Below are 72089 nucleotides of genomic sequence, written 5' to 3' on the forward strand. Positions count from 1 at the left end.
TGTGAACTTAGTAGCATACTCAGTAACAGACCGGTTGCCCTGCTTCAATTCTAAGAACTCTATCTCTTTCTTTCCTCTGACATCCTCTGGAAAGTACTTCCTCAGGAATCTCTCTCTGAACACCGCCCAAGTGATCTCAGCACTCCCAGCAGCTTCCAACTCAGTGCGGGCAGCAACCCACCAATCATCTGCTTCCTCTGACAGCATATGCGTACCGAACCTGACCTTCTGGTTATCGGCACACTCAGTCACTCGGAAGATCCTCTCGATCTCCTTCAACCACTTCTGAGCACCATCTGGATCGTATGCTCCCTTAAACATTGGAGGATTGTTCCTCTGGAACTCACTCAGTTGACGAGCAACTCCCAATCCCACAACATTCAGATTCTCTCCAAGTACTCCAGCTAGCATACCCAGAGCCTCAACAATCGCAGCATCGTCTCTACCTCTTCCAGCCATCTCTGAGTTAATCCAACAAGCTAAAAAAATAAGTACTGATAGGGCTACACAACACCTATCACATACAGGGGAAACAGAATAATTACGACTCGACTCGACCAACCAGGCTCTGATACCACTAATGTAACACCCTTCTTAAATACCCCAATAATAATTAAAACAACAAATATAAATCAGAGTAGATATGCAATTTCAGGGTGTCACACTTGACACTTCACACCATTCACCAAAATAGTTTGTCATGCTCATTTAATAATCAAAATAAAATATTGCAAAATTCGCAGCGGATATGCAAACCATGTAACACATTACATGTAAAATTATCCAACAACCAAATGAAAACAGAGTAAAACATCCCGTCCCGATGTTACATATACCAGAGCATGACCCACTAAGGAACTACACTAGACTCCAAGCACTAGCTTCTACTCAATCACTGCTCGTTACCTGAAACATAGTTGTAAGGGTGAGTTCCTCAATCGATATAATAAGCATTATAAAATATCATGTAATGCTAAGTAAATTAACACATTCATCACCCTAATCAGATCACACATTCAGCAACGGCGACATCAACTCAAAATCATACTCAACACAAACACAAAACACACGTATAATATTGGAATACATCCATTCATATTATACGCCCTACATACATTATGCAATGAGACTCCATGCATGCGGTACCGACTATTCGTGAACACATAGTTCAACCTCACCGATCAAACCCAGATACGGCTACCAAGCTCACTAGTCCCACTCATTTGAGACCTAGTGACTCACTCACTAATTCCTCACCATGGGAATTAGCTACCACCCCAAGGGCTATGCTATGCACGCTAAATCACCTAGCATGCAAACATCAACAACAATCCACAATAACTCACTCACTAATTCCTCACCATGGGAATTAGCTACCACCATAAAGGCCATACTATGCACGCTAAATCACCTAGCATGCAAACATCAACAATAATCCACAATGGACATATGCTCACACTCTAAGCCATAAACAGTCCATCCACAATCGCATACATAATAGATATATTCACAACATTATGCATACCATCATACATCATCAGCATGTTTATCACAGAATCATATCATGTCATGCCAAATAATAATTCACAGTATTAGCACACTCTACTAATACCTATACTGCTCAAAACAACGGAAATGATCCCTAATATATCCTACATCAGCTAAATTACATCACTCAGCTGAAACGACCAAAAATTGTACCACAACAGCTCAGAAAAATCAAACTTCTGCCCATACGCGTATGCCCCATGTCCATACGCGTATGGCCCATTTCCTGGCCAACCCCATACGCGTATGGCCCATCTCATACGCGTATGCTACGCGTACCACTTCTCCCATACGCGTACCAACAGAGACAAAACTACGTTAAAAACATCATCTTCTTCATCCATACGCGTATGCCTCACCCCATACGCGTACCAGGCCATCTCATACGCGTACCAGGTCATCTCATACGCGTATGACCAGAAACCAAATTTCAGATCTGCTATGGGTTTTCTCTGCTACGAGATTTCTCAGATCCAACCTTCCACAGTCCAATTTTTACACCGCATTCGCTCATATTATCTAACACAGATCCTACACATTCAATTTCACAATTTCTAACCTTATTACATCCAATTCCTACGAATTTTCTTCAGTCATACTCATATCTCATTCATCCAAAAGTTCATCAATTTCATCATGCATCATTCTAATTAGAGTTGATTCAATGGCTTATTACTACCCATTACATGTTAACCCATAATACCCATTAAACGACGATAAACCCCCCTTACCTGAGTTAATCCGGCAATCCTTTTAGCTTCAAGTTTTTCCTTTCTTCAACCCTTGCTCTCTTGCTCTTCCTCTTTGCCCTTTTTCCACTTTTCAGTCACTTTTCCCTTTTCACGTGAAAAAAAACCCTTTTTACCAAAATGGGACTTTTTACTGATTCCAACTTTATATTCCAATAATAATAATTCCAATAATAATCCAATTATTTAATTAAATTAATAAATATACTATTAACTTAATTTAAATAATTATCATATTTTATCGGGGTGTTACAACTCTCCCCCACTAAAAGAGTTTTCGTCCTCGAAAACATACCTCAAGCGAATAACTCTGGATAAGACTCCTTCATCTGACTCTCAAGTTCCCAAGTCACATTGCCACCTGCTGGTCCTCCCCAAGCTACCTTTACCAAAGCAATCTCTTTACCCCGCAACTGCTTCAACTCTCGATCCTCGATCCTCATAGGTGATGTTTCAACAGTCAGGTTATCTCTCACCTGTACATCATCTACTTGGACCACATGCGACGGATCAGGAATGTACCTCCTCAACTGAGACACATGAAAAACCTCATGCAAATTCGCAAGTGACGGCGGTAAAGCGATACGATAGGCTACCTCCCCTATCCTCTCCAAAATCTGATAAGGACCAATAAATCGAGGTGTCAACTTTTTCGTAACGAATTTCACCTTGCCTCCGCCTGGTAGGGAACAACCCTTCGGAATGCCAACTTCGGTGATGGCAAGTTTACATAATTCCCCGTTAATATATTCAGATTCGATGGCCAACGTGTCTTCACCCTTACAAGGGTCAGGATATGGTGGAAACATGGGTAGATTGAATCAACAACCACTTTACGTGCCGCCAATAACGAATAATTCGGCGCAAGTGATTAGACAGCAGATGGACGAGAGTAATCACGATATGGTCCAAATGTTGACGCAACAAATGGGAGCGGTGTTTAATCCACTAATACAGAACACCACTCAAACAAACCAAGTATTGGCAGCGCAAATGACGCGCATTGCTGATTTCTTTGGAGTCCCTCAAACTCGACACAGAGAGCAAGTGGTTCATAACCCAGCGGTAGCGGTCCAGGAAGAGCCTACGATAAACCAGATACCGTTAGACAATCCTCAAACGAACGTCAGAAACCAAGAGGATGTAGTCGAACAGCCTCGTGTCGAAATCCCCATTCCACAAGAGCCTAGAAGGATAGTAATCCAGAGAGGCCAGGACGCGGATGCTGTATTGCAACAACGGATACGGTATAATAATCCGCCTGTCGAAAACAACTTGGCAGCCATGGTCGAAACGATAATGGCACAGAACGGGATGAACATGGGTTTACAAAGGCCTAGTTACGCATCCCCACTATCAGAGTACATTCTGCAAGAAGAACTGCCACCAAGGTGGAAAGTCCCTAAGTTCACAAAGTTTTCAGGGGACACTAGTGAGTCCACTATAGAACATGTGGCACGTTATCTGATCGAGGCAGGGGAGATAGCCCGTAACGAAAATTTGAAAATAAAATATTTCCCTAGTTCTTTAACAAAGAACGCGTTTACTTGGTTTACATCTTTGCCTGCAAACTCAGTATACACGTGGACCCAATTAGAAAGGCTGTTCCATGAACAATTCTACATGGGACAAACGAAAATAAGCCTGAAAGAATTAGCCAGTGTCAAGAGAAAACACTCCGAACCAATAGATGATTACTTAAATAGGTTCAGATTGCTAAAGGCTAGATGTTTCACCCCAGTGCCAGAACATGAGTTGGTCGAAATGGCCGCAGGGGGACTAGATTATTCCATAAGGAAGAAACTAGATACCCAGTATCTGAGGGATATGGCACAATTAGCGGATAGAGTGAGACAGGTCGAAAGATTAAGGGACGAAAAATTCAGGGCAAATAAGAATAAAAAAGAGAGGGTAGCCTACGTAGGGGTTCGCCAAGATGACGAGTTCGACGAAAACGAACCAAATAATTTCGACGAACAAGAGATCGACCTAGCAGAACTAAAACAAGGCCCGCCTTATTCGTGTAAAGTACTAACGCCGTCGAACGGAAACCCAGTCGAAGCCAACGATAAGTTCCCCAAAAGGACTTATACGTTCGACATTACTAAATGTGACGAAATCTTCGATCTGTTGGTTAAAGATGGTCAATTAATAAAACCACCAGGCGCTAAAGAACCGCCTGTGGAACAACAGAAAAAGAGAGGTTTTTGTAAGTACCATAATTTTCTGGGCCATAAGACGTCTCGTTGTTTCCTTTTCAGGGATCTTGTGCAGAATGCTATCCGTGACGGAAGGCTCAAGTTCGGTGATAAACCGAAACAACAAATGAAGATCGACTCGAATCCTATGCAAGCAGTCGAAGCCCGCTACGCTGAACCATCCGTCATAAATATGGTGGAGGCCAAAGTTGCTCCTGATGGCAATTCGGAAATGGTGGAAGCCCCTGGAAGCTTCGATGCAAACGTCAACATGGTCGAGATTACTGATGATCTCGCAAGCCAGAAAAGAATAGAAACTACTGAAGGTTTCGACAAGAAGGACGGTGACAATGCTGTCGAGAATGTGGAGTTTCGACAAGAGGAGAATTGGGACCGCTTGGGACAGCCAAGTGGAAAATATGATTATCTTGTGAAGTACAACGCGCCGGCAAGTTCTCAGATCGACATCAACACAATCCAACCAAGTGGTTGGGGGAAGGCTTCTTCAGAAGACAATGAGGAAATAGTCGACGCAATTGAGCATTCCCCTAATATGAAGGAAAAGGTTACTGAAGACCTTACGATCGAAAACAAGGCTGCTGAAGGCCTTGGTTCTGACGAAACGAAGGATGGTGATATCGCCAACTGTGTCAACACTATGGGGCCTTTCAGTAAAGAAGTCACAAAAATCAAAGCGGAAGCCGCTGACGGTCCTTCGAAGCCCGTGATCAGTGGGATTCTGCGTAGGACAATGGAAGACCCCAGAAGGAATTGGAACAAATGCTGTTGCAAACATGGTCCCAGGACCATATCTTGGTGCTGCTGCCCAGAGAAAGAGTTCGACCAGACACCAAAAGACGTCGAAGGCGAAGAAGAGAGGCTCATCAGGAAGATGAACGAATTGAGCATCGCCGACGAACGAAACGTTGGGGTAAATATGGTAGAAATATCTCAGAAGGACCAGGTCGAAGAGGGCGAAAATCGCCGTCAGAAAGAATACCAAAGGTTGGCGTACCCTAGAGAGGAGGAAAACTTAATGGAATTCATCAAGAGATGCCAAAGGATGAAAACCGAAGTAATGTTGTGCCCACGCTGCAGCGCAGTCTTCGACAAGAAGGCAGCAACCAACCTGGAAGCGGTGGATAAGACCAAAAGGAAAGAAAGTTGGGGAACAGTGAGATACGACCCAAGGAGAAGTAATCACCACCAATGGAGGCACGGAGAGAGACGCCAGAACACCTATAAACCATCTGACAAAGCCACAGACGACAAATGGGTTCAACCCATTAGGGACGCCCAGGGGCAGAAGAAATGGGGAAAGTTCGAGGTTCAGAGAGGTGCGTCGATGGAGGGCAAGAAGGAAATGGAAAAACACAAGCCACGACCATACCCATCAGAGAATTACAAAGGCAAAAATCCCATGTCCAGGTCACAATGGAGGAGGTTCCAAAGGCAAAAGAGGGCAGAAACGGAGATGGCGAAAAGGAACATGAATGGTCCAAACGAAGCAGAATCTAGCAACAATCGTCAGACAAGGAGCAGGAAAGAGACTCCCCTCCAGATCAATCCTAGCAGAGTTGTCGAATCAGTGGCGTCGAAAGAGAAGATGCAGGAAGATGATGAAGTAACCGACAGTTTTAACTCTGACTCAGAGGCATCCTTCAACGTGATTTGCAACGTTGTCTCTGTTCTCCCTAGAGACTACGATAGAGTCATGGAAATTGAGGATGAAGGAGACGAAATGGAGGAAGAAACAATGGCACACAAGCCCGTCTGCTACTATGTAATGAACAACGGATGCGTCGAAGAGCAGAACGCTTTTTTCGAAAGACCAGACGACTCCATGAAAGCGCATTTGAAACCTCTGTTTATAAAAGGAAAGGTGGAAAATGTCGGCGTGAATAAGATACTGGTGGACGGGGGAGCGGCAGTGAATTTGATGCCCCACTACATGCTGAAGAAGATTGGAAAAGACGATTCGGACGCGAAGCCCCACAACATGGTGCTGTCGAATTACGAAGGGAAGATAGGAACAACTATGGGAGTCATCCAAGTGAACTTAACTGTAGGAACCATAACAAGACCTACGATGTTCATAGTCATCGCTTCGAAAGCCAACTACAACCTGCTGCTTGGTAGGGAATGGATTCACGGCGTAGGAGCGGTACCCTCTTCAATGCACCAACGGATAGCCATATGGAGGCCAGATGGAATCGTCGAAAACATCGAGGCTGACCAAAGCTACTTCATGACCGAAGTAAACACTGTCAACAGCCAGAGCTTCGACAAAAACCTGGCTCATATACCTCCCTGCAGCCCGGCAGAATTCGACTTGAAGACGACAGACAATGCCTATTGCTCCATGTACCTGCATCCAACGCATGGATTCCAGTGGGATAAAGAAGTGATTGGCGAGACTTATATATGGGGAACCACTCATATAGCGCCGACGGGATGGGGTAGTGAATTTGACGATGACGAGTGAACAATCAGCGATCGAAAAGATTACGGCTTACATAGCCGAAAACAAACTAAAAGAGGCCCTTGAGGCTGAAGTAAAAAATATGGCTGTCGAAGCCAACCAAGAGAACTCCAACAAACAATGTCCTCAAGAAGACGTTGCGGAAGATCATATCACCAACCAAATGAGCGGATGGCAACACCAAAAGCTTGACGCCATTTACGACGACGAACCTCTGGGGTTCGAAAAAGATCCAGTGTCAACAAACGAGAAGATGGTGGCGCAGGATCCTTTAGAAGAAATAAACTTAGGAGTGGGGGCAGAACAGAGACCAACGTACATAAGTGCAAAAATGGACCCCCAGTTCAAGGTCGAAATAGTCCAGTTGCTGAAAGAATTCAAAGATTGCTTCGCATGGGATTATGACGAAATGCCCGGTCTCGACAGAGATCTGGTCGAAATGCAGCTGCCAATAATGGAAGGGAAGAAGCCAGTAAAGCAGACTCCGAGACGCTTCGCACCAGAAATCCTGTCGAAGATAAAAGAAGAGGTCGAAAGACTTCTAAGATGCAAGTTCATCCGCACAACCAGGAAAAAATCATATAGATCATCTTCGACAATCCTTTGAAAGGATGAGGAAGTTTGGTTTGAAAATGAACCCACTCAAATGTGCTTTTGGTGTGCAGGCGGGTGATTTCTTAGGCTTTGTGGTCCATAAGAAGGGGATCGAAATAAACGAAAATAAAGCCAAGGCCATAATGGAAGCGAAAGCACCATCAACCAAAAAGGGGTTGCAGTCTCTGCTAGGGAAAATCAACTTTCTCAGAAGATTCATCTCCAACCTCAGTGGGAAGACACAAGCTTTCTCTCCTCTACTTCGACTGAAGAAAGAAGACTTCGCATGGGGGCAAGAACAGCAAGCGGCTTTCGACAAAATCAAGGAGTACCTGGCTAATCCCCCAATCCTGATGTCTCCTTGCAGAAAAAGAAGTATGAGATTGTACATTTCGGCATCAGACAAAACATTAGGAAGTATGTTGTGTCAAGAAGATGAGAATGGCGTCGAAAGGGCCATTTATTATCTCAGTAGAGTCCTGAACGATGCCGAAACTAGATATAGCATTATAGAAAAGTTATGCCTGTGTGTATATTTCTCTTGTATTAAACTAAAGCATTATATAAAACCTGTCGATGTATATATTTCTTCCCATTTCGACGTAATAAAGTATATGTTATCTAAATCTATTTTACGTAGTCGAATTGGAAAGTGGGCTTTAGCTTTGACAGAATACTCCTTGAAATATCTGCCTTTAAAAGCAGTGAAAGGACAAGTGGTCGCTGATTTCATAGCAGACCACTCTATAAACGAAGACGTAGAATACGTCGAACTGGAACCTTGGAAACTGTACTTCGACGGTTCCAGTCATAAAAACGGAACGGGCGTTGGGATGTTGATTATTTCTCCTGAAAAAATTCCAACAAAATTCAAGTACAAAGTTGAAAGTCTGTGTTCAAACAATGAAGCAGAATACGAAGCTTTGATCGCCGGACTTGAAATCTTGTTGAAATTGGGGGCAACAAGAGTCGAAATAATGGGTGACTCCGAACTGGTAATAAAACAGTTGACGAAAGAGTATAAGTGCGTGAAAGAAAATTTGATCATGTACTTCGTAATAGCCAATAGACTTCTCAAGGCGTTCGACAATGTCGTCTTCAGACACATCCCCAGGTTGGAGAATCAAGAAGCGAATGATCTTGCTCAACTAGCGTCCGGATACAAGGTGTCGAAGGAAAAGTTAGAAGAAGCCATCGAAGTCAGAAGAAGAGTCGTATCTACCAGGTTATCCCCATCGGATCTAGAGTCAATAAGATTAGGATACGGTGACGAAGAAAACTTCGAGATATTCAACATAGATGATTCAGGAATAACAGACTGGAGAAAGCCTGTCAAAGATTATCTACAAGACCCAAATCAGAAAGCAGAAAGAAAGGTAAAATACAGAGCTTTGAGTTACGTACTTTTGGGAAATGAATTGTTCAAAAAGACTGCAGAAGGAGTTTTGTTGAAATGCCTGAGTGAGGATGAAGCCTACATAGCCTTGTCAAATGTACACAGTGGAGCGTGTGGCGCGCACCAAGCAGGTCACAAAATGAAGTGGCTTTTATTTCGACAAGGGATGTATTGGCCAACAATGCTGAAAGATTGTGTCGAATTCGCAAAAGGTTGTCAGGAATGTCAAGTACATGCAGGCATACCTCATGTCCCTGCAAGTGAGTTGCACTCAATTATAAAACCTTGGCCATTCAGAGGATGGGCGTTGGACTTGATCGGGGAGATTCGACCAGCTTCCTCAAAAGGGCAAAGGTACATTTTGGTTGGGATAGATTATTTCACAAAATGGACCGAAGCCATACCATTGGTGAATGTGGACCAAGAAGCAGTCATAGACTTTATCCAAAAATACATAATTTATAGATTTGGGATACCTGAGACAATAACAACAGATCAAGGATCTGTGTTCACTGGTAAAAACATGCAGAAGTTTGCACAAGAAACAGGTTTTAAGCTCCTTACTTCGACACCTTACTACGCCCAAGCAAATGGGCAGGTTGAAGCAGCCAACAAGGTAGTGATAAACTTGATTAAGAAGCATGTGGGGAAAAAGCCTAGAAATTGGCATAAAACTTTGGATCAAGCCTTGTGGGCTTGTCGAACGTCCCCCAAAGAGGCAACGAATTCGACCCCATTCAAGTTGACTTACGGACATGATGCAGTTTTGCCAGTCGAAATATATCTGCAGTCAGTTAGAATGCAAAGGCATCATGAAATCCCATCAGAAACATATTGGAGCATGATGATGGACGAACTAGTTGATTTAGACAAAGAAAGGCTGCGCGCGCTAGACCTAATAAGAAGACAAAAGAGGAGAGTCGAAAGATTTTACAACAAGAAAGTGAGATCCAAGACCTTCTTAATAGGTGATCTTGTGTGGAAAGTAATCCTTCCTATGGATCGAAAAGATAAATTAATGGGAAAGTGGTCTCCTAAATGGGAAGGACCTTTCCAGGTTTTGAGAACATTCTCAAACGGCGCATATGAAATAGAAGAAATAGAGAAGGATAAGAGAATCCTAAGAATAAATGGCAAGTATTTGAAAAAATATAAGCCTATATTGCAGGAAATAAAAATAATAACAGAATAAGTGCAAAACATAATTGTGATAAGATGGGCCAAATAAAAATGGCATTCAAAAGTTATTACAAAGAAAGCCTCACAGGGCTGAGAGTTGCTAAAATAAATTCGACTAAAAATTAAAATTGGCAAAAGTATCCTTCAAAGTGGCAAACTTCTGCCTCTGGAATTGGAGTCGATGATCACAAAGACTTTTGTGAGTAGAGAGAGTCTCAATCTCTTGACTAAGTTGATGGGCTTTCTCTGCATGTCGAATACCCACCCTCAATTCTTCGTCAATCTCGCTTTGTTTGGTTTGCTGAATGGATGCCTTACGTTTCTCCTCTTGAGAGATTTTTTCTTGAAGGGCTGCTATCTGTGTTTTCCATTTTTGAATATTGTCATCACAAGCAGCGACTTCTTCGACATACGTTTCAGAAAGCTTTTGCAATTTTGAAACTTTGTCAGTCGAAGTCGAAACCGCATCCCATTCAGCAGTTTGAGTTTCAGACTTGGAGGAGATTTGAGCGGTAAGATCCCTTCGACGATGGAGATCCGCAGTGGCCAAGTCAATGAGAGTCATCAACTCCATCACAAAACTTCCAATCTCAGCAGAGGTTTCCAAAACATTCACTTGCTTCAAGAGTTTCTTAAGACTAATTTGAGCAAGGGAATCCTCTTCCAAGACTTTAAACAAATCGACATCAAGGATTTTCATTTTGATCTTGGTCAGGAGGCTGCCAAGTGATGGTGCTTCAGAAGTTGCCCCAGAAGTGGTCGAACTACTCTGAGAAGAATCCTGGAAATTGAAACGGGTGCTAAGCATGGCTTTCAGATACTCCAAAGGTCTTTGCACTTTGAGATTTTCAAGCTCCTCGCGAGAGAAACTGGTCGAACCAGTCGATTTGCTACTCCCTTGGACCCGATCAGGAGCAGGTGGAGCGTTTCGCGTCGAAGTATGCTCGACCTCTGTTCGTTTCGACTGATTGTCCCCATCTCTGCCAGCTTCATCTCCAGGAGTATCTTCGACCACAACCTCCATTTCAATATCATCACCCTGAGGTGCAGCATGTAATCCTGGATGAGGAGGAGACTCGTCTTCAGAGGCTTCACCCACCGTGGTGTCGAACTCTCCTACGGTTTGCATATCATGGTCACTTGTGGAGACATCTGCCTCTGGGGCTATTTCCTCCAGAATTTTCTCAGGCGTTTTTTCGACAACCACTTGTTCCTGAAAATAAATTCTAAGATTTAGAAGGAAAGGTGTATGAAAGGTAAAACGTATGCTGTCAAAATAAAAATTACCTCAGGAATTTCAGTATTAAAACTGGATTTCCCACTCCCCATATCTTTCGACGGAGGCTTGGCAGGAGAAGCACTGGCAGGATCCTTCCTGATTGGGTTAGCAATGGACCTTTGGGAAGAGACCTTCATGAGTTTCTTTTTCTTCTGAGGGGGAGGGATTAACTCTGGAGATTCATCACCAGACTCTTCATTAGGGACTTTATCCTCTTCTTTCTCCTCTTCATTCTTTTTCTTTTGGATTGTTGGGGGTTTTCGACTTACCTAGTCATACAGGCCAAAGCCAGTTAGTCCCAAATAATGGAAGGAAAATAATAAGAAGAGAAAAAGTTTTGCACCTTTGTCGAAGGCTTTTTAGCAGTACTGGGCGATGCTTCGACAGCAGCTTTCTTAGCAGGGATCTTCACGGCTAAGGAAAGAAATAAAATTCAGAAACAAATATAAGAGATATATGATAAGACAGTTAGAATAACAGAAAGAAAAATCATATTTTTTCTGTGAACACCTTCAAGAATGGTATCTTCCACGCGAACGTGTTCTATTCCAATATGAAGGTGTCCTGGATATTCGCCCAGATGATACTTAGTCGGAACCACACGCTCAGCAGGTTTTTGATACTTTTGACGAAGAATTTTCATAAAATCCCCACAAAGGAACCAGTCTGGAAGTGGAAAACCAAACGCCACCCCAAAGTCAGCAGTTGGCAAGGGGGGAAACTTTGGTGGATGACAATTGAAAGCAAGGTCATAGCGCGCCTCTGGTGAAAGATTGGAAGGCAATGACAGTTTTTTAAACTTCTCTGTCAATTTGCGTTTTAATTCAGCCGCTGCTTCACATATGGTTCGACTAAGATCATCAGGTCTATACGCAGTTTCAAAATACTTTTGAAATTTCTGTATTTCCTTAATATGTCGTTGAATACCTTTTTTGGTCCGATCCTGCACAAAAGCGAAAGCGTTTGTCAAATGCGTGGCAAAAGCAGCTACGTCGAAAATTTGTTGGAATAATAATCCTTCCACCATTCATCAAACTCAGGAGTGCATAAGAATGATGGTCGAAAAATAACTGGTCGAATGTCGAGAGAAGCATCAGCTAGTTTCTTCGACAGTTCTTTGCCTTCGTCTTCAGTGTGAAGGGAGTTATAAAAAATGATGGACCCCTTTTTGGGGAATATAGGTTGAGGTTTGATTTGGATTAGACCAAACTGTCTAGAAACAAGGTTGGGTTGATAAACTATCAAAGCAACCTGATTTTTTGTGGTGTTACGATAAGAAAAAAGGAGCCTAGGGGTCAAGAATGATTCCCAAACATTCAGAAATGTATTTTCATCTTTTTGCATCTCCAGAGGCAGTTGTTGGGTAAACCACTTAGGTCCAATCTTTCTATCAGCAAAAGGTGCCATGGTCGAAGTAAATTGATACCTTTTAGCAAACATCATAACATAGCTTTTAAAAGCTTGTCGAAGGCTGATTCCTTCGTCAGTTGGCGTTAGTAGCACTAATCTTGGCCATTCGACAGTCCTATCGCTTACTTCTTCTTCATCTATTTCTGGTGCTACAGGCAGATTGGCTTCAAAGGTGGCATTGAGCCATAGTTGCAAGAGCCAAAAGGGTCCTGACAAGTTGATTTTCCCTTGGGTTTTGGTGTTCTTTAAGAAATGTACGCTCTCGCTCAAAGATTCATAGAGATTCTCCAGAATCATTTCGCTCAAACATAGTTTCGTGCCTGCATGAAGCTGATTGGCTATGGTGATAAATCTCTTGGCAACTTGAAGAGAGCGAGAACAGAACACATATTTGGACAGCCATAATGTCAAAAAGGCTATATGCTCGACATCTAAAACTTCAGTGGTACTTTTATCATGGTAATAGGACATGAATAAGGAGTAGGGTGCAAGGCTAGTCTCGAAGGCAATGGTATCTTCACTTAAGACAGTAGGGTCGAAATCTATACCATTGGGGTGAAGACCAACAATGGCTGCTGCGTCGAAAAGAGTAGGCGTAACCATCCCACAAGGAAGGTGGAAGGTGTTGTAAGTACTATCCCAAAAGTAGAGAGAAGCCAAAAGCATATTTGGACAGATATTGGGTCCTACTCTTGACAACTGGATAAGGTCGAAAATGCCTACTTCTTTCCAAAAAGACCCTTTAACTTTTTCGATTTTATCTAACCAAGATATGTAGTCACAAGGATCTTTCGACCATGGGCAGGTTCTAAATATCCTGGGAAAATTCAAATAGGCTAAGTCCAACTCTCCAACATCTGTCGAACTTGATGAATCTTTCTGTTCTACAACTTTCTCTTTAGGCTGAGGTTTTCTTCCAGCGCCTATGGGTTTTGTGTGAAAGTAAGATGGAAAAAACTCTCTTAAACGCTCTGGTTTAATCTCTGGGTTTGGAAGGGGACCTAACATAGCGTGATAATTTCCAGAAATAAGAACAGGGATTAGTACCTGAGATTTATAAATGCAGTCTTTTTCCTTTTCGTTTGGAGGTTCCGGAACATACTGTTGACTTCCAATGGTCATTGGCCCTTTTAAATCATGCGCAGGAGGAAAAGATGAGTCTTGTTTCTTCTTGGAGTGTTTACTGCTTGAGGGTTTTTGAGGCGCCATTGCTGAAACAACTGAAGAAGATTTCTCAGAAAATGTGAAAAGCTTGAGAAATGGGTATGAAATAAGGAAATCTGAAACGTGAAAGGGTTTAAAGAAAAGGTTTATGGGTATTTATAGGAAGAAGATGTTGAAAAGTTTTAGATGGTAATGGTGTTAGTGGGACACGTGGCCATCTCTGATGGGAATAATGAAGAGTTGGAAGTTGAAAAGAAACCATGACGTGAGGAAATGATGGAAGTGAACTCTGAACGTGGGCTAGACGTGACATTTTGGAGAAAGTGTAATGATGAATCTGCATTGGAAATTGAGATTATCAGAATTACATTTAATGAGGTTTAAGTGACATGGCATCAAAACGTTGATTGACAACAAATGACTGTTTCTCCCAGAACGAACAGTCGAAACGTCTTTGCTGGGGGGCAATTTGTATACGTGCGTTTTCGACGCCATGAGATTTGGTGTAAGAAATGATGTTTTCGACAAATGATGACATGGGTTGAAACGATTTGATTAGCATGGTTCGACACTTCGACCAGAAGGAGGTTTCGTCATTTCGACAAAGATGTTTGCACCTAGGAAAAGCACTTTCGACAAGACACGGAAGACATTGCAGTATGTTGATGATTCGACAAAGGCCTGAAGGAAAACGTCACTTCGACTTAAAAGTAAATTTGAATTTAAAAGGTTGTGACGTTTGGCAGAAGACGCGTGGAAGCATCTGGCGAAAGGAGGAGAGCCATGTGTCATAGTTTTAGGATTTAGTCGTTAATAACAGTTATGTTATTTGTGTATATATAGGGTAGTTATTATCTAAAAAAGGTGTGAAGAATTACTATATACAAAATTCCTGAAAACACTCAAAGTACCCGTGTGAGAGAAAAGAGTCATATTTGGAAAATGTATGTGTAAACAAACACCAATTCTTTCAAAATTTATTTTATAAAGTTCAAAGTTCTTTACTAAATCCTTTTATGTTTTCCAGTCATTTATCTTTCCGCACTTTCTACTTTTCGACACTTTACATTTCATCAGTTAATTTCTGCCATTTACTTTATCTTGTTAAATTTACATCTACGTAGCATTGTAATCAACACATTTCGACGTAAAACGCTTAGAGAAACAGGAATGAAATATTCAAAAGCGATTTTAGACATCTTCAAGACCATCTAGATTTGCACATGTCCTAGGATTTGTGTGGTTGATCCTGCAAGTAACCCAATTCTACACGTTTTGGTAAACCAGAGGTTGTTCGCCAAATTTCACAGCGAACAATTAGTCACACCAAAAGGCATTACAGAATACTCATAATGTCCATACCTTGTTCTGAAAGCAGTCTTCTGAATATCTTCAGTTTTCACACGTATCTGATGATACCCCGATCTCAAATCTATTTTGCTGAACACACTCGCACCAACCAACTGATCCATCAAATCATCAATCCTCGGCAAAGGATACCGATTCTTGATCGTCACTTTATTCAGTTGCCTGTAATCCACACACAACCTCATAGTACCTTCTTTCTTCTTAACCAATAACACTGGTGCGCCCCACGGCGACACACTCGGACGAATAAATTTCTTATCCAACAGATCTTCCAACTGACTCTTCAATTCAGTTAACTCAACAGCAGACATACGGTACGGAGCCATCGATATCGGCCTAGTACCAGGTACCAAATCAATCGAGAACTCAACTTCACGCTCTGGCGGTAATTCATGCACTTCTTCAGGAAACACATCTGGAAAATCACACACCACAGCTAGATCGCAAATCACCAGTTTATCTTTAGCCTCCAAAGTCGCTAACAGCATAAACAACTCTGCCCCATCTGCTACTGCCTCATTCACCTGCCTTGCTGATAGAAACAAACTCTTTCCTTCCTCAATCTCAGGAAAGATCACAGTCTTATCAAAACAGTTGATATAAACTCGGTTAAACACCAACCAGTTCATACCCAAGATAACGTCAATCTGCACTAGGGGAAGACACACGAGGTCCATCCCAAAGTCTCTACCAAAAATACTCAAAGGGCAATTAAAACAAACTGAAGTAGTAGTCACTGAACCCTTCGCAGGAGTATCAATCACCATACTCCCATGCATCTCAGATATCTCTAATTTAAGTTTCACCGCACAATCCAAAGATATAAAGGAATGAGTCGCACCTGTGTCAATAATAGCTACAAGAGGAAAGCCATTAATATAACACGTACCTCGGATCAAACGATCATCTGCAGAAGTCTCAGAACCCGATAAAGCAAAGACCTTGCCTCCCGACTGGTTCTCTTTCTTCGGCTTAGGACACTGTGGACTGATATGACCCACCTCTCCACAGTTGAAACAAGTCATAGTCTTCAACCGGCACTCTGCAGCCAAGTGACCACCTTTGCCACACTTGAAACACTTCTTCTCAGTACTGGTACACTCATGGATACGATGTCCAGCCTGACCACATCTGTAACACTTAGCAGGGGCACTGGAGTCTCCCCCACTAGGTCTCCTCATCCCACTCTGTCTCTGGAAACCTTTGCCAGCTGCATACGGTTTCCCACGATCATTCTGATTCTTGCCTTTCCTATCAACCCTCTGCTGATAGCTCTCCGCTTTGGCCTTGGTATCCTGTTCAAAAATCCTGCAACAGTCGACCAAGTCAGAAAACACTCTAATCCGCTGATACCCAATAGCCTGCTTGATCTCGGGACGTAACCCGTTCTCAAACTTCACACATTTTGAAAATTCCCCAGTAGCCTCATCATAGGGAGTGTAATACTTCGACAGCTCTGTGAACTTAGCAGCATACTCAGTAACAGACCGGTTGCCCTGCTTCAATTCTAAGAACTCTATCTCTTTCTTTCCTCTGACATCCTCTGGAAAGTACTTCCTCAGGAATCTCTCTCTGAACACCGCCCAAGTGATCTCAGCACTCCCAGCAGCTTCCAACTCAGTGCGGGCAGCAACCCACCAATCATCTGCTTCCTCTGACAGCATATGCGTACCGAACCTGACCTTCTGGTTATCGGCACACTCAGTCACTCGGAAGATCCTCTCGATCTCCTTCAACCACTTCTGAGCACCATCTGGATCGTATGCTCCCTTAAACATTGGAGGATTGTTCCTCTGGAACTCACTCAGTTGACGAGCAACTCCCAATCCCACAACATTCAGATTCTCTCCAAGTACTCCAGCTAGCATACCCAGAGCCTCAACAATCGCAGCATCGTCTCTACCTCTTCCAGCCATCTCTGAGTTAATCCAACAAGCTAAAAAAATAAGTACTGATAGGGCTACACAACACCTATCACATACAGGGGAAACAGAATAATTACGACTCGACTCGACCAACCAGGCTCTGATACCACTAATGTAACACCCTTCTTAAATACCCCAATAATAATTAAAACAACAAATATAAATCAGAGTAGATATGCAATTTCAGGGTGTCACACTTGACACTTCACACCATTCACCAAAATAGTTTGTCATGCTCATTTAATAATCAAAATAAAATATTGCAAAATTCGCAGCGGATATGCAAACCATGTAACACATTACATGTAAAATTATCCAACAACCAAATGAAAACAGAGTAAAACATCCCGTCCCGATGTTACATATACCAGAGCATGACCCACTAAGGAACTACACTAGACTCCAAGCACTAGCTTCTACTCAATCACTGCTCGTTACCTGAAACATAGTTGTAAGGGTGAGTTCCTCAATCGATATAATAAGCATTATAAAATATCATGTAATGCTAAGTAAATTAACACATTCATCACCCTAATCAGATCACACATTCAGCAACGGCGACATCAACTCAAAATCATACTCAACACAAACACAAAACACACGTATAATATTGGAATACATCCATTCATATTATACGCCCTACATACATTATGCAATGAGACTCCATGCATGCGGTACCGACTATTCGTGAACACATAGTTCAACCTCACCGATCAAACCCAGATACGGCTACCAAGCTCACTAGTCCCACTCATTTGAGACCTAGTGACTCACTCACTAATTCCTCACCATGGGAATTAGCTACCACCCCAAGGGCTATGCTATGCACGCTAAATCACCTAGCATGCAAACATCAACAACAATCCACAATAACTCACTCACTAATTCCTCACCATGGGAATTAGCTACCACCATAAAGGCCATACTATGCACGCTAAATCACCTAGCATGCAAACATCAACAATAATCCACAATGGACATATGCTCACACTCTAAGCCATAAACAGTCCATCCACAATCGCATACATAATAGATATATTCACAACATTATGCATACCATCATACATCATCAGCATGTTTATCACAAAATCATATCATGTCATGCCAAATAATAATTCACAGTATTAGCACACTCTACTAATACCTATACTGCTCAAAACAACGGAAAATGATCCCTAATATATCCTACATCAGCTAAATTACATCACTCAGCTGAAACAACCAAAAATTGTACCACAACAGCTCAGAAAAATCAAACTTCTGCCCATACGCGTATGCCCCATGTCCATACGCGTATGGCCCATTTCCTGGCCAACCCCATACGCGTATGGCCCATCTCATACGCGTATGCTACGCGTACCACTTCTCCCATACGCGTACCAACAGAGACAAAACTACGTTAAAAACATCATCTTCTTCATCCATACGCGTATGCCTCACCCCATACGCGTACCAGGCCATCTCATACGCGTACCAGGTCATCTCATACGCGTATGACCAGAAACCAAATTTCAGATCTGCTATGGGTTTTCTCTGCTACGAGATTTCTCAGATCCAACCTTCCACAGTCCAATTTTTACACCGCATTCGCTCATATTATCTAACACAGATCCTACACATTCAATTTCACAATTTCTAACCTTATTACATCCAATTCCTACGAATTTTCTTCAGTCATACTCATATCTCATTCATCCAAAAGTTCATCAATTTCATCATGCATCATTCTAATTAGAGTTGATTCAATGGCTTATTACTACCCATTACATGTTAACCCATAATACCCATTAAACGACGATAAACCCCCCTTACCTGAGTTAATCCGGCAATCCTTTTAGCTTCAAGTTTTTCCTTTCTTCAACCCTTGCTCTCTTGCTCTTCCTCTTTGCCCTTTTTCCACTTTTCAGTCACTTTTCCCTTTTCACGTGAAAAAAAACCCTTTTTACCAAAATGGGACTTTTTACTGATTCCAACTTTATATTCCAATAATAATAATTCCAATAATAATCCAATTATTTAATTAAATTAATAAATATACTATTAACTTAATTTAAATAATTATCATATTTTATCGGGGTGTTACAACTCTCCCCCACTAAAAGAGTTTTCGTCCTCGAAAACATACCTCAAGCGAATAACTCTGGATAAGACTCCTTCATCTGACTCTCAAGTTCCCAAGTCACATTGCCACCTGCTGGTCCTCCCCAAGCTACCTTTACCAAAGCAATCTCTTTACCCCGCAACTGCTTCAACTCTCGATCCTCGATCCTCATAGGTGATGTTTCAACAGTCAGGTTATCTCTCACCTGTACATCATCTACTTGGACCACATGCGACGGATCAGGAATGTACCTCCTCAACTGAGACACATGAAAAACCTCATGCAAATTCGCAAGTGACGGCGGTAAAGCGATACGATAGGCTACCTCCCCTATCCTCTCCAAAATCTGATAAGGACCAATAAATCGAGGTGTCAACTTCTTCGACTTCAAAGCTCGACCAACCCCAGTTATCGGAGTAACACGAAGAAACACATGATCTCCCTCTTGAAACTCAAGTGACTTCCTCATCTTCTCCTGAATCATCTTAATCTTTTCCGTAGTTTGTTGAACGATCTCCGGTCCAACCACAGCACTCTCACCGGACTCATACCAACATAAAGGTGTCCGATATCTCCTACCATACAAAGCTTCAAACGGTGCCATACCAATGCTCGAATGAAAACTATTGTTGTAGGTAAACTCAATCAAAGGTAAATAACAATCCCAAGCACTTCCCTTTTCCAAAACACAAGCCCTCAAAAGATCCTCCAGTGACTGAATCGTCCTCTCAGTCTGACCATCAGTCTGCGGATGATATGCAGAACTCAATCTCAGCTTAGTTCCCAAAGCCCTCTGCAAACCTTCCCAGAACTTCGATGTAAATCTAGGATCTCTGTCCGAAACAATACTCGACGGAATACCATGCAAACTTACAATTTTCTCAATATACAACTCAGCTAATCTCTCTAACGGATAATCCATTCTGATCGGAATGAAATGAGCCGATTTTGTCAATCTGTCAACAATCACCCAAATAGCTTCAAAATTCTTAATTGTCCTCGGTAAACCAGAAACAAAATCCATACTGATACTATCCCACTTCCACTCTGGAATAGCCAACGGTTGCATTAGCCCAGACGGCTTCTGATGCTCAATCTTTGACTTCTGACAAGTCAAACAAGAATAAACAAAACTCGCAATTTCTCTTTTCATTCCTGGCCACCAAAATAACTTTTTCAAATCATGATACATCTTCGTAGCCCCAGGATGAATACTCAGGCCACTACGATGTCCTTCCTCAAGAATACTCTTCTTAAGTTCGGTAACATCCGGAATACACACCCGATTACCAAATTTCAAAACACCATTCTCATCAACTCTGAATTCACCACCTTGACCTTGATTCACTAGAGTCAACTTATCAACCAAAAGCACATCGGATTTCTGACCCTCTCTAATCTCATCCAGAATACCACTCGTTAACTTCAACATTCCCAATTTAACACTATTGTGAGTACTCTCACACACCAAACTCAAGTCTCTAAACTGCTCAATTAAATCCAATTCCTTAACCATTAACATAGACATATGCAATGATTTCCGACTCAATGCATCAGCCACCACGTTTGCTTTACCCAGATGGTAATTCAAACCAAAGTCATAATCCTTCAGAAACTCTAACCATCTCCTCTGTCTCATATTCAGTTCTTTCTGATCAAACAAATACTTTAAACTTTTATGGTCACTGAAAACCTCAAATCTTGACCCGTACAAGTAATGCCTCCATAACTTCAGAACAAATACCACAGCTGCCAACTCTAAATCGTGTGTCGGATAGTTCCTCTCATGAACCTTCAGTTGCCTCGAAGCATAAGCTACAACCTGCTTATTCTGCATCAAAACACCACCCAAACCCAACAATGAAGCATCACAGTAAACCTCAAATGGTTCCGATGGACTTGGTAATATCAGAATAGGAGCAGTAGTTAACCTTCTCTTTAACTCTTGGAAACCTTCTTCACATTTTGAGTCCCAAACAAACGCTTGCCCCTTTCTAGTCAACATCGTCAACGGTAACGCCAACTTAGAAAATCCCTCAATGAATTTCCTATAATAACCAGCAAGTCCAAGAAAACTCCTTATCTCAGAAACTGACTTCGGAGCTTCCCACTTAGATACCGCTTCTATCTTAGAAGGATCAACAGCAACACCACCTCTTGAAACCACATGACCAAGAAAACTAACCTCTTCTAACCAAAATTCACACTTGGACCGTTTAGCAAATAACTTCTTTTCTCGTAGAACTCCTAAAACCATTCTCAAATGTTCAGCATGCTCTTCTTCAGATTTCGAATACACCAAAATATCGTCAATAAACACCACAACAAACTTGTCTAGGTACGGATGGAAAATCCTATTCATATACTCCATAAATACCCCAGGCGCATTAGTCACACCAAAAGGCATTACAGAATACTCATAATGTCCATACCTTGTTCTGAAAGCAGTCTTCTGAATATCTTCAGTTTTCACACGTATCTGATGATACCCCGATCTCAAATCTATTTTGCTGAACACACTCGCACCAACCAACTGATCCATCAAATCATCAATCCTCGGCAAAGGATACCGATTCTTGATCGTCACTTTATTCAGTTGCCTGTAATCCACACACAACCTCATAGTACCTTCTTTCTTCTTAACCAATAACACTGGTGCGCCCCACGGCGACACACTCGGACGAATAAATTTCTTATCCAACAGATCTTCCAACTGACTCTTCAATTCAGTTAACTCAACAGCAGACATACGGTACGGAGCCATCGATATCGGCCTAGTACCAGGTACCAAATCAATCGAGAACTCAACTTCACGCTCTGGCGGTAATTCATGCACTTCTTCAGGAAACACATCTGGAAAATCACACACCACGGCTAGATCGCAAATCACCAGTTTATCTTTAGCCTCCAAAGTCGCTAACAGCATAAACAACTCTGCCCCATCTGCTACTGCCTCATTCACCTGCCTTGCTGATAGAAACAAACTCTTTCCTTCTTCAATCTCAAGAAAGATCACAGTCTTATCAAAACAGTTGATATAAACTCGGTTAAACACCAACCAGTTCATACCCAAGATAACATCAATCTGCACTAGGGAAGACACACGAGGTCCATCCCAAAGTCTCTACCAAAAATACTCAAAGGGCAATTAAAACAAACTGAAGTAGTAGTCACTGAACCCTTCGCAGGAGTATCAATCACCATACTCCCATGCATCTCAGATATCTCTAATTTAAGTTTCACCGCACAATCCAAAGATATAAAGGAATGAGTCGCACCTGTGTCAATAATAGCTACAAGAGGAAAGCCATTAATATAACACGTACCTCGGATCAAACGATCATCTGCAGAAGTCTCAGAACCCGATAAAGCAAAGACCTTGCCTCCCGACTGGTTCTCTTTCTTCGGCTTAGGACACTGTGGACTGATATGACCCACCTCTCCACAGTTGAAACAAGTCATAGTCTTCAACCGGCACTCTGCAGCCAAGTGACCACCTTTGCCACACTTGAAACACTTCTTCTCAGTACTGGTACACTCATGGATACGATGTCCAGCCTGACCACATCTGTAACACTTAGCAGGGGCACTGGAGTCTCCCCCACTAGGTCTCCTCATCCCACTCTGTCTCTGGAAACCTTTGCCAGCTGCATACGGTTTCCCACGATCATTCTGATTCTTGCCTTTCCTATCAACCCTCTGCTGATAGCTCTCCGCTTTGGCCTTGGTATCCTGTTCAAAAATCCTGCAACAGTCGACCAAGTCAGAAAACACTCTAATCCGCTGATACCCAATAGCCTGCTTGATCTCGGGACGTAACCCGTTCTCAAACTTCACACATTTTGAAAATTCCCCAGTAGCCTCATCATAGGGAGTGTAATACTTTGACAGCTCTGTGAACTTAGTAGCATACTCAGTAACAGACCGGTTGCCCTGCTTCAATTCTAAGAACTCTATCTCTTTCTTTCCTCTGACATCCTCTGGAAAGTACTTCCTCAGGAATCTCTCTCTGAACACCGCCCAAGTGATCTCAGCACTCCCAGCAGCTTCCAACTCAGTGCGGGCAGCAACCCACCAATCATCTGCTTCCTCTGACAGCATATGCGTACCGAACCTGACCTTCTGGTTATCGGCACACTCAGTCACTCGGAAGATCCTCTCGATCTCCTTCAACCACTTCTGAGCACCATCTGGATCGTATGCTCCCTTAAACATTGGAGGATTGTTCCTCTGGAACTCACTCAGTTGACGAGCAACTCCCAATCCCACAACATTCAGATTCTCTCCAAGTACTCCAGCTAGCATACCCAGAGCCTCAACAATCGCAGCATCGTCTCTACCTCTTCCAGCCATCTCTGAGTTAATCCAACAAGCTAAAAAAATAAGTACTGATAGGGCTACACAACACCTATCACATACAGGGGAAACAGAATAATTACGACTCGACTCGACCAACCAGGCTCTGATACCACTAATGTAACACCCTTCTTAAATACCCCAATAATAATTAAAACAACAAATATAAATCAGAGTAGATATGCAATTTCAGGGTGTCACACTTGACACTTCACACCATTCACCAAAATAGTTTGTCATGCTCATTTAATAATCAAAATAAAATATTGCAAAATTCGCAGCGGATATGCAAACCATGTAACACATTACATGTAAAATTATCCAACAACCAAATGAAAACAGAGTAAAACATCCCGTCCCGATGTTACATATACCAGAGCATGACCCACTAAGGAACTACACTAGACTCCAAGCACTAGCTTCTACTCAATCACTGCTCGTTACCTGAAACATAGTTGTAAGGGTGAGTTCCTCAATCGATATAATAAGCATTATAAAATATCATGTAATGCTAAGTAAATTAACACATTCATCACCCTAATCAGATCACACATTCAGCAACGGCGACATCAACTCAAAATCATACTCAACACAAACACAAAACACACGTATAATATTGGAATACATCCATTCATATTATACGCCCTACATACATTATGCAATGAGACTCCATGCATGCGGTACCGACTATTCGTGAACACATAGTTCAACCTCACCGATCAAACCCAGATACGGCTACCAAGCTCACTAGTCCCACTCATTTGAGACCTAGTGACTCACTCACTAATTCCTCACCATGGGAATTAGCTACCACCCCAAGGGCTATGCTATGCACGCTAAATCACCTAGCATGCAAACATCAACAACAATCCACAATAACTCACTCACTAATTCCTCACCATGGGAATTAGCTACCACCATAAAGGCCATACTATGCACGCTAAATCACCTAGCATGCAAACATCAACAATAATCCACAATGGACATATGCTCACACTCTAAGCCATAAACAGTCCATCCACAATCGCATACATAATAGATATATTCACAACATTATGCATACCATCATACATCATCAGCATGTTTATCACAGAATCATATCATGTCATGCCAAATAATAATTCACAGTATTAGCACACTCTACTAATACCTATACTGCTCAAAACAACGGAAAATGATCCCTAATATATCCTACATCAGCTAAATTACATCACTCAGCTGAAACGACCAAAAATTGTACCACAACAGCTCAGAAAAATCAAACTTCTGCCCATACGCGTATGCCCCATGTCCATACGCGTATGGCCCATTTCCTGGCCAACCCCATACGCGTATGGCCCATCTCATACGCGTATGCTACGCGTACCACTTCTCCCATACGCGTACCAACAGAGACAAAACTACGTTAAAAACATCATCTTCTTCATCCATACGCGTATGCCTCACCCCATACGCGTACCAGGCCATCTCATACGCGTACCAGGTCATCTCATACGCGTATGACCAGAAACCAAATTTCAGATCTGCTATGGGTTTTCTCTGCTACGAGATTTCTCAGATCCAACCTTCCACAGTCCAATTTTTACACCGCATTCGCTCATATTATCTAACACAGATCCTACACATTCAATTTCACAATTTCTAACCTTATTACATCCAATTCCTACGAATTTTCTTCAGTCATACTCATATCTCATTCATCCAAAAGTTCATCAATTTCATCATGCATCATTCTAATTAGAGTTGATTCAATGGCTTATTACTACCCATTACATGTTAACCCATAATACCCATTAAACGACGATAAACCCCCCTTACCTGAGTTAATCCGGCAATCCTTTTAGCTTCAAGTTTTTCCTTTCTTCAACCCTTGCTCTCTTGCTCTTCCTCTTTGCCCTTTTTCCACTTTTCAGTCACTTTTCCCTTTTCACGTGAAAAAAAACCCTTTTTACCAAAATGGGACTTTTTACTGATTCCAACTTTATATTCCAATAATAATAATTCCAATAATAATCCAATTATTTAATTAAATTAATAAATATACTATTAACTTAATTTAAATAATTATCATATTTTATCGGGGTGTTACAACTCTCCCCCACTAAAAGAGTTTTCGTCCTCGAAAACATACCTCAAGCGAATAACTCTGGATAAGACTCCTTCATCTGACTCTCAAGTTCCCAAGTCACATTGCCACCTGCTGGTCCTCCCCAAGCTACCTTTACCAAAGCAATCTCTTTACCCCGCAACTGCTTCAACTCTCGATCCTCGATCCTCATAGGTGATGTTTCAACAGTCAGGTTATCTCTCACCTGTACATCATCTACTTGGACCACATGCGACGGATCAGGAATGTACCTCCTCAACTGAGACACATGAAAAACCTCATGCAAATTCGCAAGTGACGGCGGTAAAGCGATACGATAGGCTACCTCCCCTATCCTCTCCAAAATCTGATAAGGACCAATAAATCGAGGTGTCAACTTTTTCGACTTCAAAGCTCGACCAACCCCAGTTATCGGAGTAACACGAACAAACACATGATCTCCCTCTTGAAACTCAAGTGACTTCCTCATCTTCTCCTGAATCATCTTAATCTTTTCCGTAGTTTGTTGAACGATCTCCGGTCCAACCACAGCACTCTCACCGGACTCATACCAACATAAAGGTGTCCGATATTTCCTACCATACAAAGCTTCAAACGGTGCCATACCAATGCTCGAATGAAAACTATTGTTGTAGGTAAACTCAATCAAAGGTAAATAACAATCCCAAGCACTTCCCTTTTCCAAAACACAAGCCCTCAAAAGATCCTCCAGTGACTGAATCGTCCTCTCAGTCTGACCATCAGTCTGCGGATGATATGCAGAACTCAATCTCAGCTTAGTTCCCAAAGCCCTCTGCAAACCTTCCCAGAACTTCGATGTAAATCTAGGATCTCTGTCCGAAACAATACTCGACGGAATACCATGCAAACTTACAATTTTCTCAATATACAACTCAGCTAATCTCTCTAACGGATAATCCATTCTGATCGGAATGAAATGAGCCGATTTTGTCAATCTGTCAACAATCACCCAAATAGCTTCAAAATTCTTAATTGTCCTCGGTAAACCAGAAACAAAATCCATACTGATACTATCCCACTTCCACTCTGGAATAGCCAACGGTTGCATTAGCCCAGACGGCTTCTGATGCTCAATCTTTGACTTCTGACAAGTCAAACAAGAATAAACAAAACTCGCAATTTCTCTTTTCATTCCTGGCCACCAAAATAACTTTTTCAAATCATGATACATCTTCGTAGCCCCAGGATGAATACTCAGGCCACTACGATGTCCTTCCTCAAGAATACTCTTCTTAAGTTCGGTAACATCCGGAATACACACCCGATTACCAAATTTCAAAACACCATTCTCATCAACTCTGAATTCACCACCTTGACCTTGATTCACTAGAGTCAACTTATCAACCAAAAGCACATCGGATTTCTGACCCTCTCTAATCTCATCCAGAATACCACTCGTTAACTTCAACATTCCCAATTTAACACTATTGTGAGTACTCTCACACACCAAACTCAAGTCTCTAAACTGCTCAATTAAATCCAATTCCTTAACCATTAACATAGACATATGCAATGATTTCCGACTCAATGCATCAGCCACCACGTTTGCTTTACCCAGATGGTAATTCAAACCAAAGTCATAATCCTTCAGAAACTCTAACCATCTCCTCTGTCTCATATTCAGTTCTTTCTGATCAAACAAATACTTTAAACTTTTATGGTCACTGAAAACCTCAAATCTTGACCCGTACAAGTAATGCCTCCATAACTTCAGAACAAATACCACAGCTGCCAACTCTAAATCGTGTGTCGGATAGTTCCTCTCATGAACCTTCAGTTGCCTCGAAGCATAAGCTACAACCTGCTTATTCTGCATCAAAACACCACCCAAACCCAACAATGAAGCATCACAGTAAACCTCAAATGGTTCCGATGGACTTGGTAATATCAGAATAGGAGCAGTAGTTAACCTTCTCTTTAACTCTTGGAAACCTTCTTCACATTTTGAGTCCCAAACAAACGCTTGCCCCTTTCTAGTCAACATCGTCAACGGTAACGCCAACTTAGAAAATCCCTCAATGAATTTCCTATAATAACCAGCAAGTCCAAGAAAACTCCTTATCTCAGAAACTGACTTCGGAGCTTCCCACTTAGATACCGCTTCTATCTTAGAAGGATCAACAGCAACACCACCTCTTGAAACCACATGACCAAGAAAACTAACCTCTTCTAACCAAAATTCACACTTGGACCGTTTAGCAAATAACTTCTTTTCTCGTAGAACTCCTAAAACCATTCTCAAATGTTCAGCATGCTCTTCTTCAGATTTCGAATACACCAAAATATCGTCAATAAACACCACAACAAACTTGTCTAGGTACGGATGGAAAATCCTATTCATATACTCCATAAATACCCCAGGCGCATTAGTCACACCAAAAGGCATTACAGAATACTCATAATGTCCATACCTTGTTCTGAAAGCAGTCTTCTGAATATCTTCAGTTTTCACACGTATCTGATGATACCCCGATCTCAAATCTATTTTGCTGAACACACTCGCACCAACCAACTGATCCATCAAATCATCAATCCTCGGCAAAGGATACCGATTCTTGATCGTCACTTTATTCAGTTGCCTGTAATCCACACACAACCTCATAGTACCTTCTTTCTTCTTAACCAATAACACTGGTGCGCCCCACGGCGACACACTCGGACGAATAAATTTCTTATCCAACAGATCTTCCAACTGACTCTTCAATTCAGTTAACTCAACAGCAGACATACGGTACGGAGCCATCGATATCGGCCTAGTACCAGGTACCAAATCAATCGAGAACTCAACTTCACGCTCTGGCGGTAATTCATGCACTTCTTCAGGAAACACATCTGGAAAATCACACACCACGGCTAGATCGCAAATCACCAGTTTATCTTTAGCCTCCAAAGTCGCTAACAGCATAAACAACTCTGCCCCATCTGCTACTGCCTCATTCACCTGCCTTGCTGATAGAAACAAACTCTTTCCTTCTTCAATCTCAAGAAAGATCACAGTCTTATCAAAACAGTTGATATAAACTCGAGGTTATGACAGTTGATAAGAAGGAGCTGAATTCAACAGCTAGATGTCAAAACACAAGGTTATGACATTTGGTTCAACTTCAGAATCTTAGTTGGTGAAGTGGCACATCAACTTGAGATAGAAAGGCCTACAGGGTTGTAGATTGGATACTTCAAAAAGCTTGAAGTTCAAGTATCACTTGGAAGGTCAAAATATCTTTGGGAGAAGTCTGATAAACGTGGAGAGGTCAAAAGAATGGCATTTGACGTTTTCATATGAGGATTCATGAAGGAGGTAATCAACCAGTGGCAATTGGTCTATCTCTGAAGTGAGTTCGAAGATTCAAGATAATCTACATATGGCAACTGATTATTCTTGAAGATAGTCTGAGACAAGTTACTTTTGAGCAGAAAAGTAGTAAGTTAAAGACAAAAGGAGGTGTTTTCTAGTCATCTCTTGGAGCTTGTTGCTGGAGTTGAAGAACATATGCAAGCAGGATTGTTTCAGAATGCCACTTACAATGCTAAGGCTTCTGATATTGGATGTACCTGCTGGAGCTAAATTGGAAGACATATGCTGCAGGATTGTTTAAGTTGACATACTCATTGTCATGGTAACTGATATGGCTATACCTGCTATAAAAGGAAACTGGATTATGCATGATTTTTCTAGATGTCAGACCCGATGTCATGACATCCTGTATACAGAACATTCAGTGTGAATGTCTGGTGTCTTGTGATTGCACAATTAGTGGCAATCATTGGTTGATTGAAGATATGGCTAGCTGGCGCATTCTATCAGGTATATCAACCAGATTTGTTTATTTTCCAAGGAGATCTTTACAGCTGATATGAAAAGATTTGATTGGAAAATATATTGAGGGCTTTCAAGATGTCCAATGCCTCTATAAAAAGGGACTTAGAAAACCTGTTTGAAAGCACAACCAAGACTGAGCGAAATTTAGAGAGAGAGCTAGGGTTTGTGTCTGGTTTCTTGTGGATCAAGCTTGTGATTCAGTGATATCTGAAGAATATCAGATGGTGTTATGTTGTTTTCTGTTCTGGTTAGAAGAGAGATTGTCACAGAGTATGGATGTGTTCATCCAAGAAGGTTGAACAGAGGGCGTGCTCTTGAAGACATGAAGATGCGTCTTATGTTTTCCATTCATCAAGTGGTATGGGTTCTCCTTGAATCAGGAAGTTTGTAAAGGACCAACCTTGGGGTGTTGGATATGTTCATCTCCAAGTTTCAAGAGGAGAGAAGTTGGTTGTTCATGACAGGGGGAGTTCTGTCTTTGCACTGCAAGTAATCATCAAGCTTGTGGTCTATGTGTTCTCAGATATCAAGGTATGGCACCTTGTTAGTTTGTGGGATGATGTGGTGTGTGTCAAGGCTGAGTGAGCAGAAGAATGTCTGACCGGATGTCATGACATTGCCTTGGACAAAACTGTTATTTCCTTCTGAAACTTACAGTCATAAGGAAATATGGAAGCAGATGTCAGTATGACAGTCTGGCTGGTACAGGTGTTGGAGTTTTCAGTAGCTATTTTTTTTTTAATGCACAGATTTAGGGGGAGAAGAAGTACCCCAGTGCATTGTGCATTTGTGTGTCTTACTAGTTGCATCCATAACTAGTAATTCTGATTGTTGCACAGATTTAGGGGGAGGAGAAGTACCCTTGTGCATGTGTGTATTACTAGTAGCCATAGCTAGTAATTGTTTTCTGCTTCTGCTGGTGATTAAACTACCGGTGTGTGGTTTAAGTGCTGCTAGTTTGCCTTGTGAACAAAAAGGACAGAGTGTTCACAAGATGTCATATGTGATGTCTTAACATAAGATATCCTATGTTTCTGCTGGAAGTTATATAAGGAAATGTGGATGTGTGGTGCCAGATGTCAAGCTATCATTGGAGGTGAGAAGTGGTCTTAGAGAATGGTGACAGGGAGAATATATGGAGAATGCAGACAAAAGCAGTATCAAATGTTAAGACATAGCTTGTAACGTGTCTGACAACATTTATGGAATAATCTTGGAACTGCTGTTTCTGGAAACAGTCAAGAGTTGTAAAAGGTATTCAAAGATTGTCTGGGATATTGGTGGTGATTCTCTGACTGATTCTCAACAAATATTTATGAATCTTGACCAAGCATTTACTCCTACTGTTAATTCCTAAGCATGGTCTGGCCTATTTAAAGGATGTTTCAGCACTCCTCTTCTCACAAGAGCGACATTCCATTCCCTCTAAACCATGGGGTTTGTTAAAATCTGGGCATATTGCTCATGGGTCTGGTTTTGTGAAGGTGTCATATACAAATGTTTAGCTAAAAAGGGGGAGAGAAACATTGTCCTGAGGATGCACCAGAAGCAAGCAACATCTGGTAGCAAGGAGAAGATGGATTCAGACACAAAAGTCACTAACTAGGTATATCAGTTGTGTCTTGTGATCTGAGTTAAGAAGACAGTTGTGTCTTGTGATCTGAGTTACATTACATATGTACTCAGCATTACATATTCTTCAGAAAGCCCTACTGCTGAGGGGAAGGGTTGTGGTGGAGCTGATCCTTGTACATCTTCTTCCTCATGTACACCAACAGTGGTGGTGGCATTGGGGCTGTCAAGGACGCATTGGGGCTGTCAAGGACAAAGAGGAAGTGCAGACCCATATTGGGTTATTTGTATTAGCTAAAATTTGCCAAAGGGGGAGATTGTTAGTACCTTAAGATTGGCATTAATTTTGTAAAACAAATAATATGTAATCACCTCTGTTGTTTTAATATGTTGGGTTGAAGAAGTTCAACATCTGGACCAACATGTCATGTAAGATGTCACGACATCGGGACTGTGACATCTCACATGTGTATCAAATTGAATCAGTTAATTCTGGTTTGGTTTGTGATTAATTAGGAGATCTGGTGAATATCCTATCTCCTATGTGAAGATCTTGAAGATTCAATAAGAAGATTTGGTAATATATTTGGTGAATATACAGTTCCAAATATGGAGATCTTTTAGGAAATAAAAGATTGAAGACCTTGATTGTAGCAGAAGATTTCTGCCAGCTCTGTAACAACAAAGGAAAGATTTGCTGCGATTTCTGAAGGCCCAAATCCAGTTGGGTAGTTAGGTTATAAATAGCAGTTTGTAACCTAGGTTTTGTAAGCCTCAAACAATGTAAAAATTAGAGGTGTGTGTATGAGGTAAACCTCCCAACCTGTGGGAAGGTTACCAAGTGTTTCTCAGTGCTTGAAAGCATGAGATTATTTGTAACTCAAAGCATGTAGGCAAGAGTGGTTGTGTTCTTGAACGAAGCTGTGAAGCAAGTTCAAGTTGTTTAAACATTACATGGTACTTGTAATGAGAGGAATGGAAACTGGAGGTTTCTATCTAGAAGTGCCTAGGTATAGATTGCATTGGGTATGGATTAAGTGAGGAGTTGTAAACAGGGGAGTTTAACTCTGAATTAATACTACTAATAGTGGATCTTCTTCCTGGCTTGGTATGCCCCCAGAGTAGGTAACGTTGTACCGAACTGGGTTAACAATTACTGGTGTTTTTACCTTCTGCACACTATATTTTGTTTGTTATAACTCAGTCTGTTTTGAGTCTGTTTATGAAGGGAATAACATACCTAACGCATAGCCTGCAGTCTGAATGCAAAATAGAATGTTATGACATTCATCATTGACTGCTGATACTGATAGACTGGTTGGTCTGTCACAGTTCACCCATCTGTAATGCTGGGACAGGTGATGTTCAAATCAATGTTGTGACATCATTCTGATAACTGGGCAGGATCAATAAACATAAGGGCTATGTTTGATTTCTACTGTGTCTTTGCACTAGATGGATAAAACTGGATGTTCTTCTTTCCATGGTGGTATATTAGCAGATGTCTTGACATCTGTGACTGAGTGCATATGAGTACTAGGCTTTAATTGTTATAATTGTCTTGTTGTATTAGTAACAATGTTGGATCAGATGTCATGACTTTGTGAAGAACATCTGAACTCTGACTATACCAGAATTTCAATTGGTATCAGAGCAGGCATCCTGTTCTGTTTCTGGATGAGATCCATGGGTAATACTTTCTGGTATCTTGCAAGGAGTTATGCCAGTACTGATGTTGGAACCTGTGGAAGGTTTTGTTTTTTCCCTGAATGGTCCCTTGAAGTAGGTGGATGGACTATTCATGACAGGAACTGTGTGTGCCTGTCTCTGGAGGTTGGCAATTGGCCTTTGCAAATAATATAGTAAGTTCCTTGAAATATAAAAACAATCAAGCATTGCATTTCATGTATCATTTGCATAGCAGGTTTCTCTTTCGCCAGATGTCTTATTGGTATTTCTTTTGTGCTTCAGCCAAGCTGACTCATTGATACAATACCCGCGCCAATCACTCAAGAATCATGGAACATCTAGAGCAAGAGAATAGAGACTTGAAGGACGAGATCACCCGCCTGACTGCCATGATGGAGTCAGTCCTAACTGCTCAGAGCCAATTTTCTCCAACAACTGCAACTCCTCCTCCTCAGAGTATTGGTATTTCAGAGGTGGCTACCTCTACCATTCCTGCTACTGCTGCTCATTTTGCGCCTGCCATGCCTGCCGGATTCCCATGGAGAATACCGCCCAATTTTATGCCTGAAGGTTTTGCACCTACTTTGGCTTCCATGCCGGCATCTAGCCCGGTCATGTCTGTGCCACCACCAGTTGTGCATACTCTACCTCGTGTTTAAGACACCATCTATCATTCTGAGCCGTCTGAGGGCCCTGATGTGTATGAGAATATGGATGAAATGAAAGACCAATTCCTTGAGCTGTGAAAGGAGTTGAAGACCTTGAGGGGTAAAGATATGTTTGGTAAGAGTGTTGCAGAACTTTTCTTTGTTCCGAATGTCAAAATCCCGGTGAAGTTTAAAGTCCCTGACTTTGAGAAGTACAAGGGGAATACCTATCCACTCAGTCATCTCGTCATGTATGCTAGAAAGATGTCGACGCAAACTGATAATGATGAGTTATTGATTCATTATTTTAGACAGTCTGACTGGTGCCGCCTTGAGGTGGTACATGGGTTTGGATAGTGCAAGCATCCACACGTTCAATAACTTGGGTGAAGCATTTGTGAAGCAGTACAAGTATAATATGTATATGGAACCAGATAGAGATCAGTTATGGTCGTTGTCTCAGAAGGATAAGGAGACGTTCAAGGAGTATGCTCAGTGATGGAGAGAGCTTACTACTCAAATTACCCCTCCTTTGGAAGAAAAGGAGATGACTAAGATCTTCCTTAAGACCTGGAGCTCATTTTACTATGAGTGGATGATTTCCAGTGCCCCCAGTGATTTTACCGAAATGGTAATCATGGGGATGAGGCTAGAATAAGGTGTTTGAGAAGGGCGGTTATCTAAGCAGGAAGCTTCGACCAACAAGAGGTATGGTAACAGTTTTGCTAAGAAGAAGGAGAACGAGGCTAATACAGTACCTGTTGGGAGACAGGGGAGGCCTCATGTAAGAAGAAGTCAACCATCCCGTCAACAGCATCATCAAGTGTCATATGTCATCCCAGTATTTTTGAATAGTCAATCAACAACAATTCAACAACAACGTCAACAACCGCCACCGTAATGAATAAACACTTACAACAACAATAATACCAACAATCATCAACAACAAAACTTTTAGAGGAAGAAGGTCTCTTTGACATAATTCCTATGACTTATGCCAAATTGTACCCATCTTTGGTTCTCAAGAACCTTTTGCAACCAAGAAATCCGCCTCAGATCCCTGAACCACTTCCATGGTGGTACAAACCGGAACTTCGTTGTGCTTTTCACCAAGGAGCTCCCGGTCATGATATTGAGAATTGCTACCCATTGAAGTATGAAGTCTAAAAGCTGGTTAAGAGTGGAATGGTGTCCTTTGAGGACCGTGCGCCGAACGTTAAAGCTAACCCACTACCTGCCCATGGAAATTCATCTGTTAATATGATGGAAGGTTGTCCTGGGGAATTCAAAGTATATGATATACGCTTCATTAGAAGGTCCTTGGTGAGGATGCACAAGGATATCTGCTTGGTAAGCGATTGCAAGCATGATCATGACGATTGTGCAATTTACAGTGTCAATTCTAGAGGTTGTATGATTGTGAAGAGAAACATCCAGAGATTGATGGATGAAGGTATGATTCAGATTCTCCAGTCCCATCACGTGGATGCCGATGTGAATGTTATTGTTCCCATTTTCAAAACTCCTGAGAGAATAATGATCCAGTACGATAGCAGCAGTAGTAACAGTGTCAGTAATAAATCGGTATCGTCGTTGGTTATACGGTTAGCGGGCCCCGTCCCGTATGCATCGATAAGGTTGTCCCATATCAGTACAACACTACCATGTTAGATAATGGTCAAGAGGTTCCTTTGCCTACGACCAGTTCTATTGTGAGTATAGCTGATGTTACTAAGGTGACCCATAATGGTCGTGTCTTTGGGCCGATGTTCCCGAAGAATGTTGAAGACTTATTTGTTAGCAAGAAAATTGATGTGCCTGCAGTAGATCCAAATAGTGCTGCAAAGTGTCAGTTTGGTGAATCCAGCAGTTTGAAGCCTAGTGATGATGATGAGGTACTCAGATTAATTAAGAAGAGTGAGTTCAATATGGTAAAGCAGTTGCTCCAAACTCCCTCAAAAATTTCGGTGTTGTCTCTGCTAATGAACTCAGAAGTGCATAGAGAAGCACTGCAAAAGGTTTTAGACCAAGTGTATATGGAACATAATGTTACGGTGGATTAGTTTGATCATATTCTGGCTAACATCACTTCCTATAACAACCTCAGTTTTTGTAATGAAGAACTCCCCGAGGAGGGTAGAAATCATAACTTGGCTCTACATATTTCTATAATTGCAAGAAGGACGCTTTGTCGAATGTGTTGGTTGACACTAGTTCTTCATTGAACGTACTTCCAAAGTCAACTCTGTCAAGGCTGACATACCAAGGTGCTCCTATGAGATATAGTGGTGTCATCGTCAAAGCATTTGATGATTCTCGCAAGACTATGATCGACGAAGTGAACCTTCCTGTAAAGATAAGTCCGAGTGATTTCCATATTACTTTTCAAGTAATGGATATCCATCCGACCTATAGCTGCTTGTTAGGAAGGCCATGGATACATGATGCAGGAGCTGTTACTTCAACGTTGCATCAGAAATTGAAGTTTGTCAAGAATGGAAAGCTGGTCATTGTTAGTGGGGAAAAGGCATTATTGGTAAGCCACCTGTCATCTTTCTCTTATATAGAAGCCGAGGACGAGGTTGGAACACCATTCCAAGCCTTGTCTATTGATGAGGAAAAGAGAGTTGGGGCACCCATGTCCTCATTCAAAGATGCGCAAAGAATTGTTGAAGATGGTAAGTCTGGTCAATGGGGAAAGATGGTAGAGGTCATCGACAACAAAGGCAGAGACGATTTGGGTTTACAACGAGGTTCATCTGTGGTTAGAGCTGAAGATGTGCAACCCAGTTTCCGTAGCGGAGGGTTCATTCATGGTGATGAACAACACTTAGCTTCAGTGATCGAGGGTGATGAAGACGAAGATTGCACCAATTTCGTGACGCATGGAAAAGCTTGCAACAATTGGACTGCTGTTGATGTTCCTATTATTGTGCATTGATTTAAGTAATTGCTTTTATTTGTTTTTGAAAATCCTTCTCCTATGACTAAGGGAGAAGTGAACATTGTTTAGGAATTTTCAAATTTTGATCATCAATAAAAATATAATTTTATTCATCCACATCTATAATATTTTGTTTTTACTTTTTGCTTTATTTTGAAAATGGTAATCACAAAAACATAAATAAATAAATATAATTGTCCATCTGCATAATATTTGATCACAATTCACTTTTCTAAAATCAAAATATCAAATCATTATGCAGGTTGGTTTCTAAACCCATTGAATACAATGATCCTTTTCCTTCTCCAAATTTTGAATTCCCTGTGTTTGAGGCTGAGGAGGAAAGTGATGAAAAGGTGTCTGATGAATTGTCTCGTCTTCTTGAGCACGAGGAAAAAGCCATTCAACCATTTGTAGAGCAGATTGAGTTAGTCAACTTTGGCTCCAAGGATGATGTGAAGGAACTCAAGATTGGATCTCAACTGTGTCCTGAAGTGAAGAAGGGGTGGATCGATGTTCTCTGAGAGTATTCAGATGTGTTTTCTTGGTCCTATCAATACATTCCTCGTTTGGATTCTGAGATTGTGGAGCATAGATTGCCGTTGAAGCCAAAATGCCCGCCAGTCAAGCAAAAGTTGAGGAGAGCTCATCCTGATATGGCGGTAAAAATCAAAGAAGAAGTGCAAAAGCAGATTGATGTCGGTTTCCTTGTTACTGCTGAGTATCCGCAGTGGGTGGACAATATTGTGCATGTTCCAAAGAAGGATGGACAAGTCCGTATGTGCATTGATTATAGAGATTTGTATAAAGCCAGTCTGAAAGATGATTTTCCTCTGACACACATTGATATGTTGGTAGACAATACGGCTAAATTCAAAGTCTTTTCATTTATGGACGGATTTTCCGGTTATAATCATATCAAGATGGTACCCGAAGATATGGAGAAGACCACATTCATTACACCCTAGGGAACATTCTGTTATAGAGTGATGTCTTTCGGTTTAAAGAATGTCAGTGCAACTTACCAAAGAGCAATGACTACTCTTTTTCATGACATGATGCATAAAGAGATGGAAGTCTATGTTGATGATATGATTGCTAAATTTATTGATGAAGAGGAACATGTTGAGCATTTGTTGAAGCTATTCCAACGTTTGAGGAAGTACAAACTCCATTTGAATCCCAATAAGTGTACATTTGGTGTTTGTTCTGATAAGTTGTTGGGATTTATCATCAGCGAGAAGGTTATTGAAGTTGATCCTGCCAAGGTCAAAGTAATACATGAGATGCTTGCGCCCAAAATTGAGAAGCAAGTCAGAGGTTTTCTCGGCCGCTTGAATTATATCTCAAGATTTATTTCACACATGACTGCCATATGTGCGCCTATATTCAAGCTTCTTCGGAAAGATCAGTCTTGTGATTGGACCGAAGACTGCCAAAAAGCTTTTGACAGTATCAAAGAGTATTTGCTTGAGCCTCCAATTCTGTCTCCGCCTGTTGTAGGAAGACCATTGATCATGTATTTGACTGTGCTTAAAGAAAGTATGGGCTGTGTTCTTGGTCAGCAAGATGAAACTGGAAAGAAAGAACATGCAATTTACTACCTCATTAAGAAATTCACTGATTGTGAGACTCGGTATTCTACACTTGAGAAGACTTGTTCTGCATTGGCTTGGGCTGCTAAGTGTAACACCCCGATGAAATAAGGATAATTATTTAATTTAAATTAATAGTATATTTATTAATTTAATTAAATAATTGGATTATTATTATTATTATTGGAATAATAATTATTGGAAAATATATATAAGTTGGAAATAAGAAAAAAGAGTCCCATTTGGTAAAGAAAGGGTTTCACGTGAAAAGCAGAGAAGCGGCTGAAAAGAGGAAAAGGGCAAAGAGACAGAGCAAGAGGAAGAAGGTTGGAGAAGAGAAAAGCTTGAAGCTTAAAGGTTGCCGGATTAACTCAGGTAAGGGGGGTTTATCGTCGTTTGATGGGTATTATGGGTTAACATGTAATGGGTAGTGATAAACCATTGATTTGACTCTAATTAGATGATGAATGTTGAAATTGTGAAATTTTGGATGAATGAGATATGAGTATAATTGAGGAAATTCGTAGGAATTAGAGGTAATAAGGTTAGAAATTGTGAGGTTGAATGTGTATGATCTGTGTTAGACAATATGAATGAATGTTGTGTAAAAATTGGACTGTGGAAGGTTGAATTGGAGAGATCTCGTAGCAGAGAAAACCGTAGCAGATCTGGAAAATCTGGTTTCTGGTCATACGCGTATGGCACTAGGCAATACGCGTATGAGATGGTCTGGTACGCGTATGGCACTAGGCAATACGCGTATGGATGAAGAAGATGATGTTTCTAACGTAGTTTTGTCTCTGTTGGTACGCGTATGGAGAGGTGTTACGCGTAGCATACGCGTATGAGATGGTGTTACGCGTATGGGTTTGGCTGGAAAATGGGCCATACGCGTATGGGCATAGGCATACGCGTATGAGCAGAAGTTTGATTTCTTTTGAGCTGTTGTTGTGCAGTTTTGGTCGTTTCAGCTGAGTGATGAAATTTAGCTGATGTATGATATAGTAGGGATCATTTCCCGTTGTTTTGAGTAGGATAGGTATTAGTAGAGTGTGCTAATACTGTGACTGAATTATTTGGCATGACATAATATGATTATGTGATAAATATGCTGATGATGTGTGAAAATATGCATAATGTTGTGAATGTATATATTATGTATGTAATTGTGGATGGACTGTTTTATGGCTTAGAGTGTGAGCATATGTCCATTGTGGATTGTTGTTGATGTTGCATGCTAGGTGATTTGGCATAGCATAATGTGGCCTTTATGGTGGTAGCTAATTCCCATGGTGAGGAATTAGTGATGTTAGTCATTTTGGACTGTTGTTGATGTTTGCATGCTAGGTGATTAGCGTGCATAGCATGGCCCTTGGGGTGGTAGCTAATTCCCATGGTGAGGAATTAGTGATGTGAGTCACTAGGTCTCAAATGAGTGAGACTAGTGAGCTTGGTAGCCGTACCTGGATTTGGTCGGTGAAGTTGAACTATATGTTCACGAATAGTCGGTACCGCATGCATGGAGTCTCATTGCATAATGTATGTATGGCGTATAATATGAATGGATGTATTCCAATATTATACGTGTGTTTTGTGTTGGTGTTAAGTATGAATTGAGATTATACGTGTGCTTTATGTTGGTGTTGAGTATGATGTTTGAGTTGATGTGCCGTTACTGAATGTGTGTTATGATTAGGGTGATGAAATGTGTTAAATTACTTAACATTGCATGATATTTTATAATGCTTATTATATCGATTGAGGAACTCACCCTTACAACTATTTTTCAGGTAACGAGCAGTAATTGAGTAGGAGCTAGTGCTTGGAGTCTAGTGTAGTTCCTTAGTGGGTCTTGCTCTGGTAGATGTAACATTGGGATGGGATGTTTTAAATGTTTTATTGTTGGTTGTGAACCAGTTTACATGTAATATGCTACATGTTTTGCATGATTGATTTAATCTCTATCCGCTGCGTATTGTGCAAATGCTTTATGCTTTGAATTAATAAAAGAGCATGACAGTTATCATGGTGAATGGTGTGAAGTAATTGTGTGACACCCTTAATTGCATATTTACTCTGATTGATATATGTTGTTATTTTAATTAAACTTTTGGGGTTTTTTAGAAGGGTGTTACACTAAGCGTCTACGTCAATATATGTTGAATCATACCAATTGGTTGATATCCAAAATGGATCCAATCAAGTATATTTTTGAGAATCCTGCTTTAACTAGGAGGATTTCCCGTTGGCAGATATTGTTATCAGAGTATGACATTGAATACAGATATCAGAAAGCAATCAAAGATAGTGTCTTGGTTGGCCATTTGGCTCACCAACCCATTGAAGATTATCAGCCAGTGCAGTATGACTTTCCTGATGAAGAGATCTTGTACTTGAAAATGAAAGATTATGATGAACCATTGCTAGAAGAAGGGCCAGAACCTGGTTCCCGTTGGGGCATGGTATTTGATGGAGCTGTTAATCAGTATGGTAATCGCATTGGGGCAGTGATCATTACTTCTCAAGGAAAGCATTTTCCATTTACAGCTAGATTGACTTTCAAGTGTACAAATAATATGGCTGAGTACGGAGCTTGCATTATGGGCCTTGAGGAGGCCATTGATCTTAGAATCAAATATTTAGACGTCTATGGAGATTCAACTTTGGTTATGAATCAGATCAAAGGTGAATGCGAGACGAATCAACCCGGTTTGATACCATATAGAGATTATGCGAGGAGAATTTCACCTTTCTTTACAAAGGTTGAATTTCATCATATCCCTCAAGATGAAAATCGGATGGTAGATGCTCTTGCAATGCTGGCTTCAATGATTATAGTGAAGTATTGGAATGAGGTTCCCAACTTGAGTGTGATGCGTCTTGATAGACCAGCTCATGTGTTTGCTGTTGAAGAGGTCAAAGACGAGAAGCCGTGGTATTATGATATCAAGTGTTTCCTCCAAAGTCAAATTTACCCGCCTGGGGCATCTTTGAAAGATAAGAAGACTTTGAGAAGATTAGCCGACAAATTTTACCTAAATGGTGATGTGTTATACAAGAGAAACTTCAATATGGTTCTGCTCATATGCGTGGATAGACACGAAGCATACCTGTTGATGACTGAAGTCCACGAAGGTTCCTTTGGTACTCACTCCAATGGATATGCTATGGCAAAGAAGATGTTACGAGCAGGTTACTATTGGCTAACAATGGAATTTGACTGTTGCAAGTTTGTGAAGAAATGCCACAAGTGTCAAATATACACGGATAAGATCCATGTTCCTCCGACACTGTTAAACGTCATTTCTTCCCCATGGCCCTTCTCCATGTGGGGAATTGATATGATTGGCATGATTGAGCCTAAAGATTCGAATGGACATCTTTTAGTGGCAATCGACTACTTCACAAAGTGGGTTGAAGCGGCATCGTATGCGAATGTAACCAAGTAAGTTGTTGTAAGGTTTATCAAAAATCAGATTATATGTCGTTATGGTGTGCCTAGTAAGATCATTACTGATAATGGATCGAACTTGAACAATAATATGGTGGAATCTCTTTGCAAAGACTTCCAAATTGCATATCGTAATTCTTCTCCCTACAGACCTAAGATGAATGGGGTTGTTGAAGCTACAAATAAGAATATCAAGAATATTATCCAGAATATGGTTGTGACGTACAAGGATTGGCATGAGATGCTCCCATTTGCTTTGCACGGGTATCGTACATCCATCCGCACTTCAACAGGGGCAACCCCTTTCTCACTTGTTTATGGCATGGAAGTTGTGCTCCCCGTAGAGGTTGAGATCCTATCATTGCATGTCTTGATGGAAGCCAAGTTGAGTGAGGCTGAATGGTGTTAGACCAGGTTTGACCAACTGAATTTGATAGAAGAGAAGAGGTTAAGTACCATGTGTCATGGTCAGTTGTACCAGCAGATAATGAAAAAAGCTTTTGATAAGAAGGTCAGACCTCGTGTGTTTGGAGAAGGTGACCTTGTGCTCAAGAAGATTTTATCCTTCAAACCAGATTCTAGGGGCAAATGGACTCCTAATTATGAAGGCCCGTATCTTTTTAAGAGAGCCTTTTCAGGCGACACTTTGATTCTTACAACTATGGATGGTGAAGAGTTCACTCGTCATGTGAATGCAAATGCAGTCAAGAAATACTTCGCCTAAAAAAAAGAAAAGAACAACTCGCTAAGTTGAGGACCCGACTTAGGCAAAAATGAGCGTCTCGATGGATTGAAAACCTAAACGGGCGATCCGGGGAAAAATTAGAGACATAAAAACAGAAAGAATCATCCCTATAAATTGAGTACCCCACCTTGGGGAAATTTATGCAAAAATTAGGGATTATGACAAGTAACTGCATCCTACTAATCTTCAGTTTTGAAGACTTCCTTGAGCATATTATCGGATTCTGATCCTTGGTAGCAGTCCAAGATCACGGTGGATATCAAGAGGCGGTAGAAGGATTAGTGATCATTGTATTCAATGTAGCCCTTTTCCATGAAAATTACCATTTTCAGCTTTTGTAAAGATATATAGAGTCTTGTCATTTACAGACTACCATTCTATTAAATAAAGTTGAGCTTTTATCCAATTGTTTATACTCTTGTTTAATTCAGCCAAATAGACTTACATTTTATTATGATCATTTTTGAAATTAATTTTTTAATCAAAATCATATTTTTCTTAAACATATAAAAGCATTAATTTTAAGCAATCGATTTCATTAAAAAGGATATCAACAGTGGTTTGAAAGCGGTAAGCCCTAAACACAGAGCATTATTGGTTTTCCCCAAGCAATTGGTGAGACTCCTCTTTCATCCTCGGTAGCATGTTAGCACCCGGTGTTTGTTGATTTCCCCAGCCGAGTTGTTCACCTTCTCCGACTGAGTTTGTGATTGTCCTCCCTCAGGTTATAGGCATTTCGTTGTAGTAGTTTGCATAGTTTCGGCTGAACTTTGTTTCCCCATAAATCGCCATCAAAGTCATTCCCAGTCAGAGTTTCCTCCTAGTTTCTGAGCACCTATTTGAGTTTATTCTCCTACAGGGTTGTCTCCCATCCGATATGGTGTTGACCTAAAATTCCCTGCAGAGTTGATAGTAGTTTCCTCAGCAGATCTCCTCCTTTCTTCCCCAGCTAGGGTTGAACCTTCGAGATGTTTGATCTTTTCTCCAGCAGTTGTTTCCCTCTTTTGTGGATTGGCTAGAAATTTTATTGATGATTCAAATCAGCGACTTTTTGTATTCTTTGTGATTATTTTGTCAACATAATAATCATATATATATATATATATATATATATATATATATATATATATATATATATATATATATATATATATATATATATATATATATATATATATATTATATATATATATATATATATATATATATATATATAATATATATATATATATATATATATATATATATATATAACTTGCATTATCACATTATTACATTTTGTGATTTTGATCCTCTACTATGGTGATACTTTATCCCCATGCAGATTCAGTGTGCCTGTCCTCCTTCAATTGTAGAGTGTCAGCCCCCTAAGCAGAAAGCTTTTAACCTTTCTCTTTTCCCCAATGAGTTATTTCCTCGTGGATGATTATTATTTCATCTTCCTCCCCAATTGATTATCTGGACGGAACCACTCCCTTTGAGTTATATTCTCATTAGGTCGAGTCTTGATTGATCATTTCTTTCTAGATCTTACCTAGATAGATGCTTTTGGTCCCCCGAGAGTTTATTACCCAGTAACTGGTAGTATTTTCCTCAGTTTGCAGTTTTTATACTTCTTGTTGTAATACCCCAAAATTTACCCTTCATTTTTCCTGGAAGCATACGCTTTACACCTCATGCATGCATTCATTTTTAGGTCATTTAACATTAGATACATTGCATTTCATCATGTCAATCAGAATTAGATCCAAGAAACTTTATTTAAAAAAAAAAAAAACAAAAAATAAATAAATAAATAAATAAATAAAAATAATAATAAATAAATAAATAAATAAATAAAAGAAAAAATCTCAGACTTGGACCTCTCTCAAAAGCCCACTAAGCTACCAATATTAGGCTATAAATACTAGAGTTTTAGTGAAACAAATATGGATTCTATTCCTATTACCCTGAGGAAAAAGATAGTGAGAGAAGAGCTAACAGAGTTCAGAGCAGCCTCCAAACCCTGAAGGGAACTCAACTGCACAGAATCACCTCTGCCTCACATAAACCCTAAAGATTGTTTTGTAAACCTCACGGGTGCAACTCAATTTCAATCACGCTCTCCAATTAGGTTTGCCCTATATCCATCATCTTTATGCCTTTAATTTGAATGCTCTAAATGTATGAGGTATTATGGGTGAATTTGATACCCTGTTGATGCATGTCTTTTTTGTGAATTTTAATGGCATGATTCATGTGGTTACATTTTGATTTGGGGGCAACCCTTGATTACCCTATTTTTTTTGTCTCTAACCTGTTTGTTGAGTTTTTGTGAGGGCTCACATGACTTTTGCAGGGATAACTTGCGTGGTTTTCCACTTTATTTGTGGGATACCCCCTGGAGGTTTCATTCCGATTACCTGTACTGACTCACTTTCTTTGATGGTGTTTAGCTTGGAAGGATCCCTGGGTTTCCCATTCCTCTAACTGCTGTTACTTCGGATCTTTATCCGCGTGGTACTTTTACATTTTTCCCGCATTTTACTGCTTTCCTAGCTGGAAGACCTCGATAGGAGGCAATGTTTTTGTGTGTTTTTTTTACAGGTTCCTTCGTCAAGGACTGCCTTTTTGCATGAGTTCACCAAACCCTAACCCTTCATTGATTTTTCTTCTCCTAAACACACATTTACTCCTTCTACTACAGGTGAGTAAGTCTCCAAAGGTCGAGCATCCGATAGATTGCATAGTAACGTCGTTCGTCCAAAACCCAATCCATAACCCCGTAGTTAGCCGAACTACGGCTTGCTCTGATTCTCATTCCAGATGAGATACGTAAGCATAAGACGCAATGTCTTAGCGAGCACACATCCCCCCAACCCATAGGTCAGCCGAGCTATGAAGACTCTGATTCTCATATTCAGATGAGATACGTATGCAGTGGATGCGACATCCGCGCGAGTCATTTTCATTTAACCCTTTTTTTTGTAAACAGCACAAGATAAACTCACACCCTTTAGACAAGAACTACAAAAGTGGCTCCCGTAGAGTACTACGGATGCGTAGGGGTGCTAATACCTTCCCTTCACATAACCGACTCCCGAACCCAAGATTTGGTTGCGAGACCTTGTCTTTTCCTTTCCTCTTTTCAGGTTTACTTCGAGCGTTTCCTTTCCCTCCTTTGGGATAAATAACGCACGGTGGCGACTCTTCTGTCATTTTCTTTCGCCGGTTGTTTTTTCGCACACTGTATTTTTTCAGGTTGCGACACTTGCCCAATACCCGACAAAGGTAAACCCTTTTTTCCCAGCGGATTCGTTTTCACGTTTCCCAGAAAGTATATCCTTGATATGTTCATCCTAACCGATGACATATATTTTTCTTCCCCTGCTTTGAGTTTATCCTTGATATGTTCATCGTAACCGATGACAAATATTCTCTTCTTGGTGTTCTACCCAGTAAAAAGGTAGTTGTGATCCCTAGTTTGTTTCCTAGAGAGTTAATCCTTGATATGTTCATCTTAACCGATGACGAGTTTCCTTCTCTTTGCGGTCTTCTGCCCAGTAACCGGTAGTTGTAAATCCTGCTTTTCTCCCCTTTGCATAATTTATCCTTGATATGTTCATCATAACCGGTAACGGATATCCTCTTTATGGTTTTCTATCCAGTAATTGATAGATATAATTCATATTCTTTCCCTTGGAGTCTATCCTTAATATGTTCATCCTAACCGGTGACAGATATTCTCTTTTTGGTATTCTATCCAGCATTTGATAGATGTAATTCCTACTTTTTGTTCAGGTGGTTTATCCTTGATATGTTCATCTTAACCGATAACGGGTATCCTCCTTAACATCTTCAGGCAAGTTAATCCTTGATATGTTCATCTTAACTGATGATGAATTTTCTTTCCTCTGAGTCTATCCTTGATATGTTCACTTTAACCAGTGACGAATATTCTCTCTCTCTGGTCTTCTGCCCAGTATCTGGTAGTTGTAAATCCTATTTTTGCTTTCTCTAGCAGTTATTCTTACCTAGTAACCGGTAATGAATACACCTCCTGGCGGTTCTCAGCAAGTCATCCTTGATATGTTTACCCTAACCTGTAACGAATGTCCTTCATGTCAGATTTTGTTATCCCCGTACCCAGTAACGAGTAGTGAATAATATATTTCTGCTCCTCCTGTGTTGAAGATCTTTTCTTTCCCAGTCGAGTTTGAGTGCGTATTTCCTTAGTGAAATCGCTATTCCTGCTCGATTCGAGTAATTCAGTTTTGTTCTGATCTACCCGTTTCCCCCGCAAATGTCCCTTTTGTCCCCTGGCTGAGTCTTTCCATTGATTTATTTTCATAAAATTCCTCGTGTTCCCTAGAAGATTTTTAAGTCGTAGTCTGGCCTACGCATAACCCTTTTTATCCCCTCAGAGTTTTTATTTCCCCAGTGAGTTTTCCTTACGGAATGCATTATACTCCTGCGGACTTTCGGTCTCTCTGAATTCTTTTCCTTTATGGCAATATTTCCCCATAAAGACTTATTTTAACGTTCATATCATATGCATTATGAGGACTCTTAGGGAGCAAAATTTGCTTATATTGTTGTTATTTAAGCCCATTCTACTAAGTCGATGCGAAGATTTTAACCTTCATCTCCTCAGTTAGAACGTCCTTAAATAGGGGCAATTGTAAGACCCCAATTTTGACCCTAAGATCCCTCATGATATCTCATTATATGCATTGGCATTGGGATCACACCTTGGCATCCTCCTTACCCCTCATTCATTGGGAGAGATCACCAAGCATATTTAATTGTATCATACTTTGTATTTTTATCATCTTTACTAACCAAAATACCAAAAATATGTCTTTGCATTTGTCTAACTCTTTTGTAGGTAGGGCAAATGCTCCTCTTTGATCTATCAAGCTCATATCTAGGGTTTAAGACCCTAATTGCTAAGAGCTCAACCAAGACTGGTCTACAATTTCTTTAGACATCATATATGGATCCCCATGAGCTTCACATGTTATTTTGATCAAGAAATCATCAAGTGTTTGGAGTTGGTTTTCCTTGGAAACCCTAGTCCATCTGGGTGTCTTGTGTAACTTCTTCACCAAGATTCTTCAACAATTGATCAAAGATTTCAAGGGATACTTCAAAATTCATCATCTTATGCATATATGATCCTCCATTAGTCCCAAAAGTCAAGATAATTGCAAGTTAGCAAGTTGGTTGATGGTAGTTGACCAGAGGAATTCATCTGATCAAAACTGGGGATCTCTAGACCCTATCTCCTACAATTTTTATCATATGAAAATGATTCCAAGAGAAACGTTACTCTAAATGACATTCCAAACAACTTTCATGTTGAGGTCTAGAGCTAGTTTTGCTTGGAAAGTCATTTTTATGGTGAAAGATTATAGGTCATTTTGTCTAAACACTAATTTGGAGGTCAACTTCCCAAGGCCATAACTTGCTCAACTTTTATGAGATGAAAGATTTCCAAGTTGCACAATCAAATTAAAGCGTCTAATTCAACTTTTATGTTTGGAGGAAGAGCTAATTCAACTTTTATGAGCATGTGATATGAGGATACGTTATAGGTCATTTTTGACCAATACCATTGAACAAGTGATTTTCCTCAACTTCAAAAATGCATAACTCCTCCATATCAAATCTAGATGAGATCCAATTTGCGACTATTTTGAAGGACTTTGAAAGAGATACAACTTTGATGAGGGAACTTTTCTCATTTGAAGCTCACACAAAAAGTTGCCCAAGGTGGAATAAGTGAACATATGGCTTGACACTTAGAATTTTTTTTGATATGTTAAAATTTCCAAACTTTCACCTCAAAATTCATCATTATACAAGATTCAAATGGAAAAGTGTTCAATATAAAACTTTCTAAAAAGTCCAATTTCATCCATTTTGGACAAGATTTGAATAGGTTGCACATGGCTTGAACATTGCATCATCATTTGGCAAAGATCAAACTTCAAACTTCCATATACATTTGCCTTGCATTCCAAGTTGATTTCAGACTTGCTCACACTCAATTATGGACCTAAAGGGATGATCTCATGGGCATGTACACACCCATACACTCATGCATCACTCATTGCCAATTTTTGAAACTCAATTGTAAGGTGCAAATATCATGTGATTCAGCTATAAATAGAGGCCTTTAGGTTCAGAATTAAGGACTCCTTCACGCTAGCTTTGATCCCAAACCCCAAACCCTTCTATTTGAAAGGATAATCCTGAGAAATTTCTTTGTGAAATTGAGTTTGAATCTCACTGTTTTGAGATTCAAAACTCCAGGGATCCAAGACCTTTTGTGCATCCTAATTTACCTCTGCATGCTTCCTGAGTGAGATCAAGCACGAGCCAAAACAAGAACAAGTGAATCCAGACCTGCATTGAAGGTATTTTCCAGAAAATTTCATCTCTTCAATTCTCACTTAATTCTCCATAATTCTCTTTGATCCCTGGTAACAAGATTGAGTTGCTTTGAGGTCAAATCGAAGCAACTCAGTTCATGCACCTCAAATTTCAACTCCTTGTATCTCTCAATATACTTGGAGTTAGGATAAATTGAGGCCAAATTCGTGCTCAATACCATTTTTACTTTAAAATCACGTCCTTTTTATTATTTTAGTGATGGTTATGATTGGACCAGTCCGGCGAGGCTTGCCTGAGAAGGAGATCGGAGATTTGCTCCGGTGGTGAGTTGGCAAGGTCCATAGCCACATGATCTGTTTAAAATGTTTTAATCATGAGTATTGGTTTTGATTACCTGGTTTATGGTGCGCTGACTCAAGTCCACCATGGAATGTGCGCATGTGGCCACTTGATCTGCCACCTCAATTAATGAGGGAGATCAAGTGGTCCACGTTTTTTCTGATTATTTGATTTTCATTTTATTTGTGTTATTTTCATTAATCCATATTAAATTTAATATTGATCCAAAAAATATGAGAGTTTCACCAAAAAAATTTAAATAAATTCCTCTTTCATTTTCTGAATTGAAATTATTTTTTGGATCATTATTAATATTTTTCATGATTTAATTGTTTTTGTGAATATTTTTAATTATTTAAAAATAGTTTTAAGTTTCCAAAAATTATGAAAAAATTTCTCCAAGGTCCTTTGACCTTGTTTGACCTATGATAAATCTCATGACCATTTCTTTGGTATTTTGATGAGGTTTTAGGAAATTGGCCAACCATAATTTAATTTAATGCATATTTTAGTTGATTTTAATTATTTAAATGCCAAATAAATTGTGTTGATCCATTTTAATTGACTTGTTGAGTTTGACTTGTGTTGTTGGGCCTTGGTCAAGGTTGATTTGACTTAGTTAGGTTAAGATCATTGGAATTAGGGGATTGATGAAATGTACATTTCATCTCCCAAAATGAATGAATGATCTTAATTTGGTAAAAGTCCTCCTTTGAACAATTTGTGTTGATTTCATTCCCCCTCCTTCTTCATCTCATTCCCCTTCTTGATTCATTCATGTCATGGACCTATGATATCTCAATATCCTAAGGCTAGTTGATTGCAAAATCAACATGAGTATGGATGAGATTAGGTCCACCATTTTGCATATTCTTTTTGTGTGTGGTATGTTTTATGAGCATAGTCCATTATACCATGTCTCTAACATGCATTAATACCAAAATTCTATTGCCCGGCCTCAAAAAGTTGTGACTTCTACATAAGTCCAATTACGATTGCTTAACATAGCGCTAAATTTTTGACACAAAAAGCATAGCATTCTAGTAAGTGAGATTGTAAGTCTCTCCTCTTTCATGGTATTGTATGGAAATTTGGAAGATTTCTTGGTTCAAGGATCCATGCTTGTGACAAGTGGGTTGAGTGTTCTCCAAAGAATGACTTAAGCAAAACAAAAGCAAAAGCAATACTAACTTCTAATCAACTAACAACTAACATTTAATTTCAAGCAATTTACTTTTATGCACTTTAATTTTAAGCCTTCATTCATTTGCCATTATTCACACCATTAAATTTGTTCACTTTAATGTTATTTTCACTTTGCTCATTTGAGCCATAATTTATGCTATATTGTGTTTGTATATATTTGTTTTGTTGGTTTGGTCTTTTGACCTTAATGTACATAATAAAAACAAAAACCCAAAAAGCCATTTGTGTGAACTGTTGGATTTGATCTGAGACTTTGGACTTAGAATTAGGCAACACTCCTTATACAAAGGACTTGCACAATGCCAACTTTCATGAAACCAAGTGCTTGTGAAGTGAACATTCATCTGATACAATATTGAAGATCCATTTGAGTTCATCTGCAACATGATCACTTTGAAGCTGTTATTTTGAACCCGTGTCTAATGCCATCTTTGAAGTCATCTGATACATGGGGAATTTTGAAAAAGATCATGGAGTTGCTAAGCTTAGATGTGGCTATCTTTATTTGATGCCTTGCTTTTCATCTTGCTATTTATGTATTGATATTGCTTGATTCTAAAGTCCAAGGGAAATTTGGGTTTCTATATGATATTTTTGTCTATTGGATTGCAGCCTTTGGTCAGATCTTTTCAACTCTTAACTTTTAAATTTGTGCTTAGGATTAGTCTATTCATCTCCTCCCCACTTCTTTAATTTCAAAAATCTCTCCCTCATTTTAAAATCGTCTTTGTTTGTGATTTTAAACTTAGACTCTTTGCAAATTAGAAACTTTGGCCCTATGCCATTGCATTTTCAAACTCATTTTCTTAAACAAACTTGTACATGAATTTAACTATACTTGACTTAAAAATTCAAAAGCCAAAAAAAAACTAACACCCATCCAAACCATTTTTAGGCCTTTTGTGCCTCTTTCAAACTTAAAATTTTGTTAAAATCAATGCACTCACTTTGAAATTGATACCACGAACTACGAGGTTTTGATCCCTCATTTTTATGTTGGTGTGTAGGCACAAGTCTGAAGGGCTTGTCAAACACAAAAATATAATCAATGAATTCTTTTCTCATCCCTCCACTCTATTTATTGCAAACATCGTTTTGTACAAAAACACACATGCACACAAGAAAGGGCTCCCTAAGAGTACCTATGACACTTTGGGTGCTAACACCTTCCCTCTGTGTAACCAACCCCCTTACCTGTAATCTCTGGCATTTTATTATTTTTAATTTGAAAACTTCTTATTTTTGGGTTTTGTTCGTACTTTTCCCTTGGAAACAATAAAAGCTCGGTGACAACTCTGGTTTTATTGACGTCTAGCTTATCTATAGCTTGATGGTCATGAATTTACCGCTACAGTTATTTGATTGCTGCATTGGTCAATTGCATAGATGTTGCTGAATGATTATTGCAGGTTTTTGCACTCCTTGTTATGTTGAGCAGGATGAATGGTCCTTCATTGTTGCAGGTTTTTGGAGCTTGGATATGCTGAAAGTCTGGTGTGATACAGGATGGTCTTCTTGCAGCAAAAGTCATGGCATGTTGCAGGTTGCCTCAGGTATTTTCCTTATTCATATGTGGGTTGATGCATGTCTTTGTAGTATGCTTTGCTGAATCACATTTTACTGCAAGTCTTTAAATGGGAAATATAGTTTGTTGGTCCCGCAGGTGTTGCATCTTGCTCATATGTTTAATTAGTTGCAGAATGCCCTGCTTTTGCTGCAGTTTGGTTCAGTTTGTATTGATCCTAGAAATTGGTTTTTGGTTTACATCAGATTCTTGGCATTTCTAACTTAGCATTCATATTATTCTGTAGGATTTTGTTAGCATGGTTGAGTGTGATTCTTGTTATTGCAGATTAGATTAGACTCTGACATTTCCTTGCAGACCTTTGGCTAGTGTTTTATGTATGCCATTATGCATTGCCTTGAGTTATTTTTGCAGGTCACATGCACATGAAACATGGTGGTTGAACAAGGGTTTGCAACATGATGACCAAGATTGGAATTTGAAGCATTATGCATACATGACAAGGATTCAAGGATCAAGGATTAACATTTGGCCTTATCATTGGAATTAGAAATTGGACTTAGGGTTTTAGGATGAAAAGGGGTTGAGTTGACTTTGGCCAGAGCTGACCAAAAAGTCAACACTTGGTCAAAATTACCATTTTCTTGTATTTTTCATGTATGAACCTTTGTAATGATTTATAATGGATGGACTTTGATGTTTTGGTATGAATAATATTGATGTTTAGATGAATTTGATATGAACTTGAATGGATGAGCATTATTTTAAATGCATTTGACTTTGTATGGACATTTGAATGAGGAATGGATGAATCAATGGATTGACTTGAACATGAATTATAATTTGGATTGACGCAAAATATGCTTAAAATGGAGTAAATGATGAAAACATGGACATACATGAACCATGAACAAGAATTGGATTGAAGTGGGAGATTTGATGAACTAGCATGGATGACTTGAACATGACTAAGATTAACATAAATGTCTTGAATAAATTATTAACATGAATCAACTTGACTTGAATGGACAATAATGATCATGATCCCAATGGTATGAAATGGTCTCGAATCAACCTTGACCAGGTGAAACCAAGCAAATCATGGACTAGGTACTTGAAATGTCCAAGTGGAATGTCATGGAATGGAAGCAAAGAATGGAAGTTATAGGACCAAAGACTTGGGCTAGGGACAATGACCTTAAGCACAAATGAATATAACCAAACCAAAAATTAACATGAATGAACCAAAGATAAGATGTTATGGGGACAATGACCAAGCAAGAGTGTCAAACACCCAATGGGTGAAGAATTGGGTGAAACTAGGGTTTGAAGACCATCTAGAAGAAAAGTCAAGCCAAAAGGTGCCTTAGAGCCATATCCTCCTTGATTAGGGTTACATGAGGCATGCCCTTCACCCAAGGTCCTTAAATCAATCATGATGCTTCACAAACAAATCTTCAATGGATGACCTTTCCCAATTAAGGTTTTGATATCCAAGATAAATCCCAGAGAAACTCCACAAAGCTTCATGAACATATCATCAAGAATTAGGGTTGGAAAGCCTTGAGGATTGCCTTGATGAAACCTTGTTGAACACACACCTCCAAGATCAAGAAATTAGGGTTTTACATCTCCCTCGTGTAAGACCCTAATTTTGACCCTAAGATCCCTCATGGCATCATGTTATTGCACAAGTGCATTGCCTCAAGGATCATATCATGTTTGGCTCCTTAACCCTAGGGTTGGGAATTGTTTGAGTGTTTTGAGATCACCAAGCATGCTTGTATTGTATGTTATTGGATTTATTATTTTGATTATTAACCAAAAGCACAAAAATATGCCACTAACTCTTTTTGTTTTGAAGCTTAAGTGATCATGTGCTCCACAATGCTCCTAGGAGGCTCCTAAGCCCAATGCAATGGCTAGATGAAGATGAGAAAAAGCATGCCAATGGTCCAAAAAGTTCCTAATCATCATATATGTCTCCCAAGTATCTCAATTTTCAAATTTGATCAAGATAACCCAAAGGGCTTGAAGATTGTTTCCCAAGGAAACCCTAATTTCACTATGCTTTGACTATGCCTTGCCCATGAAGCAATCTCAACCTCTGATCAAATTTAATCAAGGGAAGTTCTTTCACTTATCATTTTATGCATATATGAGCCTATTTGAGGCCCATCAATCATTTATTCTTCAAGATTGGAAGTTTGGCCTTGAAAAGTTGACCAGTCAAGTCAACTAACTAAGCTGAGGATCAATGAGATATAACTTTTGATGTATTTGTCAAATGAATATGACCCCAAGCTAAAACAAATGTTCTTAAGAACCATATGAACAACTTTCATGTTCATAAAAAATCCATTTGAAGCTTGTAAAGTCATCATTCATTTCAAAACATTATAGGTCATTTTGACTGAAACCCTAATTTTAGGTTAACTTGCCAAGGGCATAACTTCCTTAATTTTAATGACTTTGAGGTGAGACCAAAGGCATTGGAAAGCTTGAGATGTATACTTAAAATTTTATTTTGGAAAAAAGTTCATAATCCTAAAATAAATACATGTGATATTGCAAAACATTATAGGTCATCTTGGACCTAATTCATTGAATTTGAAAAAGTACCCAACTTAAAATGCCCATAACTTTGTCATAGAAAATCAAAATGATGCAAACTTTGAGTCTAGATTGACCATATTGAAAATATCTACAACTTTGATGTTGGAGATATTTTCATTTGAAGCTTGTATCATGAGGAAACATGGGTTTAACCAAGCTTACTTTTGGGTTAATTTTTCAAAGTGATTTGAATATGTTTTACACTTGGACTTTCCAAGCCTGTTTTGATCAATTTTCACATACCAAATGATTTTTTGCCCGACATGACTTTTGTTCCTTATTTCAAGAGCTTTCCAACCATTACTCACAATAGTCCTTGGGGTCTACGATTTTTGAGTTTCGAATTTCTTTTCATTTATGTGCAATTTTGATATTGTATGCTAAAACTTGAAATGCAAGCATTCTCCATTCGAAGTGCACGGCCAAATGCCTTCCACATGATATCAGCAAGCTTCTTCAGCCATCCATGGGCCTCTCACACGTCCACAAAGGCCCATACATCCAAAACTTCAAATTACATGTACATGAGCAAAGTGTGAACTCAGCTGCATTCAGCTATAAATAGAGGCTTCATGAGCTTCATTTCACAACCTTTTGGAGATCCCACATGCCACAAAACTGAGATCATAACCCTCACTAAAGGAATCACTCACTTTCTTCATATTTTCGAGCTTGAAATTCAGCAACATTAGCTGAGTTTTAAAGTCAGATTCCTTAGCCAATCATCTTCCATACATTCAGAGATTAAAGAGGAGTAAGAAGTGTGAAGAATTCGTGGCCAGAAGCTCACCAATTTGAAGGTATAAACTCAAACTTTTCGGATCTGAAACTCCTAGTTCAATGTCGTTTTCTTGTGTTTTGTAGGGGTGGCAAAATGGATGGATTGGATGGATATGGATTGGATCGTTAATGGATGGATCAAAAAAATCCACTAATTTTTTTAAAAAAATATCCAATCCAATCCATCCATTAAGAATAAAAATCCATCCAATCCATCCATTATCATATTTTTAGTGGATGGATATCCATCCATCCATTTTTTTTTCCTTTAAAATTTTTCTTTGAAATTTATTTTTTTTAAAAAGTTTTTTACTTTTTTTTAATAAAACAATATCAGTTTTTTTTTTGAGAATTTTTTTTTTCAAAAAAAATATATTTTTGTATTTTTGAAAAAAATAATTTAAAAATAATTTTTTTTATATTCGTAAAAAAACAATATCAGTTTTCTAATTTAAAAATAAGATTTTTTTTATTTTTAAATTTTTGGAAAAAATCGATTTTTTGTATTTTAAAAAAAATGATTTTTTTTCGAAAAAAAAATATTTTTTATTTTTTATAAAAAAATGTAATATTTGATTTTTTTTTATTTTTAAATTAGATAAAAAAATCCATTGGATCATTAAAATGTGTTGGATGGATTGGATCAATCCATGCTTATAAATGGATGGATTGGATCAATCCATTAACTTAATTTTTTATGTAGTGGATGGATTGGATGAATTTTTTGATGGATGGATTGGATGGATTTTCTCTTAATGGATCCAATTGCCACCCCTAGTGTTTTGGTGGTTCTCTGAAGTCCTCATACTTGAGGTAAGCTTTTGATGCATTCAATTTGCCATTTCATGAACAATTCGTGTGGACACCATGATTTTCTCCTTCATCTTTCTCTCAATATAGGAAGCATGAAAGAAATCCAATGGTACAATGATGATCTACATCACAAGAGCTTTATTTCCATGTCCTCGTTTTTCGTTTTTGTTAAGATTCATTTCTCTACAAATTTGGCCGGAGTTTGTGTGTTTGGACGGAGAAGACGGTGGTTTCCACCACCACCACCACGTGTGCATGCTTATGGCCTTTGGATCTCCCTTCCATGATCTAATCGTGTGCGTCCGTTTTAATTACTTCTTTTAATTCTTTGTGTGGCGTTGTTGACTTATGTGTACCATGTATCCTCAGATCCAGGCCATCCATTAGTGCCACGTCAATTAATGAAGTGGATCTAATGGCTCTGCTTTTTTCGCTTATTTCATTTTTTCTTTTATTTTCTTTTAATTCATTCCATTTTCAAAAATTCATTAAAAATTCATTTGAAGTCAGAAAAATATGAGACCAACTTTGAAATTTTTTTTGAAAAATCTAGTTTCATATTATGATTTTTAATTATTTTTGTGACTTCATTTGATGTTTTTTATGAATTATTTGGTTTTTAATGATTTTAATTCATTTTTAAATACTTTCTAACTTTTAAAAAATACAAAAATAGTTTCATAGCATCTATGGATCATGATAAGTCAATGAAAAATAGTCTCAACAATTTCTTGTTTGTTTTGAGATTATTTGAGATTTTAATTCATATTATGCTATTTTTGGTTGTTTTTAATTGATTTTAATTACTTTCTGATTTCAAAAATTTGTGAGAAAATTAGTCAAAGTTTGTTTGACTTTGTTGAACCTATGAGAATTTAATTGGACTTATTGAAGTTGCTTTGAATTGAATTTGAGGTTCAACTTTGTTTGTTTATTTTTTATTTGTATTTTCTTTTAATTCAAAAAATACCCAAAAAATATTTTTGACTTCTTGACTTGTTATCTTCATTCCTCTTCTATTTCGTGTTGATTAAGGTTGAATTGATTCAACTTTGATCAAATTTATTGGATCTTGTGGTTTGAAAATCCTTAAGGATCATCACCTAGAAAGATGAATGAATTTGATCAAGAATGAGTTATCCCTTGATCAATTGGGATTGGTTCTTGACTTCTTACCCCCTCTCTTTCATCTTCATCCCTTTCTTTACCTCAATGGCCAATGAGTTAAAGTCTTGAGGTTGGTCTTGACAAATAAGAAGTTTAACCTTCTTTGATCCAAACCAAACTCAATTTGATACATGATCAAGTGAGTTATTTTGTGTCAAAGATAGGTTACTTCTTGGTCAAGCAAATAACCAAAAGTCAATACAAGGCCCTTCCCCTTTTGTTTGGCATGGCAAGTTTATGGAGCTTGGCTTACTAGTCATGACCTCTAACTTGTGTTCTTTGCCCATATTCTTATTGACCGGCCTCAGATAGGTGTGACTACTATATTAGTCCACTTACGATTGCCTAACATAGCGCTACATTGTCTTATGACAAGCTAACATAACCCTTATAACTACTAAGTTTAATTTGAGCTTTTAAATTCTTGTCATTTACTTTTAATGTCATTTATTTCTTGTTCATGATTCATCTTGATTTTCATCTTTGCTCACTTGAGCACATATTTTATGTTTATGTCATTTTTCTTTTACTCATTTGAGCCCATTATTGTATATAAATATATTGCTATTTTGTGTTGTTTGTGTTTGTTTTGATGTGAACAAAAATGAAAAAAGGAGAAAGGACTTAGAATTAGGATTTACTCATGCTTAAAGGAGTTCAAGAGCAACTAGGCCTCATGCCTTTAGAATGCTAAAATTCAAAGTTGACTTCAAAAGACCTCTCCTCAAACTTATTCTTTATCCATTCCCTTTGTTGTGTTATGAGCTTTTTGATGTGTGCTTTTGTGTGGTAGGGATCCCATCTTAAGATTGTGAAAAGAGGACCATTGTCATGAGTAGCCAAGTCAAGAGCCAAGCCAAATCGAGATCCTAGGAGCTTGAATTCAAAATTATTGATTACATGTTTTGTGTGCTAAATCCAAAGGAAAGAAGCATCTTGAGTCATCTCTATGACTCCAAGAAAAGGAACTCCAAGGGTTATCTCTCCCCTTTTATCTTTGTATGCTTTAGGAATAGCCCTTCTCTCTTCTCCCCATTCTAACCAAGCCAAAAATCATTTTCAAAACTTTGACTTTATTTCAAATTAGAAGCCTAGGCCTTAGGCCTTAGACTTTTCAAAACTCTATTCATAAGTACTCATTGTAAATAAACTTTAATCCAACTTTGACCTCATTTTGTAAATAAATTTAACTTGTAAATATAACTCATTTCAAGTTGTTTTTATGGTTCCAATGGCCACTTATTAAAACCTTTTCAAAAACATTAGTCATAGGTTTCAGTTATCATAGTAGTTGATGTAAATCTCACCTCATCCTTAGTGTTGGATTATAAGTCTTCCATGCTTATTATATGGTTAACCCCTCACTAGCATGTTGAAGCCTTCCTCACATGGTGGATTGTTGGTTTAGGTTGAGTTTTCTCCCTTTGATAACAAAAGACATTAAGGCTTTTGATTAAAACCAATTCATTAATCTTTGAAATTTTTACCACGAACTACGAGGTTTTGATCCTCCTTTATGATGGTACGTAGGCAATGGGTTCATCCATTTAAACAACAAATTTGTAAATATAATCTATTCTCCTCTCATCCCTCCAATCTTTTGCACAAATCTTTTCACAAATACCAACCTACAACACATATTTGCAAAAAGAGGTTCCCTTAGAGTACTAAGGATGTTTTGGGTGCGTAAAACCTTCCCATTTCATAACTAACCCCCTTACCTAGATCTCTGACATTTTTATTAGTTTTTTATTTGAAAAACTTCTTACTTGGCTTTTGTTCGCTTTTTAGCCTTTCCTTTGGACAAATAAAAGTGCGGTGGCGACTCGAATTGTATGTTGACTTTTGGTTTAGTCAATAAACCTAAAGGTAACGAAAACCCCGCTACAGAAAAGTGACGACTCTGCTGGGGAATACCAAGCCCCGTGGGTTTAGCCTACTTTTTGCTTGTATGTATTGTATGTTTATATTTGTTTGTGGCATATTTTTGTGCAAATTTGGGATGGATGTATTGTTTGTAATGTATGAATTGCTTGATATATCAATTGCTTGTATGCTTGGTGGTTTCTTGTGAGATGAGTTCTATACCCGAATTCGAGTGCACTTATGATAGGAGAATGACATAGTCTTGTTGACTTGTGTGGAGTTATTTCTTAACAAGTTAACTTGCAAGTCCATTCACTTGGTGGAGGTTTTATTGGGATCACTAATGTCACACGAGTAGTCGTGGTTAGGCATTATTCTTTCCAATATAAACCCTAGAAACCAAGGACCTTAGATACCTAGCCCATCTTGGCCTATTTTAGGACGTAGTGCAAAGGTCGTTCAAGTGTAAGACTTGATGCGATTGTTACGCGATACTACACTCATAAGAGTCCCTCTTGAGAATATTTTTGGAGGACGAGTAGTCGTTTTATCCGATAATATCCAAAAGATGGGATGATGACTATGTGAACCTTTTAGAACATGATTATCAGGTTTAACCGTAGTACACTCCTGTTGGGTGGTTCTTAACTGAGACCCCATGCTCGTGACTCACAACAAACCCGTGATTCGCGGTCGATCCGTTCTCGTATATCCTCAAAATCAATGGAACTTGGGTGTTGATAAGGTGTAAACCATAATCCACCAAAATGGATGATTGATATTGACGATGACTTAAGCTATCCCGTGACCTTTGTATGGTGTGACTTGCTTGATCCTTGAGTGTGTTTGTTGCATCCATGCATTCATGCATTCATTCGCATTCATATCATCGACAATAAGATTCTACAAGGAACTTAAAAGGTCTATTTGCAAATTTTCAGACATGGATAAGCAAAGAAAGAATACGAAGAAGTATAGTTTCAGACAACCCAACTTAAGAGAGTTAAGGCGTCTGACATCTTAAGTATTAGAGCCCTTAGAGTTCAAAGCTCGCCATGGGAAGCTTTTAGCTATTCTCTCTACCAAGGTGGATGAAGGTCTAATAAGTGTGTGCAGTTCTACGATCCTCTGTATCGGTGCTTCACTTTTCCGGATTTCCAACTTTTGCCTACTTTGGAGGAGTATGCTTATCATGTGGGTATACCTATTCTTGACCGATTGTCGGTCAGTGGTTTGGAGAGGATTTCGTCTTCTCAAGAGATTGCTGACATGCTTCATGTGGAGGTATCCGACATTGTTGCCAATATGACTACCAATGGTGGAATTCAAGGTCTCCCGTATGATTTCCTGATTGCCAAAGCTACCTTGTTTGGGAAGGCCATGAGTAAGGAAGCTTTTGAAGCCATATTTGTACTCCTCATCTATGGGCTAGTGTTATTTCCCAACATCGACAACTTCGTGGATGTGAACGCTATTAGGATTTTCTCTTTGCTTAATCCCATTCCGACTCTGTTGGGTGACACTTATTTCTCTTTGCATATGAGGAATGCAAATGGTGGTGGTTCCATTGTATGATGTCTGCCTCTGTTGTACAAGTGGTTTATTTCGCACTTGCTTTAGACGCTTGCCTTCAAGGAGAACAAAGGATGTCTATGGTGGTCCACGAGACTTATGTCTCTCACTAATGATGATATCTCTTGGTATAATCGTGTTTATGATGGCGTTAAGATTATTGATTCTTGTGGTGAATTCTCCAATGTACCGCTTCTTGGTACATGTGGTGGAATTAACTACAACCCTGCTTTGGCTCGCCCTCAACTTGGGTTCACCTTAAAGGATAAACCTAATAACATTTTGTTGGAAGGCTTATTATTTCAAGAGGGTAAAGATCCCCAAAACCTAAAGAATAAGATGGTTCACGCCTGGCGCAAGGTTCATAGGAAAGGGAGGAATGAGCTTGGTCCGAGGAACTGTGTTGCTTTGGAGCCTTACACCTCTTAGGTAAGGAAGAGAGCCCTCGAGTACCACATGCCGTATGAGTATCCGAGACCTACCCCTATGGTTATGGTTGGGCCTTCAACCCTCCTTAATCAAGGAGTAGAGGAGTTAAGAGACGAAGATTGTTCGCGTGCTTGGGTTCGTGAGCGTGAGGAGCTTCTTCAGAAGCTCAAAGATAAAGATGCAATGATCGAGTTTCTAGAGCATCAGGTTATTGATGAACCCGATGACGTGGTTACTTCTCTCCTACCTCACTCGTCTAGGTTTTGGAAGAAGAGATATGATCAGCTCGTCAAGGAGAAGGCCGACATGGAAGCCGCTTATGAGAGAAAGGTGAATAGGCTTCGTGCGACGTATCTTCTGATCTCGAAGGCTTTAGACGATTGCTTTTAAGGCTCCATAGGATGTTTATTCTCCTTTTCTCTTGTATTGTATTTGGTTACCGAGACTGTACTACTTCTTTGGTGTAAAAAGTTTCCAAATATTATATGAGTATTCCACATATGTCTCAAAAGTTCAATATTTTCAAAATATTTGCAAATAGATCCTTATAAAGTTCCTCAAATAAAAAAAAAGCATATGCACGAGCATTGCATGCATCATATGCATAAGCAGGTTTTGGTTCCGAGCTCTTGATACAGTGGTCTAACTCTTTGCTCTTCATTTATTTTGAAAACAAGCTAACGCATCCATACTGCACTCGCGCAAACGTCAAAGCAATGGCCGAACAACTAGAGAACGAGAACAGAGAACTCAAAGAAGAAGTCAATCGGTTATCTGCTCTAGTGGAGTCTTTGCTGAAACATTTGATGAAACATTTGCCTCTGTAGCTCGCCTTGAGTCCATTAGACTATTGCTTGGAGTGGCATGTATTCTGAAGTTTAAACTGTTCCAAATGGATGTAAAAAGTTCCTTCTTAAATGGTTACTTAAATGAGGAAGTGTATGTTGAACAACCTAAAGGGTTTACAGACCTAAATCTTCCAAAGCATGTGTATAAGGTGAGGAAAGCCCTCTATGGTTTGAAACAAGCTCATAGATCTTGGTACGATAGACTCACAGTGTTTCTCATTGACAATGGATACAGGAAGGGAGGCATTGATAAGACCTTATTTGTTAAAAATGAAGGAGGAAAACTCATGGTGGCTCAGATATATGTGGATGATATTGTGTTTGGTGGGATGTCAAATAAGATGGTCAAACATTTTGTTAAATAAGTGCAGTCTGAATTTGAAATGAGCCTTGTTGGAGAACGAACCTATTTTCTTGGGCTACAAGTCAAGCAGATGGAAGATTCTATCTTTCTATCTCAAAGCAAATATGCCAAAAATATTGTTAAGAAGTTTGGGATGGAGAATGCAAGTCACAAAAGGACACCAGTTCCTACTCATCTGAAAGTCTCTAAAGATGAAAATGGTGTTAGTGTAGATCAAAGTCTCTACAGAAGCATGATAGAAAGTCTGCTATATCTCATAGCAGGCAGACCTGACATTGCTTTTGTTGTAGGTCATTGTCGATATGCGTAGACATTTTCCTAGCATACATGACCAAATGGCTGAGCGGACAACTATTCCCCTTGTATCTTTCAAAGTCTGGGACCTTGAACTTCATCAGAATCTTTACATTCGGGACCAAACAGAGCTCAGAGGCGTTCTTCCCAAACAAGTCCTTCCCTCGAAGGGCCTTCATTTCCTTCCTCAAGTCAGAGAACTGGTCTCTCATCTCGTCTAATTTGTCATACACATCCGGGTTCTTAAAGGTCTCGGAATGGTAGATAGTCTCGTCAACACGGACTTGACGAATGAGAGCTGGAATAGGAACATAATAAACCACCGAGGGTGGCACCACAGGGACCAGGCTAGATGTCGGTTGAGCATGCACTTGCGGATGATATCCTTCGGGCATGAAATTATGGGGCATCCCCCACGGGTAACCGGAAGGCATAACATTGACTGATCCCATAGCAGTGGTTGGTATAGAGGTAGGAGCTACTTCAGGTGCTTGATTGGACGCAGATGCTGGCACATTTACAACTTGCTTTTGAGATTGGAGCAAAGACTCCACTAGAGCAGATAACCGACTGACTTCTTCTTTGAGTTCTCTGTTCTCGTTCTCTAGTTGTTCGGCCATTGCTTTGACGTTTGCGCGAGGGCAGTATGGATGCGTTAGCTTGTCTTCAAAATAAATGAAGAGCAAAGAGTTAGACCACTGTATCAAGAGCTCGGAACCAAAACTTGCTTATGCATATGATGCATGCAATGCTCGTGCATATGCTTTTTTTTTTATCGGAGGAACTTTATAAGGATCTATTTGCAAATATTTTGAAAATATTGAACTTTTGAGACATATGTGGAATACTCATATAATATTTGGAAACTTTTTACACCAAAGAAGTAGTACAGTCTTGGTAACCAAATACAATACAAGAGAAAAGGAGAATAAACATCCTATGGAGTCCTAGAAGCAGTCGTCTAAAGTCTTCGAGATCGGAAGATACTTCACACGAAGCTTTTTCACCTCTCTCTCATAAGATGCTTCCATGTCGGCCTTCTCCTTGGCGAGCTGATCATATCTCTTCTTCCAAAACCTAGACGAGTGAGGTAAGAGAGAAGTAACCACATCATCGGGCTCATCAATAACCCGATGCTCTAGAAACTCGAGCAATGTGTCCTTATTCTTGAGTTGCTGAAGAAGCTTCTCACGCTCACGAACCCAAACACGCGAACGGTCTTCGTCTCTCAACTCCTCAACTCCTTGATTAGGGAGGGTTGAAGGCCCAACCATAACCATAGGGGTAGGTCACGGATACTCATACAACATGTGGTACTTGAGGGCTCTCTTCCTTACCCAAGAGGTGTAAGGCTCCAAAGCAACACAATTCCTCGGACCAAGTTCATTCCTCCCTTTCCTATGAACCTTGCGCCAGGCGCGGACCATCCTATCCTTCAGGTTTTGGGGATCTTTACCCTCTTTAAAGAATAAGCCTTCCAACGAAGTGTTGTTAGGTTTATCCTTCAAGGGGAACCCAAGCTGACGGCGAGCCAAAGCAGGGTTGTAGTTAATTCTGCCACATGTACCAAGAAGAGGTACATTGGAGAACTCACCACAAGAATCAATAATCTGAATTCCATCATAAACATGATTATACCAAGAGATATCATCATTAATGAGAGACATAAGTCTCGTGGACCACCGTAGACATCCCTTTTTCTCCTTGAAGGCAAGCGTCTGAGGCAAGTGCGAAATAAACCACTTGTACAACAGAGGCAGACAACATACAAGGGACCCACCACCCTTTGCATTTCTCATATGCAAAGAGAAATAAGTGTCACCCAACAGAGTCGGAACGAGATTAAGAGAAGAGAAAATCCTAATAGCATTCACATCCACGAAGTTGTCGATGTTGGGAAATAACACTAACCCATAGATGAGGAGTACAAATATGGCTTCAAAAGCTTCCTTACTCATGGCCTTCCCATACAAGGTAGCTTTGGCAATCAGAAAATCAGACGGGAGACCTTGAATTCCACCCTTGGTAGTCATATTGGCAACAAGGTCGTATAACTCCACGTGGAGCATGTCAGCAATCTCTTGAGAAGACAGAATCTTCTACAAACCACTGAACGACAACCGGTCAAGAATAGGTATACCCACATGATAAGCGTACTCCTCCAATGTAGGCAAAAGCTGAAAATCCGGAAAAGTGAAGCACCGATACAGAGGATCGTAGAACTGCACCAACACACTCATCAGACCTTTGTCCAACTTGGTAGAGAGAATAGCTAGAAGCTTCCCATGGAGAGCTTTGAACTCCAATGGCTCTAATACATAAGATGTCAGACGCCTTAACTCTCTCAAGTCGGGTTGTCTGAAACTGAACTTCTTCGTATTCCTTCTTTGCTTATCCATGTTTGAAAATTTGCAAATAGACCTTTTAAGTTCCTTGCAAAAATCTTATTGTCGATGACATGAAGGCGGATGAATGCATGGATGCATGGATGCAACAAACACACTCAAGGATCAAGCAAGTCACACCACACAAAGGTCATGGGATGGCTCAAGTTATCGTCAATATCAATCATCTATCTTGGTGGATTAGGTTTTACTCCATATCAACACCCAAGATGCATTGATTTTGAGGATATACGAGAACGGATCGACCGTGAATCATAGGTTTGTTGTGAGTCACGAGCATGGAGTCTCGGTTAAGAACCACCCAACGAGAGTGTACTACGGTTAAACCTGACAATCATGTTCTAAAAGGTTCCCATAGTCATCATCCCATCTTTCGGATATTATCGGATAAAACGACCACTCGTCCTCCAAAAATATTCTCAAGAGGGACTCTTATGAGGGTAGTATCGCGTAACAATCGCATCAAGTCTTACACTTGAACAACCTTCGCACTACGTCCTAAAATAGGCCAAGATGTGCTAGGTATCTAAGGTCCTTCGTTTCTAGGGTTCATATTGGAAAAAGTAATGCCTAACCACGACTACTCGTGTGACATTAGTGATCCCAGTAAGACCTCCACCAAGTGAATGGACTTGCAAGTTAACTTGTTAAGGACTAACTCCACACAAGTCAACAAGACTATGTCATTCTCTTATTACAGGTGCACTCGAGTTCGGGTATATAACTCATCTCACAAGAAACCACCAAGCATACAAGCAATTAATATATCAAGCAATTCATACATTACAAACAATACATTCATCCCAAATTTGCACAAAAATATTCCACAAATAAATATAAACATACAACACATACGAGTAAAAAGTAGGCTAAACCCACGGGGCTTGGATCCCCAGCAGAGTCGCCACTTTTCTGTAGCGGGGTTTTCGTTACCTTTAGGTTTATTGACTAAACCAAAAGTCAACATACAATTCGAGTCGCCACCGCACTTTTATTTGTCCAAAGGAAAGGCTAAAAAGCGAACAAAAGCCAAGTAAGAAGTTTTTCAAATAAAAAACTAATAAAAATGTCAGAGATCTAGGTAAGGGGGTTAGTTATGAAATGGGAAGGTTTTACGCACCCAAAACATCCTTAGTACTCTAAGGGAACCTCTTTTTGCAAATATGTGTTGTAGGTTGGTATTTGTGAAAAGATTTGTGCAAAAGATTGGAGGGATGAGAGGAGAATAGATTATATTTACAAATTTGTTGTTTAAATGGATGAACCCATTGCCTACGTACCATCATAAAGGAGGATCAAAACCTCGTAGTTCGTGGTAAAAATTTCAAAGATTAATGAATTGGTTTTAATCAAAAGCCTTAATGTCTTTTGTTATCAAAGGGAGAAAACTCAACCTAAACCAACAATCCACCATGTGAGGAAGGCTTCAACATGCTAGTGAGGGGTTAACCATATAATAAGCATGGAAGACTTATAATCCAACACTAAGGATGAGGTGAGATTTACATCAACCACTATGATAACTCAAACCTATGACTAATGTTTTTGAAAAGGTTTTAACAAGTGGCCATTGGAACCATAAAAACAACTTGAAATGAGTTATATTTACAAGTTAAATTTATTTACAAAATGAGGTCAAAGTTGGATTAAAGTTTATTTACAATGAGTATCTATGAAAATGGTTTTTGAAAAGTCAAAGACCTAAGGCCTAGGTTTCTAATTTGAAATAAAGTTAAAGTTTTAAAAAGGATTTTTGGCTTGGTTAAAGGGGGGAGATGAGAGAAAGGCTATTCCTAAAGCATACAAAGATAAGAGGGGAGAGATAACCCTTGGAGTTCCTTTTCTTGGAGTCATAGAGATGACTCAAGATGCTCCTTTCCTTTGGATTTAGCACACAAAGTAAGCAATCAATAATTTGAATTCAAGCTCCTAGGATCTCCACTTGGCTTGGCTCTTAACTTGGCTACTCATGACAGTGGTCCTCTTTTCCCAATCTTAAGATGAGATTCCTATCACACAAAAAGCACACATTAAAAAACTCACAACATAGTAAAGGGAATGGACAAAGAATAAGTTTGAGGAGAATTCCTTTGAGGTCAACTTTGAATTTTAGCATTCTAAAGGCATGAGGCCTAGTTGCTCTTCAACATATTTTGCATTCTAAAGGCATGAGGCCTAGTTGCTCTTGAACTTTTTTAAGCATGGGTGAATCCTAATTCTAACTCCTTTCTCCTTTTGTACTTTGGTTCACATCAAAACAAACACAAAACAACACAAAATAACAATATATTTATATACAATAATGGGCTCAAATGTGCAAAAGAAAAATGACTTAAACATAAAATATGTGCTCAAGTGAGCAAAAATGAACATCAAGATGAATAATGAGCAAGAAATAAATGACATTAAAAGTAAATGACAAGAATTTAAAAGCCCAAATTAAACTTAGTAGTTAGTAGAGTTATGTTAGCTTGTCATAAGATAATGTAGCGCTATGTTAAGCAATCGTAAGTGGACTAATATAGTAGCCACACCTATCTGAGGCCGGTCAATAAGAATATAGGCAAAGAACACAAGTTAGAGGTCATGACTAGTAAGCCAAGCTCCATAAACTTGCCATGCCAAACAAGAGGGGAAGGGCCTTGTATTGACTTTTGGTTATTTGCTTGACCAAGAAGTAACCTATCTTTGACACAAAATAACTCACTTGATCATGGATCAAGTTGAGTTTGGTTTGGATCAAAGAAGATTAAACTTCTATTTGTCAAGACCAACCTCAAGACTTTAACTCATTGGCCATTGAGGGAAAGAAAAGGATGAAGATGAAAGGGAGGAGGGGTAAGAAGACATCAACCAATCCCAATTGATCAAGGGATAACTCATCCTTGATCAAATTCATTCATCTCTATAGGTGATGATCCTTAAGGATTCTCAAACCACAAGATCCAATGAATTTGATCAAAGTTGAATCAATTCAACCTTGATCAACACCAAACAGAAGAGGAATGAATATAACAAGTCAAGAAGTCAATAATATTTTTTTGGTAATTTTTGAATTAAAAGAAAATACAAATAAAAAACAAGCAAACAAAGTTGAACCTCCAATTCAATTCAAAACAACTTCAATAAGTCCAATTAAATTTTCATAGGTTCAACATAGTCAAACAAACTTTGACTAATTTTCTCACAAATTTTTAAAACCAGAAAGCAATTAAAATCAATTAAAAACAACCAAAAATAACATAATATGAATTAAAATCTCAAATAATCTCAAAACAAACAAGAAATTGTTGAGACTATTTTTCATTGACTTATCATGGTCCATAGATGCTATGAAAATATTTTTGTATTTTTCTAAAGTCAGAAAGTATTTTAAAATTAATTAAAATCATTAAAAACCAAATAATTGATGAAAAATATCAGATGAGGTCACAAAAATGATTAAAAATCATAAGATGAAACTAGATTTTTCAAGAAAATTTTTAGAGTTGGTCTCATATTTTTCTGACCTCAGATGAATTTTTTATGAATTATTAAAAATAGAATGAATTAAAAGAAAATAAAGAGAAAATTAAATAAAGTGAAAAAAGCTGAGCCACCAGATTTGTTTCATTAATTGACATGGCGAGCTACATGGCCTGGATCTGAGGGTGCATGATGTACTCAAGTCAACAACGAAACATAATGAATTAAAAAAAAAGTAATTAGAATGGATGCACGAGATTAGATCGTGAGGGAGGGATCCAAGGGCTATGATCAGCACACATGGTGGTGGTGGTGGAAACCACCATCTTCTCCGATCAACCAAACAGAATCCGGCCAGAATTGCAGGAAAACGATTCTCATCAAAAATGAAAAACAAGGGCATGGAAATGAAGCTTATGTGATGTATATCATCACTGTACCATTAGATTCCTCTCATCCTTCCTATATTGAGAAGAAAATGAAGGAGAAAATTATGGTATCCACACAGATTGATCTTGAAATGGAAAACTAAATGCACCAAAAGCTTGTCTCAAGTATGAGGACTTCAGAGAACCACAAAAACACAAGAATACTACATTGAATTGTGAGTTTCATATCCAAACAGTTTGAGCTTATACCTTCAAAAATGGTGAGTTTCTGGCCACGAATCCTTCAAGCTTTTTGCTCCTTTTTGATCTCTAAATATAGGGAAGATGATTGGCTAAGGAATCTAGCTTTGAAACTCAACTAATGTTGCTGAATTTCAAGCTCGAAAATATTGAAAAATGGTGAATGATTCCTTTGCTGAGGGTTATGGTTTCAGTTTAGCAGCATGTGGGATCTCCAAAGGGTTCTGAAATGAAGGAGAGGAAGCCCTTATTTATAGATAAATGCATCTGATCATCACACTTTGCTCATGTGCATGGGAATTGCAATTTTGAATGCATGGGCCTTTGTGGACGCGTGAGAGGCCCATGAATGGTTGAAGGGACCTACTGAGTTCATATGGAAAGCATGTGGTTGTGTACATGGAATGGAAAAAGCTTGCATCTCAAGTTCTAACATAAAATGTCAAAAATACACATAAATGAAGAAAATTTTGAATCTCTCAAATGGTAGATCCAAATGACTATTGTGAGTAATGGTTAGAAAGCTCTTGAAATAAAGAATAAAAGTCATGTTAGGAAAAAAACCATTTGACATGTGAAAATTGATCAAAACTGGCTTGGAAAGTTCAAATGTAAAACATGTTCAAATCATTTTGAAAAAGTCAACCAAAAGTAAGCTTGTTCAGACCCCTCTGTCCTTATGATACAAGCTTTAAATAAAAACATATCCAACATCAAAGTTTTAGGTATTTTCAAGATAGTCAATTTAGACTCAAATTTTGCATCATTTGGATTTTCTATGACAAAGTTATGGGCATTTGAAGTTGGGTACATTTTCAAATTCAATGAATTAGGTCAAAGATGACCTATACTATTTTGCAATGGCACATGTATTTAATTTTGGATTATGAAATTTTTTCCAACATAACATTTGAAGTAGAAATATCAATATTTACAATGCCTTTGGTCCCACCTCAAAATAATAAAAATTTAGAAAGTTATACTCTTGGCAAGTTGACCCAAAATTAGGGTTTCAGTCAAAATGACCTATAATATTTTGAAATGAATGATGACCTTCCAAGATTCAATTTGATTTTTGATTAACATTAAAGTTGTTCATATGTTTTTAAGGAACATAGTTTATTTTTGGGTCATCTTCATTTGACAAACACATCAAAAGTTATAGCTTATTGAACCTCAGCTTAGTCAGATGACTTGACTGGTCAACTTTTCAAAGTCAAACTTCCAATCTTGATGAATAAATGATTGAGGGGCCTCAAATAGGATCATGTATGCATAAAATGAAAAATGAAAGAACTTCCTTTGATTAAATTTGATCAGAGGTTGAGATTGCTTCATGGGCAAGGCACAGTCAAAGCACAATGAAATTAGGGTTTCCTTGGGAAACAATCTTCAAGCCCTTTGGGTTGTCTTGATCAAATTGGAAAATTGAGATAATTGGGAGACATATATGATGATTAGAAACTTTGTGGACCATTGTCATGCTTTTTCTCATCTTCATCTAGCCATTGCATTGGGCTTAGGAGCCTCCTAGGAGCATTGTGGGGCACATGATCACTTGAGCTTCAAAATAAAAAGAGTTAGTGACATATTTTTGTGCTTTTGGTTAGTAATAAAATAGGAAAAGCAATAACATGCAATACAAGCATGCTTGGTGATCTCAAATCACTCAAACAAGTCCCAACCCTAGGGATAAGGAGCCAAACATGCTATGTTCCTTGAGGCAATGCACTTGTGCAATAACATGATGCCATGAGGGATCTTATGGTCAAAATTAGGGTCTTACAGGTTGGACCTCATAATGAGAAGGATGATGATTCCTCTAGGTCTGAAAAGGATATTACTGCTGAAGGTTTGAGCTCTTTAGGGCAAACTGTGTCTGGTAAGAAAACTGTGGCATCACCTACTGCCAATGCTTCACAGTCTAAGAAGCATGATTCTGCAAAGAAGGTGATTGACCTAGAAGATGATAGTTCGGATGATCAAGATGATAACTTGCTTCATCACTTGAAGCCTAGTGTGGCTAAGAGGATGAAGACTAGAAAGGGTAGGTCTGTGGCTGAAATGATGTCAGTCAAAACTGCTAAGGAGGCTACTAGTGTAGGCCCCTCAAAGTCTTGCAGCAAAGTTGAGGTGAAGAAGAGGAAAGTGAGAGAAATTTCTGAGTCAGATGAAGATGTTGAAGAAGATGTCCCTGACATCTCCCCTGTCAAGAGGACAACTGTTAGGAAGTCCCCTATAAAAGTTGATGTTGTACACCTGGACAATATTTCTTTCCATCTTGAAGATGGAACAGCAAAATGGAAGTTTGTAATCCAAAGAAGGGTGGCGGTGGAGAGAGAATTATGCAAGGATGCTGTGGAAGTCAAAGAGGTCATGGACCTAATTAAAACTGTTGGATTAATGAAAACTGTTGCTGGGTTATCTCAGTGTTATGAAGGACCGGTTAAAGAATTTGTTGTCAACATTCCTGAAGACATTGCTGATAAAAATAGCAAGGAATTTTGTAAAGTGTTTGTGAGAGGGAAGTGTATCACTTTTTCTCCAACTATGATTAACAAATTTCTAGGAAGAGGAACAAAAGGTGCATGTGAACTGGAAGCCACAGACAATGAGGTCTATAAGGAAATTACTGCAAGATAGGTGAATGAGTGGCCTAGTAAGAAGCATCTCCCTGCTGGGAAGCTAACTGTGAAATATGCTATATTGCCCAAGATAAGGTCAACAAATTGGGTGCCTACCAACCACATCTCTACAATTTCAAATGCCCTAGGAAGGTTCATCTTTTCTGTTGGAACCAAGCTGAAATTTGATTATGGTAGATTTATATTTGAACAAATTGTCAAACATGCTTTTACAAATGTAGTAAAGCTGCCCATAGCTTTTCCCTCAATGATTTGTGGGATTATCCTGAGCCAACACCCTGGAATTCTGAGCACAAATGATCTTCCTAGTAGAAGAAAACCTCATCTATCAGTTCACTACAAATTGTTTAAAGGCATTCATGTCGAAGACATTGTCATGACATCTGGTGTGAAAAGGCCAACCTCAAA

This window comes from Lathyrus oleraceus, chromosome 3 (genome assembly GCF_024323335.1).
Source record: "Lathyrus oleraceus cultivar Zhongwan6 chromosome 3, CAAS_Psat_ZW6_1.0, whole genome shotgun sequence".
NCBI classification, from domain to species: Eukaryota; Viridiplantae; Streptophyta; class Magnoliopsida; order Fabales; family Fabaceae; genus Lathyrus; species Lathyrus oleraceus.